General features: G+C 48.9%; 2 protein-coding genes across 2 annotated transcripts in view; both read left to right on the forward strand.

The window, feature by feature from the left end:
• The first annotated feature begins 28,413 nt into the window (after window positions 1-28,413).
• On the forward strand, window positions 28,414-54,556 carry LOC138769324 (dispanin subfamily A member 2b-like). Its single transcript, XM_069947724.1, has 2 exons — window positions 28,414-28,641; window positions 54,088-54,556. The coding sequence occupies exons 1-2, from the start codon at window positions 28,480-28,482 to the stop codon at window positions 54,298-54,300; spliced, it is 375 nt and encodes a 124-aa protein (XP_069803825.1). The 5' UTR covers window positions 28,414-28,479; the 3' UTR covers window positions 54,301-54,556.
• Window positions 54,557-67,838: 13,282 nt separating this feature from the next.
• The window catches only part of LOC138769325 (dispanin subfamily A member 2b-like), a 16,751-nt gene continuing 12,500 nt past the window's right edge, over window positions 67,839-72,089 (forward strand). The window contains exon 1 of the mRNA XM_069947725.1: window positions 67,839-68,064. Within this exon, the coding sequence (XP_069803826.1) occupies window positions 67,903-68,064 (162 nt within the window). The 5' untranslated portion in view covers window positions 67,839-67,902. The remainder of the gene's footprint in view (window positions 68,065-72,089) is intronic.

Consider the following 72,089-nt stretch of genomic DNA (forward strand, 5'->3'; position numbering starts at 1 on the left):
TAGTGTGCTCTGCCGGGATGTTGGAGGATACAATAGAATACTTGTAGAAGAAGAAGAACACCTGTGCCTGTGTATTGATCTTTGACTTCAGTCTTCACCTTATGCCCACTAGCGTTGGCTGAACTGTACTAATGGGTGACACAGGCCCCAGACCTTGTTACCTGGGATGAGCAGAGTGCTGAGGGTTCCCTGCTGACACTCGCGCTGTAAGATGGAGTTCATAGGCTTACTGCAACTTTTCTCAACCCGGACCGGTTCCTGGCTCTTTGGCTCTATAGTGTATACTGTCCTGCACTGTGACTTCTCCTTTTCCATAGTGTGGGTTGCGGTTATCTGTTGGCTAGTCCTCTCCTAAGAAGTTTAACACTGCATAGTGCTTTGTGTGGGTACTTGTAAAAAGGTTGGTAACAGTGTATTGTCTTGCGTCCTACCTATGCGGGGTACTGGCTAAGACTGAACTGTGGGGATCTGGCAGAGGGCCAGGGCCCGGAGGGACCGCTATGGAGAGCTATCTAGCTTGTGTCCTTTATCCACACTGTCCTGAACAGAAAGCTCTTGCTCCTCCCCCACCCAAGGAACTAACTTCCTCTACAGTGTGCATAGTGCGCTGCAATTGGTAAAAAGAGTGAAATATAAGAATATAGAAAAGAAGTGATAGGAGAGAAGAAAGCAGAAATCCTACCGGTTTACAGATTCTGGTACATGCGATGCCCAAGCCCCTAGAGGCCTCTCCGCTGATAGGTGTAGTTACTGGCAGGAACCGGAGCAGCTGCTGAGCAGAGGATTGTCACGGTTTTGGCACGAGGGTAACACAGCTGAGAATCGGGCTCCTGACCATGCAGAGGCTGGGCATGCGATTCTTCGTTGTCCTTAGTCAGGGCACCAATGATCACACCAATGCCAAGGTTCACAAACAACGGTAGTTGTATATTTATTGTAACGGTGGTAACTAATAGCAACAGTCTCTCCAGATGCAACCAGGTATAAGGCAGACTTGGATAGACAGAGTAAGGGTGATGCTGCAATAGGCTGTAAGTGATAGGGTAGTAGTAGTTGTTCTGAGGAGAAGATGATTGGTGGAATGGAACTGAGGTAAATACTTGCTGTTGATGATTAGAGAAGATGATGAGAGGAATGACTGAAGAATGACACCCAGATGAGGATCTTGAGACTTGAAGCAGGCACACAGCCAGTGGACTGGAGCAGCAGAGCATGCACAGGCGTCTCTCTTAGCAGAGAGAGAGTTCAAACACACAACCTATCCCCTCTTTGGTAGGGAGTAGACTGAGGTAGCACAGGAAGTCACATGGTATCCCCCAGCCAAAGCTCGATGACCATTGGGGGTACCACGGCAACAGGGCACAGTCACGTGATCACCAGCCTTTGCATTATCACCATCAGGCATATACAGTGAAATATACATGAGACATGGGTGAAATGACAAAACCTGAATACTGCAGGGGCTTACACAACACACAGTTGCATTGGACCATAGCATTCCAGAACAGAACTGGCTAAAATAAAGGTGCAGAGATAAAGTTATGGAGAAATAGTCTGTTCTGGGACACTGCATACCTCCCTACTAGAAATGAGCCGACCTCGGCGAACCACAAGTTGAGGTAGATGTGGATGAATGAACATAAAGGACCAAGACAACAAGACAAGAGCAAAGAATGTGAGTGTGAGTGAGTATGTAGGTTTGTGTTTCCCACGCTCAAGGCACAGGTGAAAAGAGAAGATATGAAGAGAAAGAAAACCCTAGTGGCAGGACTTCACCTAGGGGTGCCTAACATACTCTGGTTACAGGTAGTTAGTGCGTGGACCATCTGACATGGAAGTCAGGACTACTTAACTACTTAATCTATAAGGGAAGAGCGCACAGGGGGGCTATACACTACTGGGGGGAGCTCACAGGGGGCTATATACTACTGGGGGGGGCTGTATACGATTGGGGGGAGCTCACAGGGGGGCTATATACTACTGGGGGGAGCTCACAGGGGGCTATATACTACTGGGGGGGCTGTATACTATTGGGGGGAGCTCACAGGGGGGCTATACACTACTGGAAGGAGCTCACAGGGGGTTATATACTACTGGGGGGCTATATACTACTGGGTGGAGCTCACAGGGAGCTATATACTACTGTAGGGGAGTGCACAGGGGGCTATATACAACAGGGGGAGAGCACAGGGTGCTATATACTACAGGGGGAGAGCACAGGGGGGCTATATACTACTGGGGAGAGCTCACAAGGGGGCCTATATACTACAGGGGGAGAGCACAGGGGGGCTATATATTACTGATGGGAGCCCACAGGGGGGCTATATACTACTGGGGGGAGCACACAGGAGGGCTATATACTACTGGGGGAGAGTGCACAGGGGGGCTATATACTACTGGGGGGAGCTCACAGGGGGGCTATATACTACTGGGGGAGCAACAGGGGGCTATATACTACTGGGGAGAGCGCACAGGGGGGTTATACACTACTGGGGGAGCAACAGGGGGGCTATATACTACCAGGGCAGTCACCCCCTTTGTACCTAATATCAAAGGGCTGGTGAGAGAGAAAAAATGCCACTTTTCCCGCTAATAAGCAGCAATTCTGTATATAAATAGTTGAACGTTTGTGAAAAGTAACAAAACACGTTTCCTACTGATGTTCAGCTCGGACCTTCACCTGACAATAGACCCCGGTAAGTGGACCTTCACTAAAAGTTGTTGAGTACCCCTGGCCTATGAGAAGAAATACTTTTTCGAAAGACACACTTTACTCTGAGACTATCTAAATGACTTTTCTGCTTACTCAGAGGTAGGAAATATATATACGACTCTGACAAGAAAATAGACTTTTGACCACTGAAGGGCAATACTGAAATGCAATAATAAACCTTCATAATCACATACTCATGAAAAGTGCTTTAGGAAGAACTGGGTAAGTGTCTCTGTTTGTCTGTCTCTGTCTCTGTCTCTGTCTCTGAGTCTCTTTAGGCAATGAAGACCATCGTCCATGTAAAGGCTCTGGGACAGGCACTAAATGGTTTGACAACTTGAGTGTCCTTCAGCACATAGCTGGATGAGAAACAAGGAAGCCTGCTCAGGAGGACCAGGTGCGAACCTTAAACGTTGCAAAACTTTCTAATCACACAGCAAACAAAACCGGAACATTTGCATGAACAGTTTAAGGACTTTGGTCTCTATAACAGACTATTGTGAAGAGGCGGGAGGAACCTCATTAGGCCTCTTCTCCTTCTTCTGCTTTTTCTTCTCCCATAGATAATAGAAGCGTGGAGGATCCGGAGCAGAGGCATCCGCGGACGCGGTGGTGACCACAATACTAGGGGTCACTGTGGTGATGGGGGAGATGATAGGCGCCGCATGGTAAGTGACCGTAGTGGTGGAGTAAGCGGCTTTAGCCACAGCAGCAGGAGCAGTAGAGCAGGCTGCGGTGGTAGCTGAACCTGGAGCCCTGGAAGCAGCAGTGATAGAACCCAGCGGTATAAAATCCTGCCAATCTTCGTTCCAGTTCTCTGAGGGAGTTGGTAGGAAGGGCCGCTGTACCGGGTTCTTAGGCCGGGTAACTGCTGCAGCCCATGGACCCTTGGGGATCCCACCAACGTATACTCAATGACCTCTCCAGGGACAAGGTTATTGAGATAGGCGGGTTGGTAGTCCCGCATTACAGCTCGTCTGTTCACCAGCACCAGCAACCAGTGTACGAATCCATGACCAGGCCGTACCCCCATCGCTTGTCAAATTTGGTCACAGTTCCTCTCCTCCTTTCTAGGGGGGCAGCACCTGGTCGAGGCCTTTCCAGTTTACGGATAAACAACCGCTCCGATGCAGCATTGGAGTCTAGATAGGGAGTGTATGGGTGACCCCAAAGCGGAGCATAATCTATATAAGGCACAGGTGGAGGTAGTTCCGGCGCTAGGCCGGGTCGGGTGGAGAAGATATCACCGGCAGTAGGGGCTGCAGTGGACTGCCGGGCGGTGGTATCTGCTGCAGGCGCCGTGGTAGCCATAGCGGGCGCAGCTTTAGTGGCAGGGGGAAGAAGAGCAAGAGCCCGCTGTATATTGTCCACCAACTGCATGACCCTAGACTCCCAGCCAAATACCCATCACGGGAGAGGCGGAGAATCCCGGCCAGGGGGTTGCCACAGGGGAGATGGGGCCCTTAGAGAGAGTCTTACCCCCGAGCTCCGGATCTGGAGGCACCGTCAAGGACCCATCTACGATCCGGTCATCGTCGGAGGAAAGCGATGGTCCGGTAGAGAAGGTATAGCGGGAGGAGCCGGAATGCTCGGGGCTGGAGGCACCTCTGAGTCCAGAAGAAGTCTCCTCACCTCTGTCAGGGGAGCTTGGTGTGGAGGGCCGGCTTGGATCCCCGTCTCCGGACCGGACAGAACCCCAGCTGCTGTCACTGTCCGAGGGCAGCGGGGCCAGCAAGCAGGCTGGGTCGAGTTCTGGCAGCACCGCGGGAAGCTCCGGTAGAGGAAGTACAGCAGCAGCAGGGTTACACTCCTCACAGGATGCCATCTTGTTGAGCACTGGCGTGGTCTGGAGGACCTGGGAGGAGGCGGAGCGCAGAGGCTGAAGTTTCGGTCCAGCAATCTGCCCGGCAACAGTGACGTCATCTGGCAAAGGCAGCCAATCAGGAGCAGTCAATGCAAAGTCTATGGCGCCGGGCGATTCCCGCTCTTTAGTGGCATGACGGTTAACCCCCTCCTCTCCGGGGTATGGCGCAGTTAGAAATTGAAGAAGATAGTGGCCATTTTGTGTACAGTCTAACGCCCGAGGCACTTCAATTACACCCATGATAATCTAGCAAAGTCTCTTTGGGGTTGCGGCACACTCTTGGGGGCACATAATGTGATCTGTATCCTGTTCGTGACGCCAAAAATGCGATGCCCAAGCCCCTAGAGGCCTCTCCGCTGATAGGTGTAGTTACTGGCAGGAACCGGAGCAGCTGCTGAGCAGAGGATTGTCACGGTTTTGGCACGAGGGTAACACAGCTGAGAACCGGGCTCCTGACCATGCAGAGGCTGGGCATGCGATTCTTCGTTGTCCTTAGTCAGGACACCAATTATCACACCAATGCCAAGGTTCAGAAACAACGGTAGTTGTATATTTATTGTAACGGTGGTAACTAATAGCAACAGTCTCTCCGGATGCAACCGGGAATAAGGCAGACTTGGATAGACAGAGTAAGGGTGATGCTGCAATAGGCTGTAAGTGATAGCGTGCCGGATGATAAGGGTAGTAGTAGTTGTACTGAGGAGAAGATGCTGGGTGGAATGGAACTGAGGTAAATACTTGCTGTTGATGATTAGAGAAGATGATGAAATGAATGACTGAAGAATCGGCACCCAGATGAGGATCTTGAGAGTTGAAGCCAGTGGACTGGAGCAGCAGAGCACGCACAGGCCTCTCTCTTAGCAGAGAGAGAGGTCAAACACACAACGTATCCCCTCTGTGGTAGGGAATAGACTGAGGTAGCACAGGAAGTCACATGGTATCCCCCAGCCAAAGCTCGATGACCATTGGGGGTACCACAGCAACAGGGCACGGTCACGTGATCACCAGCCTTTGCATTATCACCATCAGGCATATACAGTGAAATATACATGAGACATGGGTGAAATGACAAAACCTGAATACTGCAGGGGCTTACACAACACACAGTTTGCAGTGGACCATAGCTTTCCAGAACAGAACTGGCTATAATAAAGGTGCAGAGATAAAGTTATGGCGAAATAGTCTGTTCTGGGACACTGCATACACACAAACACAATAACCCTTTGCGATCCTTCAGCTGTGCAGCTTCCATACATCAATACAGGGCCCAGGTTATACCACTGAGAAGAGCTATATAAGCTGCGTCCTTTCTCCTCCAAAGCTCAGCTAAGACTTCCCCTCACCCAAGGGACTAACTTTCTAGTTAGTTGTGGTTGGGTGGAAAGAGTGCAATAGAGAAATGGGATAGAAAAGAGAGAATAGGGCAGAAGAAAGGAGAAATCCTACTGGAGAACAGAATCTGGTACATATTCAAACAATAACCCTTTAGTATACTTCAGCTGTGCAGTTTCTAGACCTTAGTTACACACTATAGCGACATCTAGAGGTCATCTTCAGTAACACCACAACATCATTAAAACAGTGTCTGATTACGTTCATACCCAGTGCCATATCTGAACTTGTACTTCCATATGTTTCAGTCACAATTAGTGATGTCACGATACCAGAATTTTGAGTTCGATACCGATACTAACTTTTTTATTTCGATACTCAATACCAGTTCGATACTTAGTAAAGTATAAAAAAAAAAAAAAAAAAAAAATACAGTGGTAGAAATATAATACCCCTGCACTGTTACAGTGATACCAATTTTTGGACTATTTTTATTTTATAGCGTTAAAAATAAAGTTAGTGACCAATACAATTTATGATATAATCAGGAATTTACAACAAAAGGGTCTAAAACGAGATGTACCACATCTTTGTATGTAAACTTGTAAACTGAAATTTATGTTATAGTAAGATTGTACCTCTCTGCTCAATATTCTCAAACTGTTTATACCAAAAATGTCTTCAATAAAAACTATTGAAACTAAAAATAAAGTTAGTGATATCTGTCTAAGACAGCTCTGCTGCATCAGATATCACTAAGACAGCTCTGCTACATCAGCTATCACTAAGACAGCTCTGCTGCATCAGCTATCACTAGGTCAGCTTTGCTACATCAGATATCACTAAGACAGCTCTGCTACATCAGCTATCACTAAGACAGCTCTGCTACATCAGATATCACTAAGACAGCTCTGCTACATCAGCTATCACTAAGACAGCTCTGCTACATCAGCTATCACTAAGACAGCTCTGCTGCATCAGCTATCACTAAGACAGCTATGCTGCATCAGATTTCACTAAGACAGCTCTGCTGCATCAGATATCACTAAGACAGCTCTGCTACATCAGATATCACTAAGACAGCTCTGCTACATCAGATATCACTAAGACAGCTCTGCTGCATCAGATATCACTAAGACAGCTCTGCTGCATCAGATATCACTAAGACAGCTCTGCTGCATCAGATATCACTAAGACAGCTCTGCTGCATCAGATATCACTAAGACAGCTCTGCTACATCAGATATCACTAAGACAGCTCTGCTACATCAGATATCACAGATATCAGATATCACAGCTCTGCTACATCAGATATCACTAACACAGCTCTGCTACATCAGATATCACTAAGACAGCTCTGCTGCATCAGATATCACTAAGACAGCTCTGCTACATCAGATATTACTAAGACAGCTCTGCTACATCAGATATCACTAAGACAGCTCTGCTACATCAGATATCACTAACACAGCTCTGCTACATCAGATATCACTAACACAGCTCTGCTACATCAGATATCACTAAGACAGCTCTGCTGCATCAGATATCACTAAGACAGCTCTGCTACATCAGATATCACTAACACAGCTCTGCTACATCAGATATCACTAACACAGCTCTTCTACATCAGATATCACAGTTTTCAGATATCACAGATATCGCAGCTCTGTTACATCAGCTATCATTAAGACAGCTCGGCTACATCAGATATCACTAACACAGCTCTGCTACATCAGCTATCACTAAGACAGCTCTGCCGCATCAGCTATCACTAAGACAGCTCTGCCGCATCAGCTATCACTAAGACAGCTCTGCCGCATCAGCTATCACTAAGACAGCTCTGCTGCATCAGCTATCACTAAGACAGCTCTGCCGCATCAGCTATCACTAAGACAGCTCTGCTACATCAGATATCACTAAGACAGCTCTGCTACATCAGATACCACTAAGACAGCTCTGCTACATCAGATATCACTAACACAGCTCTGCTACATCAGATATCACTAACACAGCTCTGCTACATCAGATATCACAGATATCAGATATCATAGATATCACAGCTCTGTTACATCAGCTATCACTAAGACAGCTCTGCTACATCAGATATCACTAACACAGCTCTGCTACATCAGCTATCACTAAGACAGCTCTGCTGCATCAGCTATCACTAAGACAGCTCTGCCGCATCAGCTATCACTAAGACAGCTCTGCTACATCAGCTATCACTAAGACAGCTCTGCTACATCAGATACCACTAAGACAGCTCTGCTACATCAGATATCACTAACACAGCTCTGCTACATCAGATATCACTAACACAGCTCTGCTACATCAGATATCACTAACACAGCTCTGCTACATCAGATATCACTAACACAGCTCTGCTACATCAGATATCACAGATATCAGATATCATAGATATCACAGCTCTGTTACATCAGCTATCACTAAGACAGCTCTGCTACATCAGATATCACTAACACAGCTCTGCTACATCAGCTATCACTAAGACAGCTCTGCTGCATCAGCTATCACTAAGACAGCTCTGCCGCATCAGCTATCACTAAGACAGCTCTGCTACATCAGATATCACTAAGACAGCTCTGCTACATCAGATATCACTAAGACAGCTCTGCTGCATCAGCTATCACTAAGACAGCTCTGCTACATCAGATATCACTAACACAGCTCTGCTACATCAGATATCACTAACACAGCTCTGCTACATCAGATATCACTAAGACAGCTCTTCTACATCAGATATCACAGATATCAGATATCACAGATATCACAGCTCTGCTACATCAGCTATCACTAAGACAGCTCTGCTACATCAGATATCACAGATATCAGATATCACAGATATCACAGCTCTGCTACATCAGCTATCACTAAGACAGCTCTGCTACATCAGCTATCACTAAAGCCCCTATTTCACGGGCAGCCCATAGGATATAGCAGCACCTGCTGCCGATGCTCCTATTCAACGGAGCGACGGCAGCAGATCGTTGCTGTATCAGTCGCTTGTTTTTCAACATGTTGAAAAACAAGCGACTGCAACGATCAGCCGTCATGAACGATGTCGGCTGATTGTTGCACTCTATTCCACAGCACGATTAACGTCCGTAGCGGCCGATATCGGCCGAATACGGACGATAATCGTTCCGTGGAATAGTGGAATGAGCTATCACTAAGACAGCTCTGCTGCATCAGCTATCACTAAGACAGCTCTGCTACATCAGCTATCACTAAGACAGCTCTGCTGCATCAGCTATCACTAAGACAGCTCTGCTACATCAGCTATCACTAAGACAGCTATGCTGCATCAGATATCACTAAGACAGCTATGCTGCATCAGATATCACTAAGACAGCTCTACTGCATCAGCTATCACTAAGACAGCTATGCTGCATCAGATAACACTAAGACAGCTCTGCTGCATCAGCTATCACTAAGACAGCTCTGCTACATCAGCTATCACTAAGACAGCTATGCTGCATCAGATATCACTAAGACAGCTCTGCTACATCAGCTATCACTAAGACAGCTCTACTGCATCAGCTATCACTAAGACAGCTATGCTGCATCAGATATCACTAAGACAGCTCTGCTGCATCAGTTATCACTAAGACAGCTCTGCTACATCAGCTATCACTAAGACAGCTATGCTGCATCAGATATCACTCAGACAGCTCTGCTACATCAGCTATCACTAAGACAGCTCTGCTGCATCAGCTATCACTAAGACAGCTCTGCTACATCAGATATCACTAAGACAGCTCTGCTACATCAGCTATCACTAAGACAGCTCTGCTACATCAGCTATCACTAAGACAGCTCTGCTACATCAGATATCACTAAGACAGCTCTGCTACATCAGATATCACTAAGACAGCTCTACTGCATCAGCTATCACTAAGACAGCTTTGCTACATCAGATATCACTAAGACAGCTCTGCTACATTAGCTATCACTAAGACAGCTCTGCTACATCAGATATCACTAAGACAGCTCTGCTACATCAGCTATCACTAAGACAGCTCTACTGCATCAGCTATCACTAAGACAGCTATGCTGCATCAGATATCACTAAGACAGCTCTGCTACATCAGCTATCACTAAGACAGCTCTGCTGCATCAGCTATCACTAAGACAGCTATGCTGCATCAGATATCACTAAGAAAGCTCTGCTGCATCAGCTATCACTAAGACAGCTCTGCTGCATCAGATATCACTAAGACAGCTCTGCTGCATCAGCTATCACTAAGACAGCTCTGCTGCATCAGATAACACTAAGACAGCTCTGCTGCATCAGATATCACTAAGACAGCTCTGCTGCATCAGCTATCACTAAGACAGCTCTGCTGCATCAGCTATCACAGACAGCTCTGCTACATCAGCTATCACTAAGACAGCTCTGCTACATCAGCTATCACTAAGACAGCTCTGCTGCATCAGATATCACTAAGACAGCTCTGCTGCATCAGATATCACTAAGACAGCTCTGCTGCATCAGATATCACTAAGACAGCTCTGCTGCATCAGATATCACTAAGACAGCTCTGCTGCATCAGATATCACTAAGACAGCTCTGCTGCATCAGATATCACTAAGACAGCTCTGCTGCATCAGATATCACTAAGACAGCTCTGCTGCATCAGATATCACTAAGACAGCTCTGCTACATCAGCTATCACTAAGACAGCTCTGCTACATCAGATATCACTAAGACAGCTATGCTGCATCAGATATCACTAAGACAGCTCTGCTACATCAGCTATCACTAAGACAGCTCTGCTGCATCAGCTATCACTAAGACAGCTCTGCTACATCAGATATCACTAAGACAGCTCTGCTACATCAGCTATCACTAAAACAGCTCTGCTACATCAGCTATCACTAAGACAGCTATGCTGAATCAGATATCACTAAGACAGCTCTGCTACATCAGCTATCACTAAGACAGCTCTGCTACATCAGATATCACTAAGACAGCTCTGCTACATCAGATATCACTAAGACAGCTCTGCTACATCAGCTATCACTAAGACAGCTCTACTGCATCAGCTATCACTAAGACAGCTATGCTGCATCAGATATCACTAAGACAGCTCTGCTACATCAGCTATCACTAAGACAGCTCTGCTACATCAGCTATCACTAAGACAGCTATGCTGCATCAGATATCACTAAGACAGCTCTGCTGCATCAGCTATCACTAAGACAGCTCTGCTACATCAGCTATCACTAAGACAGCTCTACTGCATCAGCTATCACTAAGACAGCTATGCTGCATCAGATATCACTAAGACAGCTCTGCTGCATCAGTTATCACTAAGACAGCTCTGCTACATCAGCTATCACTAAGACAGCTATGCTGCATCAGATATCACTAAGACAGCTCTGCTACATCAGCTATCACTAAGACAGCTCTGCTACATCAGATATCACTAAGACAGCTCTGCTACATCAGATATCACTAAGACAGCTATGCTGCATCAGATATCACTAAGACAGCTCTGCTACATCAGCTATCACTAAGACAGCTCTGCTGCATCAGCTATCACTAAGACAGCTCTGCTACATCAGATATCACTAAGACAGCTCTGCTACATCAGCTATCACTAAGACAGCTCTGCTACATCAGCTATCACTAAGACAGCTCTGCTACATCAGCTATCACTAAGACAGCTCTGCTACATCAGATATCACTAAGACAGCTCTGCTGCATCAGCTATCACTAAGACAGCTTTGCTACATCAGATATCACTAAGACAGCTCTGCTACATTAGCTATCACTAAGACAGCTCTGCTACATCAGATATCACTAAGACAGCTCTGCTACATCAGCTATCACTAAGACAGCTCTACTGCATCAGCTATCACTAAGACAGCTATGCTGCATCAGATATCACTAAGACAGCTCTGCTGCATCAGCTATCACTAAGAAAGCTCTGCTGCATCAGCTATCACTAAGACAGCTCTGCTGCATCAGATATCACTAAGACAGCTTTGCTGCATCAGCTATCACTAAGACAGCTCTGCTGCATCAGATAACACTAAGACAGCTCTGCTGCATCAGATATCACTAAGACAGCTCTACTGCATCAGATATCACTAAGACAGCTCTGCTGCATCAGATATCACTAAGACAGCTCTGCTGCATCAGATATCACTAAGACAGCTCTGCTGCATCAGATATCACTAAGACAGCTCTGCTGCATCAGATATCACTAAGACAGCTCTGCTGCATCAGATATCACTAAGACAGCTCTGCTGCATCAGCTATCACTAAGACAGCTCTGCTGCATCAGATATCACTAAGACAGCTCTGCTGCATCAGATATCACTAAGACAGCTCTGCTGCATCAGATATCACTGAGACAGCTCTTCTGCATCAGATATCACTAAGACAGCTCTGCTGCATCAGCTATCACTAAGACAGCTCTGCTGCATCAGATAACACTAAGACAGCTCTGCTGCATCAGATATCACTAAGACAGCTCTGCTGCATCAGATATCACTAAGACAGCTCTGCTACATCAGCTATCACTAAGACAGCTCTGCTACATCAGATATCACTAAGACAGCTATGCTGCATCAGATATCACTAAGACAGCTCTGCTACATCAGCTATCACTAAGACAGCTCTGCTGCATCAGCTATCACTAAGACAGCTCTGCTACATCAGATATCACTAAGACAGCTCTGCTACATCAGCTATCACTAAGACAGCTCTGCTACATCAGCTATCACTAAGACAGCTCTGCTACATCAGATATCACTAAGACAGCTCTGCTACATCAGATATCACTAAGACAGCTCTACTGCATCAGCTATCACTAAGACAGCTTTGCTACATCAGATATCACTAAGACAGCTCTGCTACATTAGCTATCACTAAGACAGCTCTGCTACATCAGATATCACTAAGACAGCTCTGCTACATCAGCTATCACTAAGACAGCTCTACTGCATCAGCTATCACTAAGACAGCTATGCTGCATCAGATATCACTAAGACAGCTCTGCTACATCAGCTATCACTAAGACAGCTCTGCTGCATCAGCTATCACTAAGACAGCTATGCTGCATCAGATATCACTAAGAAAGCTCTGCTGCATCAGCTATCACTAAGACAGCTCTGCTGCATCAGATATCACTAAGACAGCTCTGCTGCATCAGCTATCACTAAGACAGCTCTGCTGCATCAGATAACACTAAGACAGCTCTGCTGCATCAGATATCACTAAGACAGCTCTGCTGCATCAGCTATCACTAAGACAGCTCTGCTGCATCAGATATCACTAAGACAGCTCTGCTGCATCAGATATCACTAAGATAGCTCTGCTGCATCAGATATCACTAAGACAGCTCTGCTGCATCAGATATCACTAAGACAGCTCTGCTGCATCAGATATCACTAAGACAGCTCTGCTGCATCAGATATCACTAAGACAGCTCTGCTGCATCAGCTATCACTAAGACAGCTCTGCTGCATCAGATATCACTAAGACAGCTCTGCTGCATCAGCTATCACTAAGACAGCTCTGCTGCATCAGATAACACTAAGACAGCTCTGCTGCATCAGATATCACTAAGACAGCTCTGCTGCATCAGATATCACTAAGACAGCTCTGCTGCATCAGATATCACTAAGACAGCTCTGCTGCATCAGATATCACTAAGACAGCTCTGCTACATCAGCTATCACTAAGACAGCTCTGCTACATCAGCTATCACTAAGACAGCTCTGCTGCACCACCCATCACTAAGACAGCTCTGCTACATCAGCTATCACTAAGACAGCTCTGCTGCATCAGATATCACTAAGACAGCTCTTCTGCATCAGATATCACTAAGACAGCTCTTCTGCATCAGATACCTTGACTGCCCACACAGCTGCTATCTGCACCAATCACCAAGATTGCTGAGGAAGAGGAGGTCACACAGGATCGCACACACACCATAGCCAGAGCAAGGCCGACCCCCCCCTTGTCACCCCCCACATCACTGACGTCTGCTCCTCACAGCCCCGGCCACCTCCCCCACCTGCCAGCCGGCTCTATCCTCACATGTGCTGCACATCCACCCGCCTCTTCCGTCCTCCTCTCCGGAACCTCCTGCTCTCAGTCTTCTCTCCCCACTCGCCTCCTCCGTCCTCCTCTCCGGAACCTCCTGCTCTCAGTCTTCTCTCCCCACCCGCCTCCTCCGTCCTCCTCTCCGGAACCTCCTGCTCTCAGTCTTCTCTCCCCACCCGCCTCCTCCGACCTCCTGCTCTCAGTCTTCTCTCCCCACCCGCCTCCTCCGTCCTCCTCTCCGGAACCTCCTGCTCTCAGTCTCCTCTTCCCACCCGCCTCCTCCGTCCTCCTCTCCGGAACCTCCTGCTCTCAGTCTTCTCTCCCCACCCGCCTCCTCCGTCCTCCTCTCCGGAACCTCCTGCTCTCAGTCTTCTCTCCCCACCCGCCTCCTCCGTCCTCCTCTCCGGAACCTCCTGCTCTCAGTCTTCTCTCCCCACCTGCCTCCTCCGTCCTCCTCTCCGGAACCTCCTGCTCTCAGTCTCCTCTTCCCACCCGCCTCCTCCGTCCTCCTCTCCGGAACCTTCTGCTCTCAGTCTTCTCTCCCCACTCGCCTCCTGTGTCCTCCTCTCCGGAACCTCCTGCTCTCAGTCTTCTCTCCCCACCCGCCTCCTCCGTCCTCCTGCTCTCAGTCTTCTCTCCCCACCCGCCTCCTGTGTCCTCCTCTCCGGAACCTCCTGCTCTCAGTCTTCTCTCCCCACCCGCCTCCTCCGTCCTCCTGCTCTCAGTCTTCTCTCCCCACCCGCCTCCTGTGTCCTCCTCTCCGGAACCTCCTGCTCTCAGTCTTCTCTCCCCACCCGCCTCCTCCGTCCTCCTCCTCTCAGTCTTCTCTCCCCACCCGCCTCCTCCGTCCTCCTGCTCTCAGTCTTCTCTCCTCACCCGCCTCCTCTCCGGAACTTTCTGCTCTCAGTCTTCTCTCCTCACCCGCCTCCTCCGTCCTCCTCTCCGGAACCTCCTGCTCTCAGTCTTCTCTCCCCACCCGCCTCCTCCGTCCTCCTCTCTGGAACCTCCTGCTCTCAGTCTTCTCTCCCCACCCGCCTCCTCCGTCCTCCTCTCCGGGACCTCCTGCTCTCAGTCTTCTCTCCTCACCCGCCTCCTCCCTCCTCCTCTCCGGAACCTCCTGCTCTCAGTCTTCTCTCCCCACCCGCCTCCTCCCTCCTCCTCTCCGGAACCTTCTGCTCTCAGTCTTCTCTCCCCACCCGCCTCCTCCGTCCTCCTCTCCGGAACCTCCTGCTCTCAGTCTTCTCTCCTCACCCGCCTCCTCTCCGGAACCTTCTGCTCTCAGTCTTCTCTCCCCACCCGCCTCCTCCGTCCTCCTCTCCGGAACCTCCTGCTCCGGAGAGGAGCCGGACTCTATTATCAGAGAGACACCGTCAGGGGGGGTCTGCTACACACAGTAGCCGACCCCTGCTGCATATGGTGTGGTTAGATGCCGCTGTCAGTGTGACAGCCGCATCTACACAGTAAGTGCCGGCTATTTGAAAATGGCGCCGCCGGGAGCGGAGGGAGAGCCGCGCAGCGGAGGTGACCGCAGGGGGCAGGGAGAGGCATACAGAGAACACGGCCGGCGCTCAGATAGCCGCCGGCCGTGTTCTCTGCACTGTACTTTATGTTAAGCTGCACTATTATGCAGCGTAACATGAAGTATCAATACAAGGAAATCCTGGTATTGAATCGTTTTTTTGCCCGAAATATCGATAGTAGTATCGATATTTCGGTGCATCGTGCATCCCTAGTCACAATTATACCTTGGCCTGGTATCCTATCTTTACCTAACTGAATAGTGGCTTCCCAGTAACCAATCTGGGGTATGGGTGTACCATTGCTTGCAACATGTGACATACCTCTTGGAAACGTAACTTTTATTATAATATATAATGATAAATTAATAAAGTGAGAATGTGAGTTAAAAACACTACTCCACAATCAACATCTATATCTATATAAGTCCACTACCAGTGGTACTAGTTAGTGTCTGAGTTAGCTGCAGTCTAACCAGACCAATATGACTGTGGTGGTAAAATCACTAACCTTTCTGTTTCTGATACCACTTTCCTTGCAAGTCTGGATGTAGAATCTCTTTATACTAATATACAGCACCATTTAGGTCTAGAGGCGGTATCACATTTCTTAAACACCAGAAGTCGACACTTGACAATACAGAACACTTTTGTTTTGTCACTTTTGGAATTTGTGTTAACACATAATTATTTTTTATTTGAAGACACTTATTATTTTCAAGCGAAAGGGACCGCCATGGGGAGTACTTGTGCACCTACTTACGCTAATTTATTTTTAGGGTGGTGGGAGTTTTTTCACGTGTTTAATGAGGATTTGAGTTTTTTCACAAGTCACATTCTTTTTTGGGGTCGTTTTATTGATGATGTTTTGATTTTATGGGAGGGAGAGCGGGACCTGTTTGAGGCCTTTGTCGATATACTTAATCAAAATGATCTGGGTATGCATTTTACCCATGAGATACATAAACACTCGATCAATTTCCTGGACATCACTATCAGTATAGATAAAAATCTCACTATTCAGACAGACATTTACCGTAAACCCACAGCGACCAATAATCTATTACATTGGACAAGTTGGCACCCCACTCCACTTAAAAGTGGGATCCCGACAGGCCAATATCTTCGTGCCAAGCGGAATTGCTCTAACGAACAAGATTTCCAACGAGAATGCAAAAATCTATACTCTCGTTTCACCACTCGAGGTTACCCCAAAAAGCCCCTTAAAAAAGCATACCATAGACCCTGCTCGAGTGATCGGACGATCCTGCTGGCCAATACCACTAGTGAACAAGGGATGAGAAGGGAAACTAAGAGAGAGATTAGATGTATTGGCACATATGATGCGGATGCTGTGGAGGTTAAAAGGGTCCTTGGAAGGCCTTGGAGAACCCTCACTTTGGATGAAGATGTGTGAGATGTGGTAGGGCAGAGGCCTAATATCACGTATCGACGTGGTAAGAATCTCAGGCATTTACTTGTGCACAGTCATCTGTCTAGTGAACGTATTGTAAGGAATCCATCCCTGGTTGGCTCGTTTCCCTGTGGACATTGTGCCTTTTGCCAATATATGCCCAAGACAGGTGATTTTACAAATCCAGTAGATGGCAGGATATATACCATCAGACAGTTTATCAACTGCAGTTCCAGAGGTGTAATATATGCCATCGAATGTGGATGTAAAAAACTCTACATTGGGAAGACCATCCAGGAGCTGAGAAGACGGCTGTCTAAGCATCTCAGTTCTATTCGTACCACCCGGGATACACCACTGTCCAGACATAGTCATGCGTTTCATACCGGTGACTACAACCACCTTAGGATGTGGGGTATATGCCTGCTGACACTGGGGCCCCGTAAGGGCAATTTGGATAAACAGCTTCTTCGTGAAGAAGCGAGATGGATGGAGTCCAAAAGGACTTAACGAAGAGTTCTCTTATGCTGCATTTCTATGATCATAACAGCACTGATTCGTTCACAGTAATTCATTCATGTGAGATTTTGTTTCTCTGGCATTTTTTACAGTAATGTACATGTGTGTTTGACGCCTAATATCTATTAACTGTGAGTAGGTTCATTTTATTCATTGTAGATCTATTTATTACTTCTGTGGCATGTTACTACTTAGACCATAAATTACTGTTATTAAGTCTATGTATTGTGTCTGCCATAAGTTGGCAGTTTATGTGCACTTGCTGCACTAGTCAAACATTTATGATACCTACTTTAGGATTATTATATTTTAGCCGAATCTTTAAGTCCGCGCGCATGCGCGAGTTCTCAATGGGTTTCGAGTTAGCCAGCCGTCATTTTTCTAAGTTCGCGCGCATGCGCGAGTTTCAATAGGCATTGAGTTTTGCTTTCTGCGCAGGCGCGGACTTCCGCCTTCTTAGTGACGCGGTGACAGTCCTGATGCGCAGGCGTGTGTGACGTGGACAGTCCGGTCATCCATCCTGCGTCCAGGGCACCGCCTGATGACGTCTTAGTTCTGCGGGCGAGCTACATTGGCTGTAAGTGTCAAGCTGTTGTATTGGCTGGTTTATAGTTGCCCTTTGATTTGTAGTACTACCCACTATGGGCGGACTTAGACTATGGAGTACGTACAGGTGCACGCAGGTGAGTGGTACCTGTGCATGTCAATTATGATGAAGGGGAGTTTCCCTACCATGACTATTACACGACTGCGATGATAGGTGATTTTATGACTCCTCCCTCTTGGGTTAATCACACTAGGTTATATAAGACCAAACGATGCTAGGGACACCGCCATTTGCCCTACACCTGAAGACGCTCCGTTCAGGAGTGAAACTAGTTGTGGAGGCGGTGATCAGATTTTAAAGTTCTACCACCACAGTCATATTGGTCTGGTTAGACTGCAGCTAACTCAGACACTAACTAGTACCACTGGTAGTGGACTTATATAGATATAGATGTTGATTGTGGAGTAGTGTTTTTAACTCACATTCTCACTTTATTAATTTATCATTACATATTATAATAAAAGTTACGTTTTATAAGTTTGTTGGGGCTATCCCGGTTTGTTTGGGCTGTTGGCCCTTTGTGGTTGTAGTACCAAGTTTGGAATAGCCGGGTATCCCCGATCTGTAAAGGCACTAATTTACGTTTGAGACCTCCTGGAAACTCACTGGACAGTTCAGAGCAATCGAAATGTTTTTTGAACCCCTGGTGGTCAACAGTCAGGGCCGGCTCCAGGTTTTTGTGGGCCCTTGGGCGAGAGAGCCTCAGCGGGCCCCTTTGTAGAGCACACCTCGGGGCACACCTAGCACACCTCGGGGCACACCTAGCACACCTCGGGGCACACCTAGCACACCTCGGGGCACACCTAGCACACCTCGGGGCACACCTAGCACACCTCGGGGCACACCTACCAAATAAAGTAATATCCCCTGCCCCCATAGTAATATCCCCTGCTCCCCATAGTAATATCCCCTGCTCCCATAGTAATATCCCCTGCTCCACATAGTAATGCCCCCTGCTCCCCATAGTAATATCCCCTGCCCCCATAGTAATATCCCCTGCCCCCATAGTAATATCCCCTGCCCCCATAGTAATATCCCCTGCTCCCATAGTAATATCCCCTGCTCCCATAGTAATATCCCCTGCTCCACATAGTAATGCCCCCTGCTCCCCATAGTAATATCCCCTGCCCCCATAGTAATATCCCCTGCCCCCATAGTAATATCCCCTGCCCCCATAGTAATATCCCCTGCTCCCATAGTAATATCCCCTGCTCCCATAGTAATATCCCCTGCCCCCATAGTAATATCCCCTGCTCCACATAGTAATGCCCCCTGCTCCCCATAGTAATGTCCCCTGCTCTGCCCCATAGTAATGTCTCCTGCCCCAATGCCCCCATAGTAATGTCCCCTGCTCTGCCCCCATAGTAATGTCCCCTGCTCCCCATAGTAATATCCCCTGCTCCCCATAGTAATATCCCCTGCTCCCCATAGTAATGTCCCCTGCTCTGTCCCCATAGTAATGTCCCCTGCTCTGTCCCCATAGTAATGTCCCCTGCCCCCATAGTAATGTCCCCTGCTCCCCATAGAAATGCCCCTGCTCTGCCCCCATAGAAATGCCCCCTGTCCCCATAGTAATATCCCCTGCTCTGCCCCCATAGAAATGCCCCCTGTCCCCATAGTAATGCCCCCTGTCCCCATAGTAATATCCCCTGTCCCCATAGTAATATCCCCTGCTCTCCATAGTAATGTCCCCTGCTCCCATAGTAATGCCCCCTGCTCTGCCCCCATAGTAATATCCCCTGCTCCCCACAGTAATGTCCCCTGCTCCACATAGTAATGTCCCCTGCTCTGCCCCCATAGTAATGTCCCCTGCTCCCCACAGTAATGCCCCCTGCTCTGCCCCATAGTAATGTCCCCTGCTCCCCACAGTAATGCCCCCTGCTCTGCCCCATAGTAATATCCCCTGCTCCCCACAGTAATGCCCCCTGCTCCCCATAGTAATGTCCCCTGCTCTGTCCCACAGTAATGTCCCCTGCTCTGCCCCCATAGTAATGTCCCCTGCTCCCCACAGTAATGCCCCCTGCTCTGCCCCCATAGTAATATCCCCTGCTCCCCACAGTAATATCCCCTGCTCCCCACAGTAATGTCCCCTGCTCTGCCCCCATAGTAATGCCCCCTGCTCTGCCCCCATAGTAATATCCCCTGCCCCCATAGTAATGTCCCCTGCTCTGCCCCATAGTAATGTCCCCTTCCCCCATAGTAATGTCCCCTGCTCTGCCCCCATAGTAATATCCCCTGCTCCCCATAGTAATGTCCCCTGCTCCCCATAGTAATATCCCCTGCTCTGCCCCCATAGTAATGCCCCCTGCTCTGCCCCATAGTAATGTCCCCTGCTCTGCCCCATAGTAATGCCCCCTGCTCTGCCCCACAGTAATGTCCCCTGCTCTGCCCCATAGTAATGCCCCCTGCTCTGCCCCCATAGTAATATCCCCTGCTCCCCACAGTAATGTCCCCTGCTCTGCCCCCATAGAAATGCCCCCTGCTCTGCCCCACAGTAATGTCCCCTGCTCTGCCCCATAGTAATGCCCCCTGCTCTGCCCCCATAGTAATGCCCCCTGCTCCCCACAGTAATGTCCCCTGCTCTGCCCCCATAGTAATATCCCCTGCTCCCCACAGTAATGTCCCCTGCTCTGCCCCCATAGTAATGTCCCCTGCTCTGCCCCACAGTAATGTCCCCTGCTCTGCCCCATAGTAATGCCCCCTGCTCTGCCCCCATAGTAATGCCCCCTGCTCCCCACAGTAATGTCCCCTGCTCTGCCCCCATAGAAATGCCCCCTGCTCTGCCCCCATAGTAATGTCCCCTGCTCCCCACAGTAATGCCCCCTGCTTTGTCCCCATAGAAATGCCCCCTGCTCTGCCCCCATAGTAATGTCCCCTGCTCCCCACAGTAATGCCCCCTGCTCTGCCCCCACAATAATGCCCCCTGCTCTGCCCCCATAGAAATGCCCCCTGCTCTGCCCCCATAGAAATGCCCCCTGCTCTGCCCCCATAGAAATGCCCCTGCTTTCCCTCAACACAAGAAAATAAAAAAATAAAACCATACTCACTAATCCGGGCGGGGGACGGGTCCTCATTACATGAGGTATACTGGGGGGAACTACAACTCCCAGCATGTCCAGCCTGTTATTATGGGAGATCAGAGGCCATTACAGGAGGAGGTATAAGAGAAGGACTACAACTCACAGCATACAGAAAGAAGGTATAACTGAGCCCCGCCTCCTGATCACAGGTCCCTCATCCATATACAGCCTCTCCCGTTCTCAGCCCCGCCCCCTTATGACGTCACCACAGGTCCTTCCCCATTGCTTTGCAGCAAACACAGCAGGTCCTTCTAGCAACCCCCCCCCCCCCCCCCCACACACACACACACACACACGCGGACTCAGGGTCGGCAGCACCCTCCCCCCCCCCCCTCCAGTTGTCCGGAGGTTGGGGATGAGGCGGGCGTCTGGCTCACTGCTCGGGCAAGTGTCGGGGGCCCCCTGAGCGGCCGTGGGCCCCGGCACTTGCCCGAGTATGCTGGGTGCTGACGCCGGCCCTGTCAACAGTAGTGACTTGGGAGCCAGTGTCTATGAGTGCATGGGGACAGTTACATGGGGGCAGGATGATAAGAACCTTGATTCCCATTTGGACGCCTTCTTGGACTTTGGAAGCTTTCCACCCAAGGGACGGTCCTTGACCTCAGGGGCATCTCGTTTAACTGGTAGCAGGCTCGTCGGTAATGGCCAGACCGTTTACAGAAAGTGCAGTTAGGTCTCTCAAAGGGGGGTCCTGTCCTAGGTGGAGGACGTTCAGGACTGGCAAGCCGGATGGGGGGGTGCAGGTGAGCGTGGTCGGCTGCCAGAGGACTCTTGGTAACTAGGGGGAAACCTGTAAGTCTTTTAAGGCCTGACATACACTCTTGAGAGTCTCTGTCATTGCTTCTACTTGCTCCTGTAAGGGGTTAACTGCAGAAAGTTCCGGTAACACAGGGGCAGCAGCCAGAGGAGGAGGAGGAGAGGTGGTATAGAGTGTTTCTGCAGTGGGGTCACTGGTATCTGGGGGACTAAGTGACTTTAGGGCCAGACTCTTGAACTTTGTGAAGGGCATGCCAGGATTCTGGTTGGCTAAGTCCCAGAGACTATCCTGTGTGGACCTGGAATCTACTCCCTCTATGAACCTGCCATGATGATGCGTTCTGCATCTGTAGGTGTGAAGGTGTCTAGTTGGCGGACAGCTCTGAAGGCAGCGTGTAGTGCGAGTGCATAGTCTCTGAGGGTCTCACCTGGCTTCTAGCGTTTGTCATTAAATCTATATCTGACCTCTGAGGGCGACTGGATCTCAAACTCCTCTTTCAGCTTGCGGAGGATGGCATCAACACTGGTCTTGTGAGCAGGTGCCCAGGTGCGGACTTCTTCAGCTGCTGGTCCTTCCAGTTGATCCTATAGAATCTCCACCTGCTGCTCAGGAGACAAAGAAAGAAATTGCTTCTCAGCGAAGTGAAAAAAAGAAAGAGACAAAGAAAGAAAAATTTTCTCGCTGAAGTGGGCCAGTGTTCTTGGGGTGCCACTGTAGAATGGGAGATTAGTGGGGTGTAGGAGGATGGAAGCTGGGTGAGCTGCCATGGCAGGGGCGGATGAGGATGCCGCTGCAGGGGCTGCTGAAGGGGCAGGTGAGGGTGTGGAGGCACTAGCACCCGTGAGGTCGTCTGTGTCGGAACTAGACATGGTGGCTCCCAGAGTGATGGAGAAGGTTGCAGAACGATTCCGCTGATCACATTAGCTGGCGGGTGGCAGTACGGGACCTGTAGTGCGCCACAGAAGGGCTGGAGGACTTCTGACGGGGACGTAGGTCGTTTTCGGTTCTGTCACTAGAGGGCACTGGAGCGTTAGCAAGCTTTTAGCAGAGTCCACCGACATTTTGGCTGGCGGGCTTTTTGAAAGTTGTGGCCAGCGGCGGATTAAATGTACTCTGGACCCCGGGCTGTCAACCCAACTTGGGCCCCCCCCTAAACATCTTGCCACCTCATCTAGTCCTTTGCTCTAACTAATATCACCGAATACTGACTAATACCACCACATACTGACTAATACCATCACATACTGACTAATACCACAGCATACTGACTAATGTCACCACTAATACGGCCGCTGCTACTGAATAACATCCATTGTACACAGATCACTATAACCTCATACAATCATATAGAAGTACCCAGCTCCAAACAGGTTCTGTACACCATATAGCGGTTCAGGGAAGAAACAGAGTGCTGCACCTCACACCTATGGCTGATACTAGTGCCGCTTGGCTAAATAAAAAACACATCAGAATTTTGTGTATGAATTGATCAAGCCATACTGCCCCATGTACCTCGTGCAGGTATCTGATACACATGGGTCCCTACACTAAGTCCACACCGTGCCAGTCAGTGGCCACCAACCCCGCAGGCGTGCACAGCCAGGGAACGGGGGCCATGGGACGGCCCTGCGACCCCCATGCCACAGGACCAGACCCAAAAACACCACACCAGAACCCGGCCAGCACCGCCGGCGGAGAAGGTCGCCCCCAAGCAGCACAAGTCTGGATAAGGTATTGCGCTCACCATATGGTGCCATTGTACACCATATACATTACAGTGCAGTTACATCAGGTGACTCACAGGGGACGTCTTCTCTGATCGGAGTTCTTCCCTTTTCATTGTCTTCTCCATCTGCCCTGGGCCGTTATGAGAACTTCTCCGAGCCACGAATCCACAGAATCTGCCAGACAGACATATTAGGCTCCTCACTCTGCCAGCATCCTCATCTCTATACACACTGCACATTTGTATTGGCCTCTTTACACCCTCGTTTAGTAGGTAGGCTGACTCTATGTGATTCCCCTTATAGATGGCCCCCTCTCCCCCTATGTTGTCCCCCCCCCTATAGATGGCCCCTTCTCCCCCCCTTATAGATGGCCCCTTCACCTCCCTCCCTAATAGATGGCCCCTTCTCCTCCCCCCCTTATAGATGGCCCCTTTTCTTCCCTCCTTATAGATGGCCCCCTCTCTCTCCCACCCTCCCTTATAGATGGCCCCCTCTCTCTCCCACCCTCCCTTATAGATGGCCCCCTCTCTCTCCCCCCTCCCTTATAGATGGCCCCTTCTCTCCCCCCCCCCCTTATAGATGGCCCCTCTCTCCCCCCCCCTCCCTTATAGATGGCCCCTTCTCCCCCCCCCCCACTTATAGATGGCCCCCTCTCTCTTCTCCCCCCTTTCTTATGGATGGGCCCCTCTCTTCCCCCCCCCCCCTCCCTTATAGATGGCCCCCTCTCTCTTCACCCCCCTCCTTTATAGATGGCCCCCTCTCTCTTCTCCCCCCTCCCTTATAGATGGCCTCTTCTCTCTTCTCTCCCCTCCCTTATAGATGGCCCCCTCTTTCTTCTCCACCCTCCCTTAAAAGATAGCCCCCTTTCTCTTCTCCCCCCTCGCTTATAGATGGCCCCCTCTTTCTTCTCCCCCCTCCCTTATAGATGGCCCCCTCTCTCTTCTCTCCCCTCCCTTATAGATGGCCTCCTCTTTCCCCCCCCCTTATAGATGCCCCCCTCTCTCTTCTCCCCCCTCCCTTATAGATGGCCCCCTCTCTCTTCTCTCCCCTCCCTTATAGATGGCCCCCTCTTCCCCCCCCCCTTATAGATGGCCCCCTCTCTCTTCTCCCCCCTCCCTTATAGATGGCCCCCTCTCTCTTCTCCCCCCGTGCAAAGCAGATTAAAAATAAAAAAAACTCACCTAACAACCTGCTCCCCCGCCGATCCTCTTCTTCTTCCTCTTCTTCTCTAGCCTCCGTCTGACTCCACTCCGGTGATGGTTGGCCAAGATGCAGCTGGACCTTAAGGTGTTATATTGTGATGCATGGGGGGGCACACAGGTGTGAGGGCACGCCTGTATTTATTTTACAAGGCCGGCTGTACCCTTTTCCCCGGTGGTCAGTGTCCTGCCGGGTTGCTGCCGGGTCCCTTGGGTTAGTAGAATCACGGGTGACCTGAGTGGTGTAGTGACCCTCCAGGACTATCGGTACGGCCACCCACAGAAAGGGGAAGTGTCCCAAGGTTGTGGTGTGTGCTGTGTCGGTGTAAGGCGAAAGATCACGGAGTCTCTTTATCATAAATAAAGCTGTACTTTACTGAGAAGTGCTCCATTGCAATAGGTTACAAGATTATAATGTTTCTCGTGATAAAGCACTAGATAATACACCTCTATTATATGTATTGTATACATATAGCTGTACTGACTGAGTAGCTTGTAGAGTGATACAGAGGAGCAGATAGGAGGATGTCGTGAGAGTCTCAACCCAAGTAGTACTGTGCTCTGCCGGGATGTTGGAGGATGAGGTAGAATACTTAGAAGAAGAAGAACACCTGTGCCTGTGTATTGACCTTTGATTAGTCTTCACACCACCTTATGCCCACTAGACTCGGCTGAACCTTCCTAGAGGGTGACACAGGCCCCAGACCTTATACAGGAGAGGTCTCAATTGCTCAGTCTGGTATAATGGCTGAGCTATATTGGTCTAGTTGCTGTGTCTACTAGGGGGCCCTGTGTACTTGAGTCTGGGATCCCTGCATTATCCATGATGGATTCCACCAGAGACAATGCAGGCTGTTCTATTCCTTCTGCCTCTTCTGTATCGGACTGTCCCTCCTTTCCTGGGCTGTATTTGTGTCTACAGGAAAACACCTAGGGCTTTTTACCTTTCAAATAGGATTCTGCAATCCATCTGCTCCAAGCTGCTTTTTCATTTTGCTCTGTGAATTTTGATTTACAATTTTTATAGAGATTAACCCAGCGGAGTAATTAAAACGTTCCCATTTTGGTAAATGCTTGCTGACCCCTATTTATAATTCATCACCTCCCTTGGGTGGACGTCCATTACTCCGTTGAGGCACAAAGCCTCTTTTGCTGCGGCCGTTTCCCACAGCCCGGCTATGATGGAGGGGACCCTTATCCTTCTCTCTCGATAACCCAGTGATTATAGCTATTGGCTGTCAGGGAAACCTCCAAACAGCATACCCACGCTTTTGATGCCTCCAAATTTGCCAAAAGAGCCAAATAATAAACAGCAAGGAGAAAATTCCAAAAAGTGTTTCCCCTCTTCTATCATCCAATTTAAACCAGGCTATAGAGGGACTTACTGAGTCAGCAGTTTGGTTGTTCATGAGACAGATATACAGTTCTGCTGCAGCTTTGGGACACGTCCTTCAGTGTTAGCGGAGTGCAGACTCTCCCCCAGTGTGACACGAGGCTGTCAGAAACAAGCCGAGAGGTGATCAAAAGATCCAATAGCTCTCGTTGTTCTAGGGGGTACCTAGAGTCTTGTCCTATCCAGGGCAGACCAGTAAGAACTCTGCACCCTACAACACCTGTCCTTCTGCTATTTTGTCCCTCCGCTTTCGCAAATAAATTAGTAACACTAATGCTGCGTTTACAGGTAATGATTATCGTGCGAATTTGCGCAATAACGATCGATAATTCGAACGATAATCGTACGTGTAAACGCAGCGAACTATCAAACGACGAGCGAGAAATCGTTCATTTTGATCTTTGAACATGTTCTCAAATCGTCGTTGATCGTTTGCAAAAATTCGCAGATCGTTCCGTGTGAACAGTCGTTCGCCAATTTAACTAATGTGTGAGATAGGCTTAAACTAATTTATCGTATATCGTACCGTCTAAACGCTGATCGTTATGAAAAAAAAAAAAGTTACTCCGACATCGTTAATCGTATGATCGGGCCAATTATCGTTTGTGTAAACGGAGCATTACTTGACAGACTTAGAAGATAGTAAACACTTGTGTCTGGAGACGATAGGGTCTCCTTACTTATTACACACGCTTTCTCCGTAGAGGGGCGTCTTGAAGTAGCACAGTCATACACCGTAAAGGATCTCTGTCACACTGATATGGCGGGCTTTAATACACCAATATCCACATTTGTAACATAAGCTTATAGGACACTGAACAATAACACAGCTGTTTCAGCTTCTTAGGATCTGTACTTACGACAGAACAGAGGGATTAGGGGTCAGAGGAGGAAGAGCAGACTGGGACACAAAGGTTCTCCCCTATATACAGTGCCAGTGTCTGTTTTCCTCTCCTCCGTTCCCGATCCTGCAGCCGTTTCAGATTCCTGGTACTTCGGCACCAAATTGTCGTGGATAAAGACAACGTGAGACCGCTGCTCCAAACATTAGGACTATTATGGTTCAAACAAGATTACAAAAAGTGACATACAGACGGCACTTCATGAAATACAAGTCAGCGCCCTGCAATCACATAACAACACTGGGTTGTTTTTGCCGCCAATCGTGGAGCTTGTATAACGGACAGCGAGTACATTTTCTTCTCTTCCACCATACTGAGATGGACGTGCACAGTTCTTGGGCTTGTCAGCACAGGGCGGCTGATACAGCAAATATTGCAGAGAGAGCTCTTATAGATGTAAGCACAAAATATCATCGTACATTAGCAAAATGTATTGTTTATAAGCCTCAAACTGATATTAAACAGGCAAGACAGCTGGATTGCCTTTACTTCTTTACCCCCACCATAATAATAGGCGTCTGGTGGAGCGCTGCCATTCCTGCCTCTTACATCCTGATCCTGAACCGACATGATGAAAACCACAATTCCTGTAAATTATCCGGGATCAGGTTTCTTCACTCTAATGGCACATTCCTGCGTTTTTTACATCATAGACTTTAGGAAGCTGTCATAGAGCGCCCCCTGGGTGTAGTACCCACAGGCCGAGCCGCAGAGAGGACAACACCGCACGTCTGAGAGATCGGAGGAAAGTTCTGTCTACCCCACCAGGTAGAGAAGAGCCGGCTGCCATCCAGGGGTCTCCTACTGCCCAATGGAAGTCGGACTGGGCAGTGTATCCTGCAGCCATTACATCACCCAGATAGAACCGGCACAGGCAGAATAGTGAGTGCAGCTCTGGAGTATAATGCAGGATGTAACTCAGGATCAGTAATGTATGTACACAGTGACCCCACCAGCAGAAAAGTGAGCGCAGCTGGAGTATAATACAGGCTGTTACTCAGGATCAGTAATGTATGTACACAGTGACCCCACCAGCAGAATAGTGAGTGCAGCTCTGGAGTATGATACAGGATCAGTAATATAATGTATGTACACAGTGACCCCTCCAGCAGAATAGTGAGTGCAGCTCTGGAGTATGATACAGGATCAGTAATATAATGTATGTACACAGTGACCCCACCAGCAGAATAGTGAGTGCAGCTAGAGTATAATACAGCATGTAACTTAGAATCAGTAATGTATGTCTTAATGAGTCCTGTAGAAGATGCCAAACCTTTCCTCCCCTGTGAGCTCCTCCTCCTGGTATATAGCGACCAGAGCGGAGCGCACAGAGCAGAGTCTGTCCAGGAGCATCACACAAGTCACTGGAAGTGCAGATGGAGGGAGAGAAGATGTACCAGCCGGCTTCCAATGTGGTGACCATGCAGCCCGCACCCTACCAGCCGCCCCCCCAGAAGGATTACTTGGTCTGGTCCGTCCTGAACCTGATCTGCTGCTGTCTGCCCCTCGGGATCGTCGCTCTTATCTTCTCCATCAAGGTAACTACAACAAAAAAATCCACTTTTATATTTTGAGTAATGAGTGTGTAGAGGGATGGTCCAGTATAGTATGGATGGTAATAAACTGTGTGAGTGCGGTGCAGATACACGGACGACAGTGGGAATACACAGAGGACAGTATGGATACATGGTTGTCGGTGTGGATACATGGGGGTCGGTGTGGATACACGGGGGTCGGTGCAGATACCCAGAGAACAGTGCGGATACACGGGCATCGGTGCTGATACACGGAGGACAATGCGGATACACGGGAGTGGGTGTGGATACACGGAGGACAGTGCAGATACACGAGGGTCGGTGCGGATACACGGAGGACAGTGCAGATACACGAGGGTCGGTGCGGATACACAGAGGACAGTGCGGATACATGAGGGTCGTGCGGATACACAGGGGTTGGTGCCGATACACGGGCGTTGGTGCAGATACACAGGGGTTGGTGCAGTTACCCAGAAGACAGTGTGGATACACGGCATCGGTGCGGATACACGGGGATCGGTGCAGATACACGGTGGACATTGCGGATATACACGGGCGTCAGTGCGGATGCACGGGGGTCGGTGCGGATACACGGAGGACAGTGCAGATAAACGGGGGACAGTGCGGATTTACACAGGGGTCGGTGCTGATACACGGAGAACAGTGCAGATACACGGGGGTCGGTGCGGATATACAGGGGTTGGTGCGGATACACAGAGGACAGTGCAGATAAACAGCGGTCGGTGCAGATACACGGAGGACAGTGCGGATACATGGGGTTCGGCGCGAATACACGCTGGTCGGTGCGGGTACACGGGCGTCGGTGCAGTTTACACGGGGTCGATGCAGATACACGGGCATCGCTGCAGATACACGGGAGTCGGTGCAGATACACAGAGGACAGTGCAGATACACGGGGGTTGGTGCAGATACACGGAGGATAGTGCGGATACACGGGGGTCGGTGCAGATACACGGGCGTCGGTGCAGTTTACAAGGGGGTCGATGCAGATACATGGGCGTCGGTGCGGATACTCAGAGGATAGTGCAGATACACGGGGTTGGTGTCGATACACGGAGGAAAGTGCAGATACACCGAGGACAGTGCGGATACACGGGGGTCGGTGCGGATACACGGGCGTCAGTGCAGTTTACACGGGGGTTGATGCAGATACACGGGCGTCGGTGTGGATACACGGGGGTCGGTGCGGGTACACGGGCGTCGGTGCAGTTTACACGGGGGTCGATGCAGATACATGGGCATCGGTGCGGATACACGGGAGTCGGTGCAGATACACAGAGGACAGTGCAGATACACAGGGGTCGGTGCAGATACATGGAGGACAGTGTGGATACACGGGGGTCGGTGCTGATACACGGGAGTCGGTGCGGATACATGGGCGTCGATGTAGTTTACACGGGGATCGATGCAGATACACGGGCGTCAGCTTGGATACACGGGGGTCGGTGCAGATACACAGAGGACAGTGCGGATACACGGGGGTCGGTGCGGATACACGGGCATCGGTGCAGTTTACAAGGGGGTCGATGCAGATACATGGGCGTCGGTGCGGATACTCGGAGGATAGTGCAGATACACGGGGTTGGTGTCGATACACGGAGGAAAGTGCAGATACACTGAGGACAGTGCGGATACATGGGGGTCGGTGCAGATACATGGGCATCAGTGCAGTTTACATGGGGGTTGATGCAGATACACAGGCTTCGGTGCGGATACACGGGGTCGGTGCAGGTACACGGGCGTCGGTGTAGTTTACACGGGGGTCGATGCAGATACATGGGCATCGGTGCGGATACATGGGAGTCGGTGCAGATACACAGAGGACAATGCAGATACACAGGGGTCGGTGCAGATACACGGAGGACAGTGCGGATACACGGGGTCGGTGCTGATACACGGGAGTCGGTGCGGATACATGGGCGTCGGTGTAGTTTACACAGGGTTCGATGCAGATACACGGGCATCGGTGTAGTTTACACAGGGGTCGGTGCAGTTTACATGGGGATCGATGCAGATACACGGGCATCGGTGTGGATACACGGGGGTCGGTGCAGATACACGGAGGACAGTGCAGATACACGGGTGTCGGTGCAGTTTACACGGGGGTCGATGCAGATACATGGCCCGATGGATACACGGGGGTCAATGCAGATACACGGGCGTCGGTGTGGATATACGGGGGTCGGTGCAGATACACGGAGGACAGCACGGATACACGGGCATCGGTCCAGTTTACACGGGGGTCGATGCAGATACATGGGCCGACGGATACACGGGGTCGGTGCAGATACACGGAGGACAGTGCGGATATACACGGGGTCGGTGCAGATACACAGGGGTCGGTGCGAATACATGGGAGACAGTGCGGATATACACGGGGTCGGTGCAGATACACGGAGGACAGTGCAGATACACGGGGTTGGTGTGGATACACGGAGGACAGTGAAGATACACGGAGGACAGTGCGGATATACACGGGGGTCGGTGCGGATACAAGGGGGTCGTTGCGGATACACGGAAGACAGTGCAGATACACGGAGGACAGTGTGTTTATATACGGGGGTCAGTGCAGATACACGGGGTTCGTTGCGGATACACGGAGGACAGTGCAGATACACAGAGGACAGTGCGGATATACACGGGGGTCGTTGCAGATAAACGGAGGACAGTGCAGATACACGGAGGACAGTGCGGATACATGGGGGTCGTTGCGGATACACGGAAGACAGTGCAGATACACGGAGGACAGTGCGTTTATATACGGGGGTCAGTGCAGATACACGGGGTTCGTTGCGGATACACGGAGGACAGTGCAGATACACAGAGGACAGTGCGGATATACACGGGGGTCGTTGCAGATAAACGGAGGACAGTGCAGATACACGGAGGACAGTGCGGATATACACGGGGGTCAGTGTGGATACACAGGGGTCAGTGAGGATACACAGGGGTCAGTGCGGATACACGGAGGACAGTGCAGATACATGGGGGTCGGTGAAGATACATGGAGGACAGTGCAGATACACAGGGGTTGGTGCAGATATACGGGGGTCGGTGCGGATACACGGGGCCAGTTGCAGATACACGGGGGTCGGTGCGGATACACAGAGGACAGTGCGGATATATACGAGGTCGGTGGGGATACACGGGGTCGGTGTGGATACACGGAGGACAGTGCAGATACACGGAGGACAGTGCGGATATACACCTGGGTCGGTGCGGATACATGGAGGACAGTGCGGATACACGGAGGACAGTGCGGATACACGGAGAACAGTGCAGATACACGGGGCTCGGTGCGGATACACGGAGGACAGTGCGGATACATGGGGTTCGGTGCGGATACACGCTGGTCGGTGCGGGTACACGGGTGTCGGTGCAGATACACGGGGCTCGGTGTGGATACACAGAGGACAGTGCGGATACACGGAGGACAGTGCGGATATACATGTGGCTTGGTGCGGATACACGGAGGACAGTGCAGATACACGGGGGTCGGTGCGGATACACGGGTGTCGGTGCAGATACACGAAGGACAGTGCAGATACATGAGGGTCGGTGCAGATACATGGAGGACAGTGTGGATGCATGGGGTCGGTGCAGATACACGGAAGACAGTGTGGATATACACGCGGGTCGGTGTGGATACACGCAGGACAGTGCAGATACATGGGGCTCGGTGCTGATACACGGAGGACAGTGCGGATACACGGAGGACAGTGCGGATACACAGGGGTCGGTGCGGATATACATGGGGGTCGGTGCGGATACACAGAGGACAGTGCAGATACACGGGGCTCGGTGCGGATACACAGAGGACAGTGCGGATACACGGAGGACAGTGCGGATACACGGAGGACAGTGCGGATATACATGTGGCTCGATGCGGATACACGGAGGACAATGCAGATACACGGGGCTCGGTGCAGATACATGGGTGTCGGTGCAGATACACGGAGGACAGTGCAGATACATGAGGGTCGGTGCGGATACATGGAGGACAGTGTGGATACACGGGGTCGGTGCGGATACATGGGTGTCGGTGCAGATACACGGAGGACAGTGCAGATACTTGAGGGTCGGTGCGGATACATGGAGGACAGTGTGGATACACGGGGTCGGTGCGGATACACGGAGGACAGTGCGGATATACACGGGGGTCGTGTGGATACACGCAGGACAGCGCAGATACATGGAGCTCGGTGCTGATACACGGAGGACAGTGTGGATACACAGGGGTCGGTGCGAATACAAGGGGCTCGGGGCAGGTAAGGTGGGGGTTGGGGCTGAGGATCCATCCAGCATAGAGCGCCGGGATGCCGCAGGGTTATGTGTTCATACGTGGGTGTAGGGAGTGGTGGCTGTGGCCGGGGCAGTGAGATCCTGGGGGCATCAGGAGGGGCACAGATGATGAGCAGTGGACACCACATTAGATTGTTTTGTAACTTTGCTTTTTATTTCTCTTTGATATTTCTCCAGTGATATTTGATATAATTGTTATTTTTGACATTGATGTCACTTTTTACATTTTCTTGCCATTGCTCTTTGCTCTTTTCTCGACGTTGCTTTTTGCTCGCCGTTACTCTTTGCTCTTTTCTCGCCGTTACTTTGTGTTTTTCTCGCCGTTACTCTTTGCTCTTTTCTCGCCGTTACTCTTTGCTCTTTTCTCGCCGTTGCTCTTTGCTCTTTTGTCGCCGTTGCTCTTTTCTCACAGTTGCTTTTTGCTCGCCGTTACTCTTTGTGTTTTTCTCGCCATTACTCTTTGCTCTTTTGTCGCCGTTACTCTTTGCTTTTTTGTCGCCGTTGCTCTTTGCTCTTTTGTCGCCGTTACTCTTTGTTTGCCGTTACTCTTTTCTCACCGTTACTCTTTGCTCTTTTCTCGCCGTTGCTCTTTGCTTTTTTATCGCCGTTACTCTTTGCTCTTTTCTTGATGTTACTCTTCGCTCTTTGCTTTCTGCCCCTCTAACACACCCGGACAGTTGTTTTACCGTCTTTTTTACACTTCTCTTCCATTGTTGTCTGCACTGGATGAATCTGTAAGGGGAATATTCCGGGCAGATGTTTACAGCGAGATCAGGAGGGACAACGCCTAGTTTAATAACTAAAACAATCCTCCTCCTCCAGCCTGAGACCGCCCACACCACACCCAAAGGGGCGGAGCTAACAGCTGGTGGGTCCCAGTACAGAATCAGTGAGAATAAGCAGATCTATCCAGTGCTTCCCAAGTGACCTCTTCTCTGAGCAGAGACGTCTTCTCTTTCATCCCTCCTGTAGAGTCTGCTGCCTAGTTCTCTTTGGATCCGTATACCATCTCTATCCCACCATGCCGCACCTGTCATACCTGATCAGAATTATTCAGCCACCATGACTCCTTAAAGGGATTGTCCTCCTGTCACCTCTGTGTAATGCAGACATGATATGCCATATACCCTGTAGTTGCTGGCCTCAGCAGTAAATGGCACAAAACCCCGGACACCAGTGACCGGGCAGGTAACACCTGCAGGAATGTGGCATGGAGGACAAGAACGGGAGAACTAAACATGGTGGGAGAAAGAAGGAGAGAGGACAGTGCACTGAAGAGACTTAAGGCCCTATTCCACCAACAGATCTGATGACAGATTATCTGCCAAAGATTTGAAGCCAAACCCAGGAACAGACTATAAACAGAGAACAGGTCACAAAGGAAAGACTGGATTTCTCCTCTTTTCAAATCCAGTCCTGGGTTTGGCTTCAAATCTTTGGCAGATAATCTGTCATCAGATCTGTTGGTGGAATAGGGCCTTTACTGCAAACTAGTGTCCTCTAGTGCTGCTGGGGACCCTGCTCCTCTCCTGACACCCTCTGTGCTGCTGGGGACCCTGCTCCTCTCCTGACACCCTCTGTGCTGCTGGGACCCTGCTCCTCTCCTGACACCCTCTGTGCTGCTGGGGACCCTGCTCCTCTCCTGACATCCTCTGTGCTGCTGGGACCCTGCTCCTCTCCTGACATCCTCTGTGCTGCTTGGACCCTGCTCCTCTTCTGACATCCTCTGTGCTGCTGGGGACCCTGCTCCTCTCCTGACATCCTCTGTGCTGCTGGGGACCCTGCTCCTCTCCTGACATTCTCTGTGCTGCTGGGGACCCTGCTCCTCTCCTGACATCCTCTGTGCTGCTGGGGACCCTGCTCCTCTCCTGACACCCTCTGTGCTGCTGGGACCCTGCTCCTCTCCTGACACCCTGCTCCTCTCCTGACACCCTCTGTGCTGCTGGGACCCCCCTCCTCTCCTGACACCCTCTGTGCTGCTGGGACCCTGCTCCTCTCCTGACACCCTCTGTGCTGCTGGGGACCCTGCTCCTCTCCTGACACCCTCTGTGCTGCTGGGACCCTGCTCCTCTCCTGACACCCTGCTCCTCTCCTGACACCCTCTGTGCTGCTGGGACCCCCCTCCTCTCCTGACACCCTCTGTGCTGCTGGGGACCCTGCTCCTCTCCTGACATCCCTTGTGCTGCTGGGACCCCCCTCCTCTCCTGACACCCTCTGTGCTGCTGGGGACCCCCCTCCTCTCCTGACACCCTCTGTGCTGCTGGGACCCCCCTCCTCTCCTGACACCCTCTGTGCTGCTGGGGACCCTGCTCCTCTCCTGACATCCCTTGTGCTGCTGGGACCCCCTTCCTCTCCTGACACCCTCTGTGCTGCTGGGGACCCTGCTCCTCTCCTGACACCCTCTGTGCTGCTGGGGACCCTGCTCCTCTCCTGACACCCTCAGTGCTGCTGGGGACCCTGCTCCTCTCCTGACATCCTCTGTGCTGCTGGGGACCCTGCTCCTCTCCTGACACCCTCAGTGCTGCTGGGGATCCTGCTCCTCTCCTGACATCCTCTGTGCTGCTGGGGACCCTGCTCCTCTCCTGACATCCCTTGTGCTGCTGGGATCCCCCTCCTCTCCTGACACCCTCTGTGCTGCTTGGACCCTGCTCCTCTCCTGACATCCTCCTGACAGGACCACTGAGAAAAAGAGGAGGGGCCACAGAAAGGAAGGACTGAGCCCACACATGAACCCCCAGCTCCAGTGTGTCCAGTGAAGAGGCTCCTGTCACCCACCCCCTCTGTGAGATCATAAATGCTGCGGCTCTATGTTGGGGGTCTGCACTAAGCCTGGGGTGTAGGTCAGCAGCAGTGTGACCCCTTGTGTCCTGGCTGGTGAAGCCGTGGCTGTACAGTAACACATAAACACTCACAGCTGAGACACAGCCCGAATCTGTTCTGTTCACAAAAGATTTTACCTCATGGATTGTTGTTACCTCATGGATTAGACTGCTACCTCATGGATTAGACTGCTACCTCATGGATTAGACTGCTACCTCATGGATTAGACTGCTACCTCATGGACTGTTGTTACCTCATAAATTGTTATCTCATGGATTGTTGTTACCTCATGGATTAGATTGTTACCTCATGGATTAGATTGTTACCTCATGGACTGTTATTACCTCATGGACTGTTATTACCTCATGGATTAGGTTGTTACCTCATGGATTAGATTGTTACCTCATGGATTAGATTGTTACCTCATGGATTAGATTGTTACCTCATGGACTGTCGTTACCTCATGGATTAGGTTGTTACCTCATGGACTGTTGTTACCTCATGGACTGTTGTTACCTCATGGATTAGGTTGTTACCTCATGGATTAGATTGTTACCTCATGGATTAGATTGTTACCTCATGGATTAGATTGTTACCTCATGGACTGTTATTACCTCATGGATTAGGTTGTTACCTCATGGATTAGATTGTTACCTCATGGATTAGATTGTTACCTCATGGATTAGGTTGTTACCTCATGGACTGTTATTACCTCATGGATTAGGTTGTTACCTCATGGATTAGATTGTTACCTCATGGATTAGATTGTTACCTCATGGACTGTTATTACCTCATGGACTGTTGTTACCTCATGGATTAGGTTGTTACCTCATGGATTAGATTGTTACCTCATGGATTAGATTGTTACCTCATGGATTAGATTGTTACCTCATGGACTGTTATTACCTCATGGATTAGGTTGTTACCTCATGGATTAGATTGTTACCTCATGGATTAGATTGTTACCTCATGGATTAGGTTGTTACCTCATGGATTAGATTATTACCTCATGGATTAGATTGTTACCTCATGGATTAGATTGTTACCTCATGGATTAGATTGTTACCTCATGGATTGTTCAAGATGCAAATCCTTTGTTATTTAGTGGATCTATGATTTCTAAAGCGCCAACATTTGTGGCACCTGGGCCCCAATGTACTGTCATCGCATCTACTACTCACCTACTCCCCCATGCCGCCGGCTTACACACACTCACAGGAAGTGGCCTGGACTACACTGCTGGGAAAAGAAGGCGGCGTAGTCCACGCCACTTCTGGTGAACATGTAAACCGGCCGGCATGGGGGAGTAGGTGAATATTCAGATGCAATGATAGGAGCTCACATTATGCACTCCTGTCATGTCTGCTGCCGGGCAGCGAGGGGGGATCCGTGCCGGGATCTGCACTAGGACATGCTTGGTAGTGACCTCAACAATATCACTGCACACCTTCTTACAACCTGCCGGCACATACATGTACACTGTAACTATGTGTGGTAAGCAATAGGCAAGGCTGCAGCCATATAGCCAGATAAAGGTCTGGAGAGCACATTATTCGCTCCTGTCATCTCTGTTGCTGGGGGGGGGGGGGGGGATCTGTGCCGGGCAGTGGAGGGGGGGGGGGATCTGTGCCGGGCAGTGGAGGGGGGGGGGGGGGGGGGATCTGTGCCGGGCAGTGGAGGGGGGGGGGGGGGGGATCTGTGCCGTGCAGTGGAGGGGGGGGGGGATCTGTGCCGGGCAGTGGAGGGGGGGGGGGGATCTGTGCCGTGCAGTGGAGGGGGGGGGGGGGATCTGTGCCGGGCAGTGGAGGGGGGGGGGGGCTCCACTGCGAGGGGATCCATGCTGCGTTCCTCCTCCGTGGCACGGATCCTGTAAATGAGGCCTTATGTTTATGCTATATAGAGTTTACCATTGTCTGTTTCTTCATACCCCATTAGTATGCACCCAATATGGAGGTGCAAGGGGTGCCAATACACTATCTTAGAAAATCCATGTAATCATAACCAAAGAGAAAAGCCCAAAGTAGAAAAAAGCATGCACATCGCAATGTAACATAATATACTTAACCGGACCGGGCCAATTTAGATTTTTGCACTTCCGTTTTTTCCCTCCTTGTGCTTAAAAGGCCATAGCAGTTGCATTTTTTCCCCAAGAAACCCACATGAGCCCTTATCCTTATTTTTTGCGCCACTAATTGTACTTTGCAATGACGGCTTTATTATCTGATGGCCTGTAAAAAATTCAAACCATTGTTACCAAATATACGTTCCTTACAATCGCTCCATTCCCAGGCTTATAGCGCTTTTATCCTTTGGTCTATGGGGCTGTGTCAGGTGTCATTATTTGCGCCATGATGTGTTCTTTCTATCGGTAACTTGATTGCACATATACGACTTTTTGATCACTTTTTATTACAATTTTTCTGGATTTGATGCGACCAAAATGCGCAGTTTTCCATTTCGGGATTTTTTGCGCTTACGCCGTTTACCGTGCGAGATCAGGAATGTGATTAATTAATAGTTTGGGCGATTACGCATGCGGCGATAGCAAACATGTTTATTTATTTATTTTTATTTATAACATGGGAAAAGGGGGGTGATTCAGACTTTTATTAGGGGAGGGGACTTTTTATTAATAATGACACTTTTTTTTTCTTTTTCACCTATACTAGAAGCCCCCCTGGGGTTAGGGTTATTCCCCCCTGGGGTTAGGGTTATTCCCCCCCTGGGGTTAGGGTTATTCCCCCCCTGGGGTTAGGGTTATTCCCCCCCCCCCCCCGGGGTTAGGGTTATTCCCCCTGGGGTTAGGGTTATTCCCCCCCCTGGGGTTAGGGTTATTCCCCCCCTGGGGTTAGGGTTATTCCCCCCCCCCCCCGGGGTTAGGGTTATTCCCCCTGGGGTTAGGGTTATTCCCTCCCTGGGGTTAGGGTTATTCCCCCCCTGGGGTTAGGGTTATTCCCCCCCTGGGGTTAGGGTTATTCCCCCTGGGGTTAGGGTTATTCCCTCCCTGGGGTTAGGGTTATTCCCCCCCTGGGGTTAGGGTTATTCCCTCCCTGGGGTTAGGGTTATTCCCTCCCTGGGGTTAGGGTTATTCCCTCCCTGGGGTTAGGGTTATTCCCCCCCCTGGGGTTAGGGTTATTCCCTCCCTGGGGTTAGGGTTATTCCCCCCCTTGGGGTTAGGGTTATTCCCCCCCCCCCCCCCCGGGGTTAGGGTTATTCCCCCTGGGGTTAGGGTTATTCCCTCCCTGGGGTTAGGGTTATTCCCCCCCTGCAGTTAGGGTTATTCTCCCCCTGGGGTTAGGGTTATTCCCCCTGGGGTTAGGGTTATTCCCTCCCTGGGGTTAGGGTTATTCCCCCCCTGGGGTTAGGGTTATTCCCCCCCTGGGGTTAGGGTTATTCCCCCTGGGGTTAGGGTTATTCCCTCCCTGGGGTTAGGGTTATTCCCCCCTGGGGTTAGGGTTATTCCCCCCCTGGGGTTAGGGTTATTCCCCCTGGGGTTAGGGTTATTCCCCCCCTGGGGTTAGGGTTATTCCCCCCCTGGGGTTAGGATTATTCCTCCTGGGGGACTTCTAGTATAAGCACTGTGATCTCTCATTGAGATCTATGCTGTATAGTTATACAGCATAGATCGATGAGACAGGTACTAGATTGCTTCCGCCTGCTGCAGCCGGAAGCAATTGAGTGCCGAGCCGGGATCAGCGCCATTACGACACAGACCCCGGCCTGAGCCGGATGTGTGGATCCATCCACCCCACTAGACACCAGGGAATCGGCTGCATAAAGGATTCAGATGAAGCTGACAGCTGCATCTGAATCCTTAATTAGTGGGCACGGCGATCGGACCATACCTGCTAATAGCCGCTGTCCCGAGCAACATGCGGCACCCGGGACCGTGGCGGTTCAGAGCAGGGTCGCCGCACAACCCTGCTCTGAACTCCCCGAGGCGGCCGCAGGGCGTAAATTAAGGGGTTAATAGGAGCTAGCAGAGCAATGACAAACTGTATACAGAATGTAACCACACAATATTCCCCGACCTCCCTAGCCGAGGACACGCTTACATGCAATGTACTGACTGACCCAACCTCCTCCCCTCAGGAGGAAGTGTGCCCCGTGCTATATAAAGTGTATACTGTGCTATATAAAGTGTATACTGTGCTATATTAAGTATATACTGCGCTATATAAAGTGTACTGTATACTGTGCTATATAAAGTGTGCACTGTGCTATATAGTGTATACTGTGCTATATAAAGTGTGCACTGTGCTATATAAAGTGTATACTGTGCTATATAATGTGTATACTGTGCTATATAATGTGTACTGTGCTATATAAAGTGTATACTGTGCTATATAAAGTGTATACTGTGCTATATAAAGTGTATACTGTGCTATATAATGTGTATACTGTGCTATATAATGTGTATACTGTGCTATATAATCTGTATACTGTGCTATATAATGTGTATACTGTGCTATATAAAGTGTATACTGTGCTATATAAAGTGTATACTGTGCTATATAATGTGTATACTGTGCTATATAGTGTATACTGTGCTATATAATGCGTATACTGCGCTATATAAAGTGTATACTGTGCTATATAATGTGTATACTGTGCTATATAGTGTATACTGTGCTATATAATGTGTATACTGTGCTATATAAAGTGTATACCGTGCTATATAATGTGTATACTGTGCTATATAATGTGTATACTGTGCTATATAATGTGTATACTGTGCTATATAATGTGTATACTATGCTATATAATGTGTATACTGTGCTATATAAAGTGTGCACTGTGCTATATAGTGTATACTGTGCTATATAATGTGTATACTGTGCTATATAATCTGTATACTGTGCTATATAATGTGTCTACTGTGCTATATAAAGTGTATACTGTGCTATATAAAGTGTATACTGTGCTATATAATGTGTATACTGTGCTATATAATGTGTATACTGTGTTATATAATGTGTATACTGTGCTATATAATGTGTATACTGTGCTATATAATGTGTATACTATGCTATATAATGTGTATACTGTGCTATATAATGTGTATACTGTGCTATATAATGTGTATACTGTGCTATATAAAGTGTATACTGTGCTATATAAAGTGTATACTGTGCTATATAATGTGTATACTGTGTTATATAATGTGTATACTGTGCTATATAAAGTGTATACTGTGCTATATAAAGTGTGCACTGTGCTATATAGTGTATACTATGCTATATAATGTATATACTGTGCTATATAATGTGTATACTGTGTTATATAATGTGTATACTGTGCTATATAATGTGTATACTGTGCTATATAAAGTGTATACCGTGCTATATAATGTGTATACTGTGCTATATAAAGTGTATACTGTGCTATATGTGTATACTATGCTATATAATGTGTATACTGTGCTATATAATGTGTATACTATGCTATATAAAGTGTATACTGTGCTATATAATGTGTATACTGTGTTATATAATGTGTATACTGTGCTATATAATGTGTATACTGTGTTATATAATGTGTATACTGTGCTATATAATGTGTATACTGTGCTATATAATGTGTATACTGTGCTATATAAAGTGTATACTGTGCTATATAATGTGTATACTGTGCTATATAAAGTGTATACTGTGCTATATAATGTGTATACTGTGCTATATAAAGTGTATACTGTGCTATATAATGTGTATACTGTGCTATATAAAGTGTATACTGTGCTATATAATGTGTATACTGTGCTATATGTGTATACTATGCTATATAATGTGTATACTGTGCTATATAATGTGTATACTGTGCTATATAAAGTGTATACTGTGCTATATAAAGTGTATACTGTGCTATATTAAGTTTATACTGCGCTATATAAAGTGTATACTGTGCTATATAAAGTGTATACTGTGCTATATAAAGTGTATACTGTGCTATATAATGTGTATACTGTGCTATATAATGTGTATACTGTGCTATATAAAGTGTATACTGTGCTATATAATGTGTATACTGTGCTATATAATGTGTATACTGTGCTATATAAAGTGTATACTGTGCTATATAGTGTATACTGTGCTATATAATGTGTATACTGCGCTATATAAAGTGTATACTGTGCTATATAATGTGTATACTGTGCTATATAATGTGTATACTGTGCTATATAAAGTGTATACTGTGCTATATAAAGTGTATACTGTGCTATATAATGTGTATACTGTGCTATATAGTGTATACTGTGCTATATAATGTGTATACTGCGCTATATAAAGTGTATACTGTGCTATATAATGTGTATACTGTGCTATATAGTGTATACTGTGCTATATAAAGTGTGAACCGTGCTATATAAAGTGTATACTGTGCTATATAATCTGTATACTGTGCTATATAATCTGTATACTGTGCTATATAATGTGTATACTGTGCTATATAAAGTGTATACTGTGCTATATAATGTGTATACTGTGCTATATAAAGTGTATACTGTGCTATATAATGTGTATACTGTGCTATATAATGTGTATACTGTGTTATATAATGTGTATACTGTGCTATATAATGTGTATACTGTGCTATATAATGTGTATACTGTGCTATATGTGTATACTATGCTATATAATGTGTATACTGTGCTATATAATGTGTATACTGTGCTATATAAAGTGTATACTGTGCTATATAATGTGTATACTGTGTTATATAATGTGTATACTGTGCTATATAATGTGTATACTGTGTTATATAATGTGTATACTGTGCTATATAATGTGTATACTGTGCTATATAATGTGTATACTGTGCTATATGTGTATACTATGCTATATAATGTGTATACTGTGCTATATAATGTGTATACTGTGCTATATAAAGTGTATACTGTGCTATATAATGTGTATACTGTGCTATATGTGTATACTGTGCTATATAATGTGTATACTGTGCTATATAAAGTGTATACTGTGCTATATAATGTGTATACTGTGCTATATGTGTATACTATGCTATATAATGTGTATACTGTGCTATATAATGTGTATACTGTGCTATATAAAGTGTATACTGTGCTATATAATGTGTATACTGTGCTATATAATGTGTATACTATGCTATATAATGTGTATACTGTGCTATATAATGTGTATACTGTGCTATATAAAGTGTATACTGTGCTATATAAAGTGTATACTGTGCTATATAATGTGTATACTGTGCTATATAATGTGTATACTGTGCTATATAGTGTATACTGTGCTATATAAAGTGTATACTGTGCTATATTAAGTTTATACTGCGCTATATAAAGTGTATACTGTGCTATATAAAGTGTATACTGTGCTATATAAAGTGTATACTGTGCTATATAATGTGTATACTGTGCTATATAATGTGTATACTGTGCTATATAAAGTGTATACTGTGCTATATAAAGTGTATACTGTGCTATATAATGTGTATACTGTGCTATATAGTGTATACTGTGCTATATAATGTGTATACTGCGCTATATAAAGTGTATACTGTGCTATATAATGTGTATACTGTGCTATATAGTGTATACTGTGCTATATAAAGTGTGAACCGTGCTATATAAAGTGTATACTGTGCTATATAATCTGTATACTGTGCTATATAATCTGTATACTGTGCTATATAATGTGTATACTGTGCTATATAAAGTGTATACTGTGCTATATAATGTGTATACTGTGCTATATAAAGTGTATACTGTGCTATATAATGTGTATACTGTGCTATATAATGTGTATACTGTGTTATATAATGTGTATACTGTGCTATATAATGTGTATACTGTGCTATATAATGTGTATACTGTGCTATATGTGTATACTATGCTATATAATGTGTATACTGTGCTATATAATGTGTATACTGTGCTATATAAAGTGTATACTGTGCTATATAATGTGTATACTGTGCTATATAAAGTGTATACTGTGCTATATTATGTGTATACTGTGCTATATTATGTGTATACTGTGCTATATAATGTGTATACTGTGTTATATAAAGTATATACGGTGCTATATAATGTGTATACTGTGCTATATAAAGTGTATACTGTGCTATATAATGTGTACTGTGCTATATAATGTGTATACTGTGCTATATAAAGTGTATACTGTGCTATATAATGTGTACTGTGCTATATAATGTGTATACTGTGCTATATAATGTGTATACTGTGCTATATAATGTGTATACTGTGCTATATAAAGTGTATACTGTGCTATATAATGCGTATACTGTGCTATATAATGTGTATACTGTGCTATATAATGTGTATACTGTGCTATATAAAGTGTATACTGTGCTATATAATGTGTATACTGTGCTATATAATGTGTATACTGTGCTATATAAAGTGTATACTGTGCTATATAATGTGTGTGCGGTGCACACTTTATATAGCGTTGTGCACACTTTATATAGCACAGTATACACATTATATAGCACAGTATACACTTTCTATAGCACAGTATACACTTTAGCACAGTATACACATTATATAGCACAGTATACACATTATATAGCACAGTATTCACATTATATAGCACGGTGTACACATTATATAGCACAGTATACATATTATATAGCACAGTATACATATTATATAGCACAGTGCACACTTTATATAGCGCAGTATACACATTATATAGCACAGTATACACTTTATATAGCACAGTATACACATTATATAGCACAGTATACACATTATATAGCACAGTATACACATTATATAGCACAGTATACACATTATATAGCACAGTATACACTTTATATAGCACAGTATACACATTATATAGCACAGTATACACATATAGCACGGTGTACACATTATATAGCACAGTATACATATTATATAGCACAGTATACACATTATATAGCACAGTATACACATTATATAACACAGTATACACATTATATAGCGTGGCGTACACTTTATATAGCACAGTATACACTTTATATAGCACAGTATACACTTTATATAGCACATCACACACTTTATATAGCACAGTATACACATTATATAGCACAGTATACACTTTATATAGCACATCACACACTTTATATAGCACAGTATACACATTATATAGCACAGTATACACATTATATAGCACAGTATACACTTTATATAGCACAGTATACACATTATATAGAACAGTATACACTTTATATAGCACAGTATACACATTATATAGCGCAGTATACACATTATATAGCGCAGTACACACATAATATAGCACAGTATACAGATTATATAGCACAGTATACACATTATATAGCACAGTATACACATTATATAGCACATCACACACATTATATAGCACAGTATACACATTATATAGCGTGGCGTACACTTTATATAGCACAGTATACACTTTATATAGCACAGTATACACATTATATAGCATAGTATACACTTTATATAGCACAGTATACACATTATATAGCACAGTATACACATTATATAGCATAGTATACACTATATAGCACAGTATACACTTTATATAGCACAGTATACACATTATATAGCACAGTGCACACTTTATATAGCACAGTATACACATTATATAGCACAGTATACACATTATATAGCACAGTATACACATTATATAGCACATCACACACATTATATAGCACAGTATACACATTATATAGCACAGTATACACATTATATAGCACAGTATACACTTTATATAGCACAGTATACACATTATATAGCACAGTACACTTTATATAGCACAGTATACACATTATATAACACAGTATACACATTATATAGCACATCACACACATTATATAGCACAGTATACACATTATATAGCACAGTATACACTTTATATAGCACAGTATACACATTATATAGCACAGTATACACTTTATATAGCACAGTACACATTATATAGCACAGTATACACATTATATAGCACAGTATACACATTATATAGCGCAGTATACACATTATATAGCACAGTATACACATTATATAGCACAGTATACACATTATATAGCACAGTATACACATTATATAGCACAGTGCACACTTTATATAGCAGAGTATACACATTATATAGCACAGTACACTTTATATAGCACAGTATACACTTTATATAGCACAGTATACACATTATATAGCACAGTATACACTTTATATAGCACAGTATACACATTATATAGCACGGTACACACTTTATATAGCACGGTATACACATTATATAGCACAGTATACACATTATATAGCACAGTACACTTTATATAGCACAGTATACACATTATATAGCACAGTATACACTATATAGCACAGTATACACATTATATAGCGCAGTGCACACATTATATAGCACAGTATACACTTTATATAGCGCAGTGCACACATTATATAGCACAGTATACACTATATAGCACAGTATACACATTATATAGCGCAGTATACACATTATATAGCACAGTATACACATTATATAGCACGGTACACACTTTATATAGCACGGTATACACATTATATAGCACAGTATACACATTATATAGCACAGTACACTTTATATAGCACAGTATACACATTATATAGCACAGTATACACTTTATATAGCACAGTATACACATTATATAGCACAGTATACACTTTATATAGCACAGTATACACATTATATAGCACAGTATACACATTATATAGCCCGGTGTACACTTTATATAGGACAGTATACACTATATAGCGCAGTATACACATTATATAGCACAGTATACACATTATATAGCACAGTATACACATTATATAGCACAGTATACACATTATATAGCACAGTACACATTATATAGCACAGTATACACTATATATAGCACAGTATACACTTTATATAGCGCGGTGCACACATTATATAGCACAGTATACACTTTATATAGCACAGTATACACATTATATAACACAGTATACACATTATATAGCACAGTATACACTTTATATAGCACAGTATACACATTATATAGCGCAGTATACACATTATATAGCACAGTATACACATTATATAGCACAGTATACACATTATATAGCACAGCTACCAGGAGACAGGCCAGTACTCCAGGAGACGTGGAGGAGGCCGTAGGGGGCAACAACCCAGCAGCAGGACCACTACCTCCGCCTTTGTGTAAGGAGGACCAGGAGGAGCACTGCCAGAGCCCTGCACAAATGGTTAGATACCGACTCCATGAGGACGGTATGAGGGCGCAACGTCCACAGATGGGGGTTGTGCTCACAGCCCAACACCGTGCAGGATGCTTGCCGTTTACCAGAGAACACCAGGATTGGCAGAATCACCACTGGCGCCCCCTGTGCTCCTCACAGATGAGAGCAGGATGTTACTACTGTAATTCTATGTGTGACGCCACCTCCAGGCCGCCATTGGGTAATACATGGGATTCCCAGGGATAATGTGTGTGGGATGTTGGTGTCAGCATATTCAGCATATTCATTCATATTCATATATATATCATGACATGGGGAAGCTGATCCCTCCATTACCCTTATCCCCCCCCCCTCTTCCCACATACCACCCCCCTTCCCTCCTTCCCACAAAGAAGACAGAGACCTGGTTCTTTGGAAAGTTTTGGCCACAGCAGCCAAATTTTATTAATAAACGTACAAAACATAAAAAACATTATGCAACAATGACCTAGAACGGGAAGGAGGTCCTTGAGGCTAAAACTACAACCGGCCACCCATAACTGTGCCACAAAATATCAGGCTATTAGCCCTCCTATCCGACCCCCAGCCGGTTCCCCCAGGCTCAGGAGCCCTACCACAAGTCCAAAGGCACTGGCCGATTGTCCACAAACCATTACTCCCCGGGACACCACCCAGTCAGGAGCCCAGCCTCCTCCAAGGCCCCCCGATAATCCTTAATAAAATGAGGGGGAATGGGGGTGCACCTCACCTCGTGTACCCCCCCTTATACTCCATTTTTCCAACCCCAAGGACCCCCTAACCCGCCACGCGAGCACCTGGGAAAACCTCACACGTGCGAGCTCCCCCACAAACAGAGGGCTCTTTCCACACCTTCCTGAATGCCAAGCGCCCACAGATCTGTCCCCACCGCGTTCCGATGAACCCCGTCCCCCAGCCAGTAGTTGCAAGAACAATCCTCCAAATCCCTGTGCCGAACCAACACTCCCCCATTACGCGCCACAAACGCGCCTACTGCTCTGTTGACTTTCACCCGAGCCTTATTGAGCTTCACTACCGACCTGGCGACCTTCCAAGTCCTCCTGGGCACAATGTCCGACCAGACCACCCGAACCCCCGGAAAAATCCTCCAGAGGCGCAGGAGATCGTACCGGACATCCCTAATCAATTCACGGAATGGGCGGACCCCCAGATCATTACCTCCAATATGCAACACCAAGATATCCGGGGGCCTGTCCAGCCTTGCAAAACGGTGAACCTCCGGCAGTACTTTGTTCCACACCATACCCCCAACTCCCAGCCACCGCACAATCGCCGCCGCCCTGGACAGACCGAGCTGCCGCCCCTCCGGGCGAATGTCCGCCCGCTGCGCACCCCTCGCGACATACGAATGACCCATGATCCAGACCAGAGCCGGGCCGCCACCTGCAACACACAAAAAACAAAGCAGAGAGAAATAAACACGCCCTAAAACTCGGACAAAACAAAAAACACCAAAAGAAAAACGACTCCCACCACAGATCAACACCCACCCCTGCCACTAAAAATGCGCCAGCTGGGGCCGAACATAAGATCTAAACCGACCGGACTCCCATCTCCCTATACGCCGCACCACCTCAGCACTCAGACCCCAACTCGCGGCCTCCGTTGCCGCCCCTATTCGGAAGGAATGAGGGGCAAACAACCTGCCATCCAACCCCAACTCGCCCAAGCACCTCCTAAAGACGGCCGTAAACTGGTAACGGGATAAGAACGACCCATCCACATGCCGCAGCACCGGCCCGCTTCCCCCACCCCCCAATGCAAACAACTCCTTAACACACTGCACTGGGCACATCCTCGACCCCCCCACTGCCTGCAACACCACGTCGCGCCCCTTGCCCCGCTGATCGGTCTTCGACCGCCGTATCCGAAAAACCACCCTGTCCTGTTCCAGCCAAACATCCTCCCTCATCAAACCACCAGCTTTCTTAACTGACGGGGACACCAGCTCCCCCACCCTTAATGCCCCAAAAAACGCCCAAGAGAAAGCCAAACGAAACAGAACCAATTCCGACTCCGAACTACACACTGAACCTAAACACTCACCAAGCCGTTCCAACAGGGCAAAAGACACTGGCCTCCGCCTATCAGGCCGTGACCTCCCCCTCCGGAAGCCCCTCAGGGCCTGGCCCACCAAGAAATTCTTTGTGACGTCCCTGAGCCCCCTTACCTTAAGGCCAAAGGCCAGAGCCGCCACAAAACGATTAACTTTAGCCACAGACCAGCCCGCCGCTGCCACAGTACCCAGCCACCCAAGCACCGCCAGCACCCGATCCTCATCAGACTGCACACCGCCCCATTCATGCTCCCATGCCACCCACTCCCCCCATGCCACTGAATACGCCCTCCAAGTGCTACCAGCCAGCGAACTCCTCACGAGTTCCCCCGCCGTCCTCAGACAAGCCGCCACAGATCCAAGGGGCATGGGATGCCATCTTCTGCCGCCTCCGGCACCAACTCCCGGAACCGCTCCCACTCCTGACGAGACAAAGAGTCGGCCACTGAATTCTTGACACCCGGTACGTGCACTGCCACCACCCACGCATTAAGAGACAAACAACAAAGGACCAGATGACGCAGCAAGCGCACCACCGGGGGGGAAGACGCCGACCCTGAGTTCACCGCCGAGACAACCGCCATATTGTCGCAGTGGAAACGGACCTTCCTGTCCCGGAACTTCTCTCCCCAAATCTCCACCGCAACCACTATGGGGAAAAGTTCCAGGAGGGCAAGGTTCCGCACCAACCCCCCGTCGCACCAAGCGCTGGGCCACCTCTCCACGCACCACTGGCCCTGACAGTATGCCCCAAAACCAACACCCCCTGCAGCGTCCGTAAACAGTTCCCAATCGAAACTGTCCACCACCGGAGCTATGAACAGTGACCGACCATTATACTTGTCCAAGAACGCCGCCCAAACCACCAAGTCCTCCCGCAACTCCCTAGTCACCCTGATGAAATGATGAGGAGACCGCACCCCCGCCGTCGCCCCCGCCAACCGTCGACAAAAAACCCTCCCCATGGGCATTATCCGGCAGGCAAAGTTCAACTTGCCAAGCAGAGACTGCAAGTCCCGCAAAGTTACCTTCCGCCAAGCCAGAGCTCGTTGTATGTCCCCCTTCAGAGCCTCCAGCTTGTCGGCGGGCAACCGGCATTCCATCCGCACGGAATCAATGGTGATTCCCAAGAATTTAAGCACTGACGACGGGCCCTCCGTCTTGTCCCGTGCAAGCGGCACCCCAAAACGGCCCGCCACCCACTCCATGGTGCCCAGCAAATTCCCACAAATGAGAGACCCGGGGGGACCGATGAACAGGAAGTCATCCAAATAATGAATGACCGACCGCACACCAGCCATATCCCGAACCACCCACTCGAGGAAGGAGCTGAACGCCTCAAAATAAGCGCACGAAAGGGAGCAACCCATGGGAAGACACCTATCCACGAAGAAGGCGCCCTCCCAAAAGCAGCCCAGCAGTCGCATGCTTACCGGATGCACGGGGAGAAGACGAAAAGCCGACTCGATGTCGGTCTTCGCCATCAAAGCCCCTGGACCATACTCCCTCACCCACGCCACCGCCGAGTCAAACGAGGTGTAGACCACCGAACACAGATCGGGATCAATCCCAGCGTTCACCGACCGCCCGCGCGGGTGAGAGAGATGGTGAATTAGCCGAAACCTGTTCGGCTCCTTCTTGGGGACTACACCCAAGGGAGACACTACCAGATCCTCCCACAGGGGAGAATCAAAGGGGCCACCCATCCTCCCTAAGGACACCTCCTTAGCCAATTTTTGGGACACCACGGAGGCGTACTGATAGGCCGACTTCAAGTTTCGCCGTGAAGCGGGGACCGTGTGAGAAGGGGAAGGAATGACAAAGCCGTCAGTAAAGCCATCAGTGAGCAGAGCCGCCTTGGCCCTGTCCGGAAATCTGTCGAGGAAGGGGCGCATCACGTCCACCCTCACCGGAGTCGCCCCCATGGCCAGCACCCCGCCCTTTACCTTTTCTGTAACACCGGGCGGAGCCATGGGAAGATCCGCCACACGCGCCACAGACATGCCTAAACTTACAGGCCGACCCGTATTTGCACTGGCCATCATTAAACTGCCAGCACAAACCGGCCTTCCCTCCCCCGGACTGGGCCGACTGCCCCTGCGAACTCCCGGTCCCCCCAAACTGCAAAGATTGGGCGGCAAAGCCGCCCCCCCCAGGAAAGGGCGGCCCCTGACGGGCCGGCCCCATGACCCGCAACCACAGCCCAATATCCTTCTGGTCCCAACGTATACTCGGCCGCACCGCTTTTCGCTCACGAAACTGCTCGTCATAACGGAGCCAGGCCTGCCCCCCGTACACCCGATACGCTTCTCCAATTGAATCCAGGTAGCAGAAAAGACCCGAACAATTATCGGGCGCCTTTTCTCCAATCACACTTGCCAGAATGGCAAATGCCTGGAGCCAATTGGAGAACGTCTGAGGGATCAGACGCCACCGTCGTTTTTCCTCCTCCTCCTTCTTCAATTCAAAACGCTTCGTCTTGTCTAAATTCAATTTGTCCAACGGGAGAAGGGAGAAAATCTCCACGTATTCGTCCCGCCAGATTTTTTCCCTAACCTCTAACTTCAAGTGAGCTCCCAGAGGCCCCTCAAAACACACATAGACCTCCCCACGCGCTCTGTCATCCAACCGCACCCAATCCACCTCCTTCTCCTTGTCCGTCTGCACAGATACAGCCACACCCGCAGCGCCAGCCATCACTCCCCCCACACACGCCGGCGCAACCGCAGGGGCCTGAGGCGCACCCACCCACGCTGCAACCGGGACCGCCCCCCCCGCCGGCGCTTGCGCGCAACTGCTGACACTTAATTCATGCGCAACCCCTGACCCCCCACCGCCCCCGGAGACCAGCCGCCGCAGGCCCGCCAGCAACTCCTGGAACTCTGCCCCCAAATTCACCACAGTACCCCCCACCCCCTGCCCCACTCCCAGCCTGCCAGCCACCCCAGACTCTCCCCCCCCAACAGACATCAGTACTGAACACTCACCAGGCTGCCCGGGTGCTGTGCGCCCGCCAGCCGGGATATCCGGATCCAACTGCCGCTGAGGATCACGCCGGTCCAGACTGGGCAGCAAGGAGTCCTCTCCCGCACCGAAAGGGAAGGCCACCGAGGAGGAGACTGAGGCAGGGGCAGGTGGCCCCCCACCCGCAGGGAGGCCGCTGGGAGGCAGGACCACCAAGGACCGCAAAGGAGCCTGGGGGCGGCCGCCGGCAATGACGTCACACTCACCGCGCCCGGCCGCCGACTGCGACCGGCGCGCTCCGCTACCGGAAGTTCCCCCGCAGGTGGCATTTCTGGCAGGCTCCCTGGCCCGCACCTCACCAGAAGAGCCCGCCGCATCCCCGGGAGACAGCTGCAGACAGGAGGAGGAGAGAGCACCCAGAGGAGGGGGTGGAGACCTCTCCTGCTCCGCAAGGCCCGGCCGCGCTCTCGGATTCCTCGCAGGCCGGGAGGCCCGACCCCGGGAGGTGAGGTGAGTCCCCCGACCTGGAGGGTCCCCGGAGGGGCTCCTGCGTCGGCGCCGGGTCCTGGGGGGAGAATCGGGGCTGAGGCGGGCGGGAGGCCGAGTCCGCCGGGAGCTCCGTTGCCGCGGAGGGGGCGGAGATTCGGCCGGACCGGTCAGGCATAGCGGGGAAGCATCCCAGGGGCTGGAGGAAGGTCCCGCCACAGCGGAGGCCCCCGAGGGGGGACCGGGGGCGGCAAGCGTAGGGGAACTCACCGCCCAGGGAGCCGCAGGAGGGGTCGCCATAATGGCCTGTAGCTGACTGTCCAGCCAGGCCCTGTCGTCCGCTCCGGCCACCGCTTCCTGCAGTTGCCGCAGGATCTCATTCAGGGGGAGAGCCATCAGGTCAGCTCGTCGGAACAGCTCTCCTCACACGCGGTCTGGCCAGCACACAGCACTGCACTCTTCACTGCTGCTCCACATGTGCTGGCCAGATCCAGGAAGAGGCAGTAACCTATATACCCTCCCCTGACTCCCATACCCCTCCCCTTAGCAACTCCCGCTCTTCCCAGCCAGATCACCAGTTAACCCTTCCCGTGCCAGCTCCCCTGTCATGCTGGGCCTCCCTTAACTCCGTTGCGTCCGGCCTTTTCTGTCACATCTAGGAGGGGTGTGTATATATATCAGTCACATCTAGGAGAGTTTTATATATATATATATATATATATATATATATATATATATATATGTCACATCTAGGAGGGGTTCTCTGAGGGGTCCCTTTAGTTTTTTGAGCAGTGTACATTGCATGTAAGCGTGTCCTCTGCTGGTGAGGTCGGGGAATATTGTGTCCCTCCTCAGGTCGTTGTTTCATCCTGTATACAGTTTGTAATTACTCTGCTATTTTCAGCATATTACAATTTCTCATTGAGATGTGTATACTTTTTTTTATATCTTGGGTTTTCTCTCTTTGGTTATCTCTTCATACCCATTTGTCACCCATACTAACCCATTATTGATTTCCCCCCTCCAAACATTAAATTGGTTCATGGTTCCATGTTACTTCTCTTTGTGAGTACATCACTTATAGTGTATTGAGTGTGTACTGAGCTTGGGGGTGGGGGGTTCCTGAGTCAGCCCCTGGCAGAAAAGTGAAAACCTCCTGCATACCGCACAAGCTCTTGTCAATACACTTCATTTTTCTTGCACTTTTATTGTATGGTTTATGTTAAATATTCCCCATCCCCATAACACATTCTAAGAGTACGGTAAGGATTTCCTGTGTACACAGAGCTGACGTATCACCCTGGTAAGGGGATATGGGGTTGTTCACAGTTATGCTGTTTGTCTGCAGGTATAATGGCAGCCATATTGTGTTGTAGCCATCCTTAGGGAAGTTGGGCAGTGGCCCCTGGCAGCCATATTGTGTTGTAGCCATCCTTAGGGAAGTTGGGCAGTGGCCCCTGGCAGCCATATTGCTTAATATAACTACATGGATTGTTGATGTTCCTAAAACCAATGATGAATATCTCCTTTTCCTTTGCAGACCCGCGATGCCACTTACCAGAATAATGCGCCCTTGGCTGCCAAGCACTCCCATACAGCTAAAGCCCTGAACATTGCAGCCACGGTGATCGGGGTGGTTGTCATCATCATCTCCATTGTCATCTATGTTCTCCTTTATATCAATTTCAAGAAGAACAAGGAACAATTTCTAGATGAATTTATGAAAAATTTGGACTTTAACCCCCCCCAGTAAGCCCTCCCAGTCCCCCAGGAGCTGTCACCGAGCGACACCACCTGGGTGTAATATCCCTATGGTTGTGCTCCCCCCACTCCGGGCGCTGTCAGCGAGCGGCACCCCCTGGGTGTAATATGGTTGTGGCCTACCCTGGGATTCCGTACTCCTATATCGTTATATATTCTGTCTGGTTTATCCCTCGCATTACTCTACGTTTTCACCCTTCTGATATCAAGCTGTGATTTTTATCGTCATAATAAACCACATGTAATAAGTTCTGTCTCGACTTCTTAATCCAAACCTTGTGTTACACGTGGAGTAACCTTGGAGTGTTGCTAACATATTCAGTGGCCTTGTGCAGATAAGTGAGGAGGGGCTGAAGCTGTGGAGTTGCCGTGGCCTGTGTCACAGGGAATGGTATTGAACCTGCTAGTGGGCTCTGGTGTTTAGGGGGCTACTTGTCACGGTGGCCAGGTGTGGTAACACCCACCCCCGGAGACAGTACAACCGGACCTTGGTTAGGACTAAGGTGAGGTGCGGAGTGAAGGTGCAGCGGTACACCTTTCAACTTTATTTAAGAGAAGTATCTTAGTGCAAAAATAGTAACAAACAGTTACAGTTACAAACAGTTGCGCTCAAGTAGTGCAAAAATCAGTAGAAATTAGAACGGGCAAAAAGATGAGTTAATAGAAGAAAAAACAGTGGAAGGTGTCAGGGACCGGATAGGAGGGCCCCCTTGCTGTGGTGAAGTGTCTATAGAGTTGTGGGGTAATCCACATACTCATGTGTATATATATATATATATATATATATATATATAAAATCTCTGCATATATGACTGCCTTCTGCCCCCCTAGTGTCAGGTTTCCGTCCTAATGGGGTAGTACGAGTCCCAGGTCTCTATCACTGGGTGGAGCTGGCTAGTACCCTGTTTCCTCCAAAATATGACATCCTCCAAATATAAGGCATAGTGGAGGATTTACAGGATAGTTTAAAATAAGGCATCACCCAAAATAAGGCATCCCCTGAACATAAGACCCCCAACACCACCCTCCAACACCAGGGTTATGTCTGGTTATGGTGGTTTATGATGAAAACTACTGTACAGTATAGAGTAAAAAAGATATCCCCTGAAAATAAGACCTAGTGTGGTGTCCCAAAGTTCGGTGCCCTAGGTGACCTGTCGCAAAGTTCTCTCAGTGGTGATAACGGTAGCATTCTCTGGTTTCACCACTAGGTGCCAGTGTTACGTTTGAACCTTGGTATATATTGCACAGCTGTAGTGAACAAAGGGTTACTGTTATTTTGTACCACATGGTCTATGCTGTCCTATAGGAGATACCCTTTCTTTCTGTACCTATCCCTGCTCTCCACACACAGCCCCTGGGAATATAGTTAGTTAGCCCCGTGTGTTAGCCCATGTGTATGGAGCAACTAGAGACACTCCACTTCTTTAGTATATCTATTGTTCTAGCTATGCAGTGCTAGATCCTACAAGGAGGACAAGTCGGACATCATCCCAGTCCATGCTGAGAACCTCTCTATACAGTGTAGGGCAGTATCCTAGAGAGAGAGGAACTGACCCGGATAGAGCAAAGCAACCGTAACAAAGGTCTACGTTCTCTATCTTGCAGAGCCGGTGACACCGGATAATTTCAGACACTTAGCTACACCGAGGTTACCTAGGCTGGGGCTTGTGTCACCATAGTAGGACGGGTAGCCTGACACTGCAGGGCAAAAGGTGGTCAGACAATAGTCAAAACATGGGCACAAGTATCTCTCAAGTATCCTCAAGTCTATCAAGTATTCTCTCTAAAGTTGCGGCAGAGCACACTACTACCCTGGGTTGGGACACCCCCCTCGACAAACTCCTCTCCTCTTCTCTCCAATGCTCATGATGCTCGTGATGATGTTGTGACAGGTGGTTGTGACAGCTCAGCCAAAGATGTAAGTGTAGTGACGACAGTGTTAGTCCAGTACACAGGTGTGGTGTTGGTACCTGCTTTGTGTTGTGGCTTGCTGTAAACTTGTCACAGTAGTCCTGAGTGGCAACTGACCCACCCTGACTCTCGGTACCACCACCTACAGAAAGAGGAAAATGACCCAAGGTGTACGTCTAGTGTGTATAGATGCTGGTGTGGAGGAAGGGAGGACTGAATCATGGTACACATAAAACAATAACCCTTAGTTAGCTTCAGCTGTGCAACACATAAGAGCACACATATAAAACACTGACATCTAGTGGTGAAACTAGAGAATACTACCTTCATCACCACTTAACCTAGAGTAAGAAACTTTTGCGACAGGTGTGAAGGAGAAGCATGAAACACTTGTGGTGGGACACCATATAAGACCTTGTAGGCAGGTGCAGAGAGCTTCCCGCTGGTGACCAGTGGGTCTGGCCGCTCTTTTGAGGTTGGGTGCAGTGTTCGTCAGGGTTGCCCTTTGAGTCCACTGTTATAGTGTTTGCCATTGATCCATTCTCTAGGAGGATTGATCGTGGACCGTTGGCAGGGGTTGATATTTCATTAAAAAAAATGGTCAACACATCCGATCTACACAAATGTGGTACTAATAAAAACTAGAGACCATAATGCAAAAAATCACACCCCCAAACAGCCCTGTAGGTAGAAAAATAAAAGCGCTATAAGAGTCACATAAGGACTTATGTAATCACACCTATCTGCAAAAAAAACAGTAAAACATTAGAAAAGGGAGGGCGAAAGCGGGCATAGCAGCAGCCCGTACATGAAGGGGTGGGCAGCAGGGGGTTAAAGGTGTTAGGCTGAGGAGGTCCATGTGGAGAGCACGGGACAGGGAGCAGGTAGCTGGGGACGCTAGGTTAGGCCAATCAAGGGACAGTTTGAGGAGTGGGTAGGCGTGTTTTGGGGGTCAGATATAGGGGAAGGGGGGGAGGGGCTTACTCACTCGCTCCTAGTGTCTGGACCTGGAAGCGCCCGCCCGCCCTGATTGTTTGGCTGGTGGGGTGGTTGGCTGTTCGTCCTACTATTCGTCCCGGCAGCTGGCGGAGGGGTGGTCGTGGATGGCACTGTGTGATGAGGTGTTTTAGTTAAAGGTGGTAACCCCCTCTCCTTTATATCGTCAGGAGGTCGGGGACCTGGTTGGTGTATTACCGCTTAAGCGGTGTGCTCGGAGATTCCTTAAGAATCGGTGGAAGCAGTGTGGGCAGATTTGCGGTGCGACAGGGGGACCTAAGGTTTTACACTGCTGATGGGCCATCCATTACCTCCCTGATTAGGTACACTGGGTTATATGCTGGTTATGTTTAGGGGGGGGGGGGGGGGTTGTTTATATATAGGATTGTTATATATTTATATGTTATTTAATTTTCAATAAAAGGCTGCTGTGGCCGTTAATCTCCAACGTTAAGCAGGTGTTGTGTCTTTATTTTAGGTAAGTGGGGAGCGGGGGTTGGGTTTAGGGGAAAGGTTACATACACCCCCGTAGTATGCCATACCCCTAATCAAGCTGTATAACCTGCATCAGGAAATTTAAAATGTACCTTTTATTTCTCACTTAAAATAAAAAAAAAATTAAAAAAAAATAGAAGCCAGTTTAGATGAATGTATGACTGTGTCCTAACCCGTTTATTTTACTAGGTTCATAATCCAGCTTGCGTAATTCTTCATTGTCGTTATTTCACACAATTAGTATTTTTTCCACTAATATTGCACCAATATTCCTCTATTGCATTTATATAGTTATTGCCCCCATTTATTCTATTGCACATAACTTCCTATTGCAACAATGTCCTTTAATAGTATTTTTTGCATAGTCCCTTGTTTAGTCATGCATAGTTTCTTTTCCATTATGTGTTTTTTCACAAAGATTATAAATGACTTCCCTTTCTTTGCATGAAAGTCTGTTCAGAGACACTTTTTGAATCCCAACACGTTTCTTGTGTGATGTATCCTCAGGGGCCTGTTCCGCTTGTGGTGTTGGGACTTGCATGTAGGGTATCCCCATGGACAGCACACTGATTTCTCCTACTTGGCTTCTTTAAATATAGTCCATGAATCCGCCTTCCCTATGATAGACGCTCACCACAACCAGCAACTTCCTCCAGTTGCACCTGAGCGGTAATCAGCTTCTCTGTCCGGGATCGTGGTCATGTGACTTCAGTGGACAAATGAAATATTTCCAACAGCACTCAAATCAGAAAGGGAATCAGGAAACTGGCAGATGAACGCCTCACCAGACTGGATCAATGTCCAAATTCAGAGCTGTAGAGACAGCATCCAATGTAGTGTCCAACACGCGGTTCCCTTGTTCACCAAGCCATGCAACGTTTCTCCAGCATACGTGATCAGTGCCAATAAAGCAGTCTTTAAATACACAAATGTGATGCATAAAGGGCAATGAAATCATCTTCATATCAAAATCGTAATATCAATTTTACAGCAATCAATAAACAGTCTGGGCAAAATAGTGACTTCAGTGCATGATGTTGCTTAGTGACCTGAAACACATTTGCGTTCCAAGTCTCGCTTACGACTCCGTTCCATCTTACTGCTGGAGAGTAAGTTGTGCTGTGTTTCTATAGAGTTCATTTAAAGCCTAGATAAGAAATATGATGGTTCAGGCCATCTGGTCTCATGGTATTGAGTCTGAACGTCCATTGAGCTTCGTTTTGGAAGCACATTCTGCTGTAATCCCCCCGGCGCTTCCATCGCTCAGTCACCTCTAGTAGCTGACATTTTAGTCCATCACTTTTCCCTCATGTACCTCGGTGAAATGCAATGCAGCTGGTGTCTCTTTTGTTTTTTACATCACTGATATGGTCTCTTTTTGTTCTCTTTTTCGCATTCTTTTGGACATGGACACGTTAATAAATAGACAATCCCTGTGGTTGAGCAGTTTGCAGACTTTCGTGTTTCAGAGATTTCCCCGACACTGATACATGAGAATATTTTACTTAGTTTGATGTATTTGTACATTGTGCAGTGTTCACACTTAGAAGTGCCTTTCGGTTTCTCATATACGGTGTCTCATTGGCTGGCAGATAGCTGTGCACGAGCCTGTCTCTCAGATTGTTTCACCTCCTGTCTGTAATTTTCTGGGATTGGATGAGAGATCCCTATATCCGATTTTAGTAGTGGCCAGTATGGTGCCAGTATTTGTCTGCCGCTTTTTCATCATATGTCCCGACTATACACATAGCCACTTCTTGTTCTGGTTTCTGGTGGATGTTAGTATAGTGTCCTAAGTGTGATGCCAAATTATCATGTCCCTTTGGTGGTATTATTGTAATATGCTGAGGGTATTGTGTTGCTGGGTGGTGTAGTGCAACCTTAGGGCTCACCTTCTGAAACCTTCCTGTCACGGTGGGGTCCGAGGGTGCTGGGGCCCTTGTCTTCTTCAGCATACACGCAGGGTCATATCATTTTTAATAAAAGTCTTCACACAATAGCGGTGAAAGTATATCAAGACGTTACTTGAAGGATAACTATATACAATCCAATACAGGGGCATCTGATGACGGCAAACTGTTGGCTTGATCTGAGTCCTTGGCTTCAGGGGGGGGTTACCTTGGTTACTATAGCTTAGACTTGGTGGATAAATAGGATTTCAAAGAGACAGACCTGTTCCAGAGACTTTATAGCTTTCCGCCTTTATACGTGTGAATAGGTACTTGACGTTACTGAAGAGACTAGACGCTGTCCACGCTCACTATCATGTAGGAGGAAGACGCATGGACACACTGACTTGGAAGCCAGGAAGATGTGGACGGTGAATGGGAGACCCTCTATCACTTCCTCAATCTGACAGCAGGCACTAATAAATACAGAGGACGTCCTGCTGAGACTTAGAAGACACGTATTAGTCCTTATGGCTGACTGGAAACAGGTTAGGGGGCTGAGGATGGAGTCTGATAGGATCACTGAGGGGACGCAGGGACTACCCACCCAGACTACCCACTGTCACTGAGGAGACCGCACAGCCCTTCTGGGTAAGAGGTGGGCGGAGCTAGCTTTCCGCTGGCCAATCACTAGAGTCTGATTGGTTGCAGGGGAGGAGCACTGATCAAGCTCAACACTTGTATTATTAGCGACTAATACACAACAACATATTAAATAAATATATGACAGAAAACAATACTACTACAAGAGAGCTAAGGAAGGGCAGCAAATACATAGGCCCCAATACAGACTGTCTAAGGTTGCCAATAGCAACAATACATCTCCAGACGCCGGACAATAAATACCGTTCTGGGCCATTACATTAGCAGTTCAGTTCTGTTTTTCTGTAACACCTTCCAGTAAGCTGACCTCAACACTTTTTTAGGGTAGCCCCTTTTCAGCAGTCTTTGCTTTAATTCTGCTGCTTTTTTTTTTGAACTCCCCCATGGTAGTGAAATTACAACCAATGTTTAAATATGGTATCCCCATATAAAGGGACCTAGGGTGGCAGCTATCCCATTTTAGTACGGAGTTTGTAGCCGTCTCCTTTCTATGTACAGTAAGTACACCCTGTTCTCCTATCCAGATTTACAAATCCAAGAAGACCACTTGCACATATTGTTTGTGTGAACCTGAGTCCCAGTTCATTCCTGTTAAGACGATCTACAAATCTGTTGAAGTCCTCCACTGTGGAGGTTCATATCAACAGTACGACGTCTATAAATCTCAGCCAAAGTCCAATATGACGTGACTATTCTTGTAACTCCGAAGACGACCCGGTCCTCCCAGCAGCCGAGGTACAGATTTGCATACGTTGGGGCGCAGGGACTCCCCATCGCTGTACCCCACTGCTGGTTGTTTGATCAAATAGTTTGCTAAAATCCTCACTTTTTAATATCTACAGAGCAGGTGTTTACCGTGTGTACGCTGGGAGGAGTATATATGGTAAGCCCTTGCACCTGTGGGTTGCTGTTGCACTTTCTGTTTTTTTGTCTGTACTTAAGCCACAAGCAGCATGCAACCTGCAGTGTGAACAGAGTCATAGATGTGCGGCCTTTTTTCTGTTGAATGTGGGATGTGTGGCTACCTCCTGTTATATGTGGGGGTGTGGCTACCTCCTGTTATATGTGGGGGGTGTGGCTACCTCCTGTTATATGTGGGGGGTGTGGCTACCTCCTGTTATATGTGGGGGTGTGGCTACCTCCTGTTATATGTGGGGGTGTGGCTACCTCCTGTTATATGTGGGGGGTGTGGCTACCTCCTGTTATATGTGGGGGGTGTGGCTACCTCCTGTTATATGTGGGGGGTGTGGCTACCTCCTGTTGGCCTGCACTCCACTCATGTCCCAAGGTTGCTATAAAAAGAGATCATTTGGCTACTATCTGCCCAGTTGTAGCTTATTAAAGCCCAGGAGAGGCCATTGCTAGTGTGAAAATGCTAGAGCAGGGACCATGTCTCTGAGGATGCCTTAACGTTGGCGACATGATACACTCTGTTTGATCAAATAGTTTGCTAAGATCCTCACTTTTTAATATCTACAGAGCAGGTGTTTACCGTGTGTACGCTGGGAGGAGTTTATACGGTAAGCCCTTGCACTTGTGGGTTGCTGTTGCACTTTCAGGTTTTTTTTTTTATATTGTATTCCTCTGGAAGTCAGGTAATGTTGTACCGCCATCTTACCTCCTTCACGTGAGATTGAGGAGTATAACGCCTCTACGTCCAACGAGGCCAAATACACCCCTTCTTCCACCTGCACTTCTTCTTCTATCCTCCTCATTACATCGGGGGTATCCCTTACATACGAGGGAAGTGATTCCACAAATGGCCACAGTACAATGTCCACATACTGGCTCACGTTCTGGGGGGTGTTATTTATACCCGCCACTATTGGACACCCTTTTAAGGGTGGATACCCCTTGTGGATTTTGGGTATACTATAAAAACTTACAATTCTTGGATTTTCTGGAGCTAATCGCTGCTCCTCTCTGGGTGTTCTGGACTCCTCTACTGTGTATGGGGGCGGGGCCAATCTCTGCTCCTCTCTGGGTGTTCTGGACTCCTCTACTGTGTATGGGGGCGGGGCCAATCTCTGCTCCTCTCTGGGTGTTCTGGACTCCTCTACTGTGTATGGGGGCGGGGCCAATCTCTGCTCCTCTCTGGGTGTTCTGGGCTCCTCTGCTCAGGTCTGGCTGTGTGTGTGGGTGGGGGGTGAGTTAATCGCTGCTCCTCTCTGTGTGTTCGGGCTCCTATGGTCAGGTCTGGCTGTGTGTGTGTGGGGCACTATATTAGGGGGATTGGATACTATGTGGGGCACTATATTAGGGGAATTGGAAGATGGAAGGGGACATGAAGATGGACCAACCTGCTTCCAATGTGGTACAGCCCATACAGCCCCCCCCCCCCCCCCAGAGGGATGACTTGGTCTGGTCCATCGTGAACCTGATCTCCTGGCTGCCCCTCGGCCTTCGGCGCTCTCTCTCTCTCTCGTTAGATTTTTTTATCTTTATATTATTTTATGTTGATCACTTTCAGCTTTGTATCTTTATATCAGACTATGGGCTGAGTGTGTGGTCTCCTCCGCTATGTGGCGGCTTCTGACCACCTTACACCTTCCTGGTCACAGGAGACAGGGGGGGGGGGCCTTGTTTACTAGCTGTGATAATCCTCCTCCTCCCCCTCAAGATCCGCCCACTCCTCTCCTGAAATACTCTGTGCTGCTGTGAGCGTACGGCTGCTAAATTACAGGAAACCCATGCCCCCGCCCGCCAGTGAGAATGTTGCTCAATGGTTTATAAGTGAAATATTCCATAGGTTTCTGCCAAGAGAACTTTTCCGACCCCCGCCCCCCCCCCTCCTGCCTGGCGTCTGTCATGGCGATCTGCATGTCATTAGCGCCGGATTGTAGAGCGCACATGTGGAAATGTTTAGAGAATTGTCAAAAAATCTGCAAAAACAAAAGCCGCATTGTAGATGGAGAGAAAGGGCGCGCGGCCCCCCGACATTCCCTGCGGACAGTGGTCTTCTGTGGCCAGAGTCAGGGATGCGGACTGCTAAAGGGACAGTGACCCCATAAATCACAGAGGACAGGACTCTTCATGAGACAGGGTCACCATCCGGGGGTCTCCGGAGCAAAACCCCACTGATCCAGGTGGACAGGAGAGGGTGGAGTGGCCCTTTAAGAACCTGAATTTTTTTTTTATTCTGAACAAATGATGATTTGCTAATTGCTTGCACACACGCTATACCACATTTATACTGAGCGTGAACACTGTGTTGTCGTCAATGCTGGAGAACGGCTGAAACGTTGCACTGATTTGATTAACTCTACACTTTTTTGGAGGGGCTGTCGCTTTGCATTTTTTCTTGGTCCACAAATGACAAGTCAAATGACAAAGAAGAAAAATAGCATGGCCGCAGTGATGCACTCCAAAACTGGTGTCACTGGAAGGAGAGAGAAGGGTTAAGTGCACTTTGATGGATGAAAACACTCTCCCTGCCTTTTGGTGAACCCACCTGCTTACTAGGGTGGCCCCAACCTCCACGACACTCTCCAAGTCTCTATTGCACCTGAGTAAGGTAACTCCCTCGGGTTCACACAAGTGGGATGAGGTATCCACTGCAGTTAGTGTTCTTCCCACTAGGTGGCACTATTGTCTTTGTATGTAACTTATTCTATGCACAGCTAAAGTATGCCAAAGGGTTAACTATTGTGTGTCACATGTTGTCAGTTACCCACGCAGTGTCGGACCTGCCCACCAGAGGATCCCCAGCTCTAGAACCTACACAAACACTGACTGACATGTTGTTTCTCACAGAGTCTTCATTGGTGGGCCCCCAGGATCATTTCCTCTGGTGGGCCCCAGATACCCCAGTCCGACAGTGCAAAGGTGCAGGTGCTTTGCCTCCTTTCTTCATCCTATCTTCTCCCTCTCTCTCTCTCTCTCTCTCTCTCTCTCTCCACACACACGAAGGCCCACCAATCACAGGCAGGGTTAGATGGACCCCTGTAGTAAGGACTTAGGTCCCGGTGGGAGGAGTTAGTTAGTTGGAGTTAGTTTTGATCTGGAGTGAGTCTGACAGGACACAACTAAGCCAGCAACCACAGAACCACTAGGCAGTGCTAGAACTCTACAGGGGAGAGAAGCCACACAGGGGTCACCTTATGGCTATCCTGGAGGGGAGTCATCTCTTCCTGGAAAAATGACTGAACAATATAAACCCCCTACTGACAGCAGAGCAAAGGATGGGAGTGATAGTTCTGCAGATGGGGAGAGTAGTAGTGGCGAAGAGGAGTTGGAGACTTAGTTGTGTCCAAGTGGTGGAGAGTGTTAAAGAGGGGTGTGCGGTGATGTTAGATCCCCCAGATGTCACCCAAAGTGCACCCCAAAATGCCCAAACCACCCGGAAAGTGACATTATACAAGTAGCTCTACCAGTAACTGATGGTGATGATGGTGGTGATGGAGATGGAGGTGGACTGTTGAAGGCCATTGAGATGCAGGAATCCCCTGTAAGGATGCAGCATTTTACCTTTGGTGATGATCTTGGAGATGATGTTCCTGTGAAAGAGAAAATTGAGAAGCCCTAAAAGAGGAAAGAAGAGCAAGTAAGCTTTGTCTTTACTTCATTCCAGCAGTCTGGGTCGGATGAAAGGTCAGTCCAGGCTGCTACCCCCTCAGTACTGCCAGTCCCCGTTTCTGATGTGGAACGGGGCCAGCGAGGAGGGGAGAGTGTACGGGACAAGATGGCGGCGAATACCACTTCCATCAGGAGTCCATCAGGTGCAGAGTGGGGGTAACGTGGGGTCACTTCTAGTCATGGGTCTGTCGCTGCCGGAGGCTGCGTCACACCTCACTCGCCCTGCTGGGCTTGGGTGTGGTGACATGGCGGATTAGGTGTCACCTCTGTGTTGACCTTGGTCACCCATTTGGCCATTGTCCTTGCTCCTTTGCCAATGCAGCGGCCCCTCCAGCTGAGGAGAGCCATAAAATTGCCTTGTCTGGTGAGGGTATAAGCAGAGGTGAAGGGGCAAAAGGGCCAGTGAGGAAGGGAACTGGAGTGCGGTAAGGAACTGGAGGATTCCCAGGTGGCAGGAATAGCACCTGCTCCTGCGGCAGGCGGATGTGGCTGAGGCCCTGGGGGAGGACAAGTTGAATGAAATGGTCCTGAGGCGTTGTAGAGAGGAAGGGGAAGTAGCCTCTTGTTCAGAATCTTCCCATTATGAAAGTTTTGGTGAGGAAGAAGAAAAGTGACAAGATAAAGGGGGGGGGGTGAAGTCCCCTTCTTCTCGAGTTGTGGGCCAGGTACCAAAAGGAAGCCCGACCGACCCCCCCCCCCCTCTGGTTGACCTATCAAATCGAAACTAATTCCTTAAAAACATCTCTCCCCCCTCTACGCCCTTCACACTGGTCTCTTGCGGCTGAGCCATATAGCAGGGTGGCGGCCCTTTTTATCGCTCCTCTAAAATGCAACAAGTTATCGAGTTAGACATGGGGAAGTGCCTGATCTTAGACGACATGGGGAAGTGCCTGATCTTAGACGTCCTCATGAAGGGGCAAGAGCTCCGGCTCATTAACATCTATGCCCCACAGACTAAGTGGGACATAAAAGCCTCTTCAACAGGGGCGTAGCTAGTATTCATTGAGACCCATACCAAAAAACTGTACGCCCCAAATCGGGATCTCCCCCTTCCAGACAGTTTTTTACAAAAGTGACTATGATCTGCACAATCCTCCAAAATCTCCATTTTAGCAACATTATTACTTTATTTTGTACTTGCTTTCTTAGTGTATAGAGGTCAGGAGATGGATGAAAGGCGGCCCTACTTTTATTTTCAGCTTTTAAATGGACTTTCACCACAGATAGTCAGGCCCGGGCATCCTCCTGGTCAGTCTGGTGAGGCCCAGCATCCTCCTGGTCAGTCTGGTGAGGCCCGGGCATCCTCCTGGTCAGTCTGGTGAGGCCCGGGCATCCTCCTGGTCAGTCTGGTGAGGCCCAGCATCCTCCTGGTCAGTCTGGTGAGGCCCAGCATCCTCCTGGTCAGTCTGGTGAGGCCCAGCATCCTCCTGGTCAGTCTGGTGAGGCCCAGGCATCCTCCTGGTCAGTCTGGTGAGGCCCAGCATCCTCCTGGTCAGTCTGGTGAGGCCCAGGCATCCTCCTGGTCAGTCTGGTGAGGCCCAGCATCCTCCTGGTCAGTCTGGTGAGGCCCGGGCATCCTCCTGGTCAGTCTGGTGAGGCCCAGCATCCTCCTGGTCAGTCTGGTGAGGCCCAGCATCCTCCTGGTCAGTCTGGTGAAGCCCGGGCATCCTCCTGGTCAGTCTGGTGAGGCCCGGCATCCTCCTGGTCAGTCTGGTGAGGCCCGGGCATCCTCCTGGTCAGTCTGGTGAGGCCCGGGCATCCTCCTGGTCAGTCTGGTGAGGCCGGCATCCTCCTGGTCAGTCTGGTGAGGCCCAGCATCCTCCTGGTCAGTCTGGTGAGGCCCAGCATCCTCCTGGTCAGTCTGGTGAGGCCCGGGCATCCTCCTGGTCAGTCTGGTGAGGCCCGGGCATCCTCCAGGTCAGTCTGGTGAGGCCGGCATCCTCCTGGTCAGTCTGGTGAAGCCCGGGCATCCTCCTGGTCAGTCTGGTGAGGCCGGCATCCTCCTGGTCAGTCTGGTGAGGCCGGCATCCTCCTGGTCAGTCTGGTGAAGCCCGGGCATCCTCCTGGTCAGTCTGGTGAGGCCCAGCATCCTCCTGGTCAGTCTGGTGAGGCCCCGGCATCCTCCTGGTCAGTCTGGTGAGGCCCCGGCATCCTCCTGGTCAGTCTGGTGAGGCCCAGGCATCCTCCTGGTCAGTCTGGTGAGGCCCAGGCATCCTCCTGGTCAGTCTGGTGAGGCCCTGGCATTGCCTTGGTCAGTCTGGTGAGGCCCAGGCATCCTCCTGGTCAGTCTGGTGAGGCCCCGGCATCCTCCTGGTCAGTCTGGTGAGGCCCAGCATCCTCCTGGTCAGTCTGGTGAGGCCCAGCATCCTCCTGGTCAGTCTGGTGAGGCCCAGCATCCTCCTGGTCAGTCTGGTGAAGCCCGGGCATCCTCCTGGTCAGTCTGGTGAGGCCCGGGCATCCTCCTGGTCAGTCTGGTGAGGCCCCGGCGCCCTCCTGGTCAGTCTGGTGAGGCCCAGGCATCCTCCTGGTCAGTCTGGTGAGGCCCGGGCATCCTCCTGGTCAGTCTGGTGAGGCCCAGGCATCCTCCTGGTCAGTCTGGTGAGGCCCGGGCATCCTCCTGGTCAGTCTGGTGAGGCCCCGGCATCCTCTTGGTCAGTCTGGTGAGGCCCCGGCATCCTCCTGGTCAGTCTGGTGAGGCCCAGCATCCTCCTGGTCAGTCTGGTGAGGCCCAGCATCCTCCTGGTCAGTCTGGTGAGGCCCCGGCATCCTCCTGGTCAGTCTGGTGAGGCCCCAGCATCCTCCTGGTCAGTCTGGTGAGGCCTGGGCATTGCCTTGGTCAGTCTGGTGAGGCCCCAGCATCCTCCTGGTCAGTCTGGTGAGGCCGGCATACTCCTGGTCAGTCTGGTGAGGCCCAGGCATCCTCCTGGTTTGAGAAGCACGGCTGTAGAAGATGCCAAACCTTTCCTCCCCTGTGAGCTCCTCCTCCTGGTATATAGCGACCAGAGCGGAGCGCACAGAGCAGAGTCTGTCCAGGAGCATCACACAAGTCACTGGAACTGTGTATGGAGGGAGAGAAGATGTACCAGCCGGCTTCCAATGTGGTGACCATGCAGCCCGCACCCTACCAGCCGCCCCCCCAGAAGGATTACTTGGTCTGGTCCGTCCTGAACCTGATCTGCTGCTGTCTGCCCCTCGGGATCGTCGCTCTCATCTTCTCCATCAAGGTAACTACTATAACCTGCAGATTCCCGTCCTGTTAGATCAGCTTATATTTTCTCCTCCATTATGTGACGGTCTCTTATCGTCTTCGGCTTCTATTAATCGATTAACGATAACGATAAGCGACAAGAAATCCTTCACACACGGAAAGATTATCGATTCAATTTGAACAATATAACGATTTCCCCTCCGATAATCTCTCCCTGATATTATTTCCTATGTTTTATCTGGTGAGGGGGGGGGGGGGGGGGGGCTTGTTTACTATCTGTGATAATCCTCCTCCTCCGCTGATCTCCCCCTAAGATCTGCCCACTCCTCTCCTGACATACTCTGTGCTGCTGTGATAATCCTCCGCTGATCTCCCCCTAAGATCTGCCCACTCCTCTCCTGACATACTCTGTGCTGCTGTGATAATCCTCCTCTGATCTCCCCTTAAGATCTGCCCACTCCTCTCCTGACATACTCTGTGCTGCTGTGATAATCCTCCTTTGATCTCCCCCTAAGATCTGCCCACTCCTCTCCTGACATACTCTGTGCTGCTGTGATAATCCTCCGCTGATCTCCCCCTAAGATCTGCCCACTCCTCTCCTGATATACTCTGTGCTGCTGTGATAATTCTCCTCTGATCTCCCCCTAAGATCTGCCCACTCCTCTCCTGACATACTCTGTGCTGCTGTGATAATCCTCCGCTGATCTCCCCCTAAGATCTGCCCACTCCTCTCCTGACATACTCTGTGCTGCTGTGATAACCTTCCTCCTCCGCTGAACTCCCCCTAAGATCTGCCCACTCCTCTCCTGACATACTCTGTGCTGCTGTGATAATCCTCCTCCGCTGATCTCCCCCTAAGATCTGCCCACTCCTCTCCTGACATACTCTGTGCTGCTGTGATAACCTTCCTCCTCCGCTGAACTCCCCCTAAGATCTGCCCACTCCTCTCCTGACATACTCTGTGCTGCTGTGATAATCCTCCGCTGATCTCCCCCTAAGATCTGCCCACTCCTCTCCTGACATACTCTGTGCTGCTGTGATAATCCTCCTTTGATCTCCCCCTAAGATCTGCCCACTCCTCTCCTGACATACTCTGTGCTGCTGTGATAATCCTCCTTTGATCTCCCCCTAAGATCTGCCCACTCCTCTCCTGACATACTCTGTGCTGCTGTGATAACCTTCCTCCTCCGCTGAACTCCCCCTAAGATCTGCCCACTCCTCTCCTGATATACTCTGTGCTGCTGTGATAATCCTCCTCCTCCGCTGAACTCCCCCTAAAATCTGCCCACTCCTCTCCTGACATACTCTGTGCTGCTGTGATAATCCTCCTTTGATCTCCCCCTAAGATCTGCCCACTCCTCTCCTGACATACTCTGTGCTGCTGTGATAATCCTCCTCTGATCTCCCCTTAAGATCTGCCCACTCCTCTCCTGACATACTCTGTGCTGCTGTGATAACCTTCCTCCTCCTCCGCTGAACTCCCCCTAAGATCTGCCCACTCCTCTCCTGACATACTCTGTGCTGCTGTGATAATCCTCCTCCTCCACTGAACTTCCCCTAAGATCTGCCCACTCCTCTCCTGACATACTCTGTGCTGCTGTGATAATCCTCCTCCTCCTCTGATCTCCCCCTAAAATCTGCCCACTCCTCTCCTGACATACTCTGTGCTGCTGTGATAACCTTCCTCCTCCTCCGCTGAACTCCCCCTAAGATCTGCCCACTCCTATTCTGACATACTCTGTGCTGCTGTGATAATCCTCCTCTGATCTCCCCTTAAGATCTGCCCACTCCTCTCCTGACATACTCTGTGCTGCTGTGATAATCCTCCTCCCCCTCTGAACTCCCCCTAAGATCTGCCCACTCCTCTCCTGACATACTCTGTGCTGCTGTCATAATCCTCCTCCTCCACTGAACTCCCCCTAAAATCTGCCCACTCCTCTCCTGACATACTCTGTGCTGCTGTGATAATCCTCCTCCTCCTCTGAACTCCCCCTAAGATCTGCCCACTCCTCTCCTGAAATACTCTGTGCTGCTGTGAGCGGACAGCTGCTAAATTACAGGAAACCCATGCCCCCGCCCGCCAGTGAGATGTTGCTCAATGGTTTATAAGTGAAATATTCCATAGGTTTCTGCCAAGAGAACTTTCCGACCCCCCCCCCCCCTCCTGCCTGGCGTCTGTCATGGCGATCTGCATGTCATTAGCGCCGGATTGTAGAGCGCACATGTGGAAATGTTTAGAGAATTGTCGAAAAATCTGCAAAAACAAAAGCCGCATTGTAGATGGAGAGAAAGGGCGCGCGGCCCCCCGACATTCCCTGCGGACAGTGGTCTTCTGTGGCCAGAGTCAGGGATGCGGGCTGCTTAAAGGGATAGTGACCCCATAAATCACAGAGGACAGGACAGCGAATCTCTCCATGACACAAAGTCCAGGGTCACCATTCGGGGGTCTCCGGAGCAAAACCCCACTCATCCAGGTGGACGGGAGAGGGTGGAGTGGCCCTTTAAGAACCTGAATTTTTTTTTTCTGAACAAATAAACAAATCATTCTGCCTTGAGGATCTGAGACAATGAAGCAATATCTAGTAAACCTCCAATAGTCCGGCACTGGCGTCTGTAACTATTCCAGACTATCAGGAGCGTCAGATCATTCCATGATGACATATAGAGCAGAGTCCTGTTACTGGAGGAGGAAAGTTTCTGGATTACTGGATACCAGATTATCAGGATGTTACCGTCATTCTGTCTCCATTTTCCGTGACTTTGTTCTCAGTTCAGTTTTGCTGCTCGATGTTATATTTGTTTCTGGGTGACAGCAGTATGGCCGCCATTCCAGCTGCTGCAGGGGTACTGAGATTGTATTGCCTTTCAGGACACAGGGAAAGCTGGGTGACACCCTTGGTGGGAGCCATGATGGCCACTGCATCGCCTGTCACCAGGGGTGTTACTGTCATAGCAGCTGCTACAGGGCTGCCACATCAGGCGGCTGAGCGGCCTTCAGGATGCTGCAAATGTCCCTTAATGCAAGCACTCCTGACAAGCAGTTGCAGTTAAATGTTAGAGGTTATGACTACGCTTGACAGGTTTGTAGTCAGTTGGGAGGGGCAAACAAAAATTTGCTATGGGGCCCAGCCATTTCTAGTTACGCCCCTACCTGTCAACCTAGATCCTCCTAGGAAAACTGAGCAGTTACTCCTGTGGGAGCAACAATACCGCCCATATTGTTTGTTGCCAAGCTTTCCATTAAAGGGGTACTCCAGAGAAAGAAAAAGAGTTTTCACATCAACTGGTCCTGTCTGAACTGGAACGGTTTTCTATGGGAATTTGCTGCTGCTCTAGACAGTTCCTGACATGGACAGAGGTGGCAGCAGAGAGCAGTGTCAGACTGGAGAGAGTACACCACTTCCTGCAGGACGTACAGCAGATAATAAGTACTGGATGACTGGAAATTTTTCAACAAAAGTTATTTACAAATCTATATTAAGTGTGCACCGTGCTATATAAAGTGTATACCACATTATATAAAGTGTGCACCATGCTATATAAATGCGGTATCCCACCACGGGTGTTGCTGTTTGTTACACCCTTCGCAAAAGTTTGTACTCGTATGTGTAAGTGGTAATGTAGCCGTACCAAAAGTTTGCCACTAGATGTCGTTATCACAAGTATGTGAGCCTAGATATTGCACGGCTGTAGAAGTTAAAGGGTCATTGTTTTTTGTGTGTCACATGGATCTGTACACCAATGAGAGCTCTTTCTTCTTCTTTCCTATCACCTTTCACTTTACATCTTTCACATGCACTCCTCGCCCACTCACAGCACACCTTACATGCGCTGTAGGAAGGAAGTCACATGGGTAAACTAAGTGTGAGGTCTTTTTGTCTGAGATTCTGTAGAGGAAGGACGCAAGCTAGAACGTTTTCTACAGCAGTCAAGTTGGGCCCTGGCCCTCTGCCAGATCCCCAGTCCAAGTTGTGGTCTAGACATAGAGCACATGTACCTAGACAGTTTCCCTCAAGCAACACTACTAGAGATGAGCGAACC

This window comes from Dendropsophus ebraccatus, chromosome 12, assembly GCF_027789765.1.
Source record: "Dendropsophus ebraccatus isolate aDenEbr1 chromosome 12, aDenEbr1.pat, whole genome shotgun sequence".
In the NCBI taxonomy this organism is placed as follows: domain Eukaryota; kingdom Metazoa; phylum Chordata; class Amphibia; order Anura; family Hylidae; genus Dendropsophus; species Dendropsophus ebraccatus.

Coding starts and splice junctions, on each gene's coding strand:
- LOC138769324 (XM_069947724.1), top strand. CDS start 28,480: ATGGAGGGAGAGAAGATGTACCAGCCGGCTTCCAATGTGGTGACCATG. Junction 28,642..54,087: donor CTCTTATCTTCTCCATCAAG/GTAACTACAACA, acceptor TTTCCTTTGCAG/ACCCGCGATGCCACTTACCA.